Consider the following 72,089-nt stretch of genomic DNA (forward strand, 5'->3'; position numbering starts at 1 on the left):
GACCTGATAGATTTCAGACTTGCTAGTCCCTACAATTGTGCAAACCAATTGATCTTTCAATCTCTCCCTCCCCCTCCCCTCCCCCTTCCCCTTCCCCTCGCCCTCTCCCTTTTCCTCTCCCTCTCCCTCTAAAATATTCTATTGGTTCTGTTTCTCTGGAGAACCTTACTAACATAACTGGGAGTGTTGAATCTGCAACTGAGAAATTAGAGTGGTGGCCAAGAAAGCCATTGTCATGTTTCTGATGGGTTCCCATAGGACAATAGAGGGCTTATTCATTCTGTCCCATAAGTGTGGACTATTTTGAGATGCTTTAAGCATCTGAAATAGTTCAAATAGCTCTGATGGCCCTTGTCAGTGGTGCTATAGAAAAGATTCTCATGTTATGAGAACGCTGACTCTGATGGCTGGGTGCTAGTGGTACTTCAGACTATTTTGAGGGCAGTGACATTATCTTAAGCTTCTGCTAAATCATTACTATAATGTATTTTTTTCACTTTTTAACATTTGTGTGGTTCTTTCATGTCTAATTAATTTATTAGTTTTCCCATAGTGCCTAGCACATAACTAGACAATTACAGAATTGAGTTAAAAGTGTAATAATGGCAAATGAAGAACCAAATTTCAACTTTAAATTAACCTGTATTTCTCTATTTTCTCCGAAGTGCTTTGTCCCTATGCATTTCTTTGTAAAATACTCATTTTGTGTGACCAGCATATTTGCAATGTCCTATTATTACTTGGTTATTTAATTATAAATTAAAATGCATAGCTCACAGGATTTTTTGACCAGAACTAAGCAAGAAATTAAGATTCAAATGAGACTATAACCTAATTTGTAAATAACATTTCTCTGAAGTCAATTATCTTATTTTCATAGGAAACATAATTGGAAGGAGAAATCTGTTAAATTCATCCAAAAGAATAAAAGAGTTATTGAAATATAAAAAAAAAGCACTGGCTCTTTAAATGTTAATGAACACCAGCTTTAGAATTTCTAAAGAAGAGGATTTTGTTTTTAGTTTTTCTCTTCCAGTAAAAAAATATACTGCCCCCTTCTTGGCCAAGGGACATGGGCCTGAATCTGAGATTTGATCTGAAAATTTTGAGACAATTCTATTCCCTTTCCCTCTTCTCCCCTTTTTCTCCTTGAATTATCCTGTCAACATGCTTGGTTTTGCCAGTGTCGGTACAGCCACCGTGTCATGCCCAGCGGCTTTACTCAGTTCTCTGTGAGAGGCAGCGGCGCCCTGACACCAGTCTCCTGTGCAGATCTTCATGCAGGGCAGAGGACAAGAACCTGAGCAGAAGGTATCACAGGAAGGCAGAGGCTGAGGGGATTGACAAGCCCTGTTCTTGATCGTTCATGTCAAAAATGATTCTAGAAAATTCGCCCAAAGCACTGAGATGACAGACGTCATCTTTTTGCAAGGGGTGCTCCGCCCTGCGGCACGGTGAAGCATGGAATCGTGGTGGAGCCAAGGTTCCCTCAGACACAGTTTACAGCAGTGATGGGCAACCTTTTGAGCTTGGTGTGTCAAACTTCGCCAAAAAGCTGAGCATAACTTGGGTAGTGTGTCACTTTGAGGAAAAAACTAACTCCAAGACTCTAGTCGCAAATGTTTCATCCTCAGGAGCAGCAAATGTTTCATCCTCGGCATGCAGCCGCGTGTCATCAGAAATGGCTACGCGTGTCAGTGCTGACACGCGTGTCATAGGTTCGCCATCACTGGTTTACAGCAAAGGTTTGTCCAAGGTCCCTGGATCCACATGGAAGCATCAGCATCACTTGGGAATTTGTCCAAAATGCACATTCTCAGGCACTGCCCAAGGCTGGCAGAATCAGAATCTCTAGGGAAGGGGTCCAGGGACTCTAATGCATACTCCAGTTTGAGAAATACTGCTGCTCACATCCACAGATCCATGAGCATTTGGTTTTCAAAATAAGATGAAAATCACATTTTCATGGAGTATTTCCTCAGTAAAGAAGGTTCTGGTCACTCAAAACACAGTGAGTGTGTGTGTGTGTGTGTGTGTGTGTGTGTGTACGCGCATGTGGTGTTTGGGGTTATAGGTGATCATCAGAAGGTCCAGTTCAGAGATTTCCTGGCTCCTGACTGCAGTGACCCGGGACACAGAAGCTGAGGTGATCTCCAAGGACTGTCTCCATCAGTTTGTGCACCTGCATTCCTGGGAGTCTTCACTCTGGATCCCCAGGGCTTCGTGGAGCAAGGATGGGCCATCTTAGACCTTGGCACAGTGTGGCCTCAGGGTGTTCAGGCTGAGGGCAAGATGGCAGCCTGCCCCTGCTTGGCTGGGACTGGGTGCCCTGTGTACTCCTGCCCCCTCCTGTCAGGAAAAACTAAGCTGGGTTTGACCTCTAGTGAGCTGTGTGACCTGGGCCAGGGCCCAACCTCTCTGGGCCTTCTGGGCCTTTGATCAGATGCATGGCCATTTAGGGAGGGGAGCCATGATGGTGCTGACCTCATAGGCCTCCTCACTCCCCTTCACTTCCTGTTGTGCATGGAGGACTTTAGCAAGAGGTATCTTTCCACCGAGGACCTCTCCTCCCAGAAAAATAAGAGTTTATAAAACGAGTGATTTCTAGGTTCCCTTCCAGCTCTAACAGTCAACAGGCAGGCCTTGGCTCAGTGTCCTCCCTTTGAAGCCCTGTGGTGATAGGTTTTATATATTGTTCAAAGGCTGGAACCGTCTCTGAAGATTTGTTTTCTGGTGGTGGGCTTAGCAACTCTTTTTTTTTTCTCTTCTAATCTATTTTCCTTTACAAAGAACAAATGCCCCTCCGTACAATTTGCTCTGAGATTACTAGACGACTCTCAACTTAAACATTACCAAAAGCTATAATTTAGAAATTCTTTTATCTATCCCAAGGTAATAGTTTTGCATGTCCTTATATTGTTTTCATCTGTTTCCTCAAGCCCCCTCCCCTTCAGTTATTGTCCCTGGACTATGTACTGGCTTGTTTAATTTCAGTGCTGGATTTGGGATATGAAAAGATTATTCTGAATTACTAGTATATCACTTATTTATTGAAATGTAATATTTGAGTGGGGACCTCCTGTGCTGCAGAGCAGCGTGCTCTTTGGTGAGGACATTACTGAAGGTTGCGGAGATGAGCATCCTGAATTAAATAGAATCTGAGTCTAAAGCAATCCAGGAATGAGCTCGCCTTCAGCGTCTCCAGACCAATTTCTCAAATACTTTCTTCACTGTGAAACTTGCACCCCGGCCTGGTAGCCAACCAGTTTTTCTCCAACTCAATGGAAACCATTAGGCACCTTCTAAAATAGTCACCACGGGGCCTATGGGAGATTTCCCTCCCAGGAAGATTATGCCTATTGAGTTGAGTTGGGTTGATGGTGCATTTTCCCTCTTGTTGGCCTGGAGACAGCAAAATTCTGTCTCGTCACCAGGTCAAATGACAGCCCAAATGACTTTTTAAAGTGATACAATGCCAGTAAAGAATAGAAAAATAAATGCTTAGTCAAGCAAAACTGAGAAGAAAAATATCCCATCTCAGTGAATTTCTCGCATTGTCAATAGAATAACCTACCTCGACTTTCTCCGCATTGCTCTGTGTCGCCTGGCAAGTCAGGTGTTGGACTTCCGTAGCTTTGGATGTTGTCATGGGGCCCAGTCACCAAATGCTGCTCTGTCAGGACAGCAGGATTGGTTGCGCGATTTGTGGGGCTCAGTGCCAGTGGAAATATGGGACCCATGTTAAAAAATGGTTAAGGATTTCAAGATGGTGGCAACAGAGCAGTCCATCGAGCTTGGTGCCCTAACTGCGCAGGCACACCCTGTGTCGCCCTGGTTCAAGGAGAGACCCAGTTCAGGAGGAGGAAGCATCCATTTTCTTCCTTCCCTTTCTCCACCCCAAGTCACTTAGGTTTGTCCCAGAAGTCTGCATCCACTGCTCATAGCTGCCTCCCTCCTTTCCACATTCGCTCCAGATCTGAGACTATTTCTAAGCAGCAGGTAGATGGGACTGCCCAGTAGGTCACATTGCCAATGAGTCCTCCCTCAAAGGCCTGAAGAAAGTCGTCAGAGGGGGAACTTGGAGAGGCAGCTTCTGGGCTCCCCATCAAGGCTGCTCTGCTCCCCCAACTTGCAGATCCTCAACTCCAACTCCAACTATGGAGCTGTGTCTCCCTTTAGTCTGACAAAATCCTTTTAATTCTCTTAAATGTTCCAGGCATTTTTAGCTTTTTCAAATAACTGTTACCAACGCTTGCCAAAATGCCTTAGATCTTTCTCTTCTTTTCTTTACTGTAAATACGATCCTTACTCTTCAGCAGCAATATTATGGCTATTCATAGCAGCAAAATCTCCAGTTATCTGGCTTTCTTTATCTGTATGTTCTCAAAAGATTTCAAGTCTCACTCCATTGGTCTTTGTGTAATTGTTCTAATAGAATGAATTTCTTTTATAAAGGAAGGCCGATACCTATTCATAATCTCTTCTATAAAAGGTTACCTGCCATCTCCACTCCCAATGGTATTATGGGTTTCTGATCATACAAAAAGAGATGGATTTTGTGACATTTTAAACTGGAACTCACCGTTGGCCTAGGGGTAACTTTGCCCAAAATGGAATTTGCTGCCTCTAAACCAAAGTGCTATATATCCTGCAAACTGGAGGTCTTCAGAGGAGAGGGGTGAGAGGCATTTTTATAGAATATTGCTGCCGATGGTAGTCACCACCAGGCAATGAAGTTTAATTCATAAATCAAGTTCCGGACTTCCAAATTACCTTGACAAAGAGAAATGGTCAGATGCATTGGACATGCAAATCAAATGCCAGCTCTGTGCGACTGGTTGTCTGTGTTCTGTTCAATGCTGCCACTTGTCTGGGGGTACACTTGGAATTCCATTTCTGCAAGTGGGGTCCACCTCTCTCTGGGCTTTACTTTTTCTTGCTGACAGGCTGAGTGTGGTACTGGCTGAAGTCCCGGCAGAAGATTCAGAAGACATGGGTCGCCTTTTCTAATACTTTCTTTGCCCATTAACTCCTCTGTGACTTTGGCCAGATGATGCTGATTTCCATTTTAAAACTGATAATTGCCCTGGTTGGATGGTTCAGTTGGTTAGAGCATTGTCCCATACACCAACAGGTTTTGGGTTTGATTCCTAGACAGGGCACATACCGAGGTTGCAGGTTTGATCCCCCAGTTGGGATGGGTATGGGAGGCAAATGGGAGGCAACTGATAGATGTTTCTCTCTCACATAGATGTTTCTCTTCCTCCCTCCCTCCTTTCCTCTCTCTCTAAAAATCAATAAAAATATATTCCCGAGTGAAAATTAAAAAACAAAGAAACAATTGATAATTATATCTGTCAAAATGGACCATTTTTTTCTTTGCAGGGAGGTGAGTTGCATGGATGGAGGAAATATCTGCGAGTCATTTACAAATATTTGAAAGAAAGTCTTCTTCCATTGAATGCTATTTTCCCCCTGTAGATCTTCTTATTGGATTTTCCACGACTCCTGTGTTCTTTTGAAGTATAAGACAGTAGGAGTCACAGCTTTGAGCATTTTGCATATATGTGTAGTTTGTATGAGTTTGTTGATGTGTAAACAAATGTGGACTGAGATTTTGGATTCACGGGGAAGGAAGTCACCTGGAAGCCTTCATCAATTCACCGACCTCCCTTGTGCTGCAGTTCTGGTATAAGTTCTGGTAGAAGAGTGTCTAGCTCGAGCTCGCACCGTGATTTATTTTTCTTGGTAAGTGTGGCTCTTTTCTTTCTTGAGGTGTTCCAGAGGCCATGGACCTGTGTGACCAAGTAAAAAAAGTAGTTGAGGCCACTGGCCTTTTATTTAGATTGTTTTCTCATGCCTAACAATTGTTATGCCACTTCTGTTCTGATAACAACATAGTCATCTTCCTCTTTATGGAATAAGATTGGAAGGAAACAGCCCTTTCTGCGCGGCTGTAAGTCAACCAGCAGCCTCCTGCCCCTCTCTGGGTTCCCAGCACATCAATGCTCTTCAGAACTCTGCCAAGCACATTGCCTTCTGCCAGACTTCCCGTCACTCCATCACGCCACCAAATACGGTTTGCTAATGTGGGGCAGTTTCAGTTTGTCTAGCCAGAAAATAAATCTTTATTTCAAAGCTTTTCATCCTTCCCATGTTACTCTAAACACATGTTCACTGGGTTTCTGTAGGCTCATCAAATAATTTCTTACAGACTCTTTCCACTGCATAAGACCGTTCTCGCCTGTCTTCCTTGACATCTCTTTCGTAAGTTCTTTTCTGACTTATCAAAATCCTTACTTCCTGGGAGAAAGGATAGTTTGGTGAAAAGAGCATGGGCTTTGGAGTTTTTAATGCCAAGATTGCCTACTTTTAGGACTCACTGTGGAAACGTAAGCCATATCTTAGCCCCAGTTCTCATCATTGCAAATGGGAATGAATGATCAAGAGCACTTTTCCACAGAGGCATTGGGAGGTTACTACATGTTAAAGTTGTTTTGGGAAATTTTTGTTGTTGTATGTTGTTTCTATTCTCCTTTTTACTCTGATAGATTTTACCAATTCATGCAAATAATATGTAGCCTATTTGTAGTGTAAATTTAATTATTGACTCACGAAGCATGTTTTGACTTCATTCTGATGTTAATTGTTGGTGCCAACCCAGGTTTTGACCTTTAATTTTTTTTTAACCCAAGGAATTTAGAGTCGGAAATAAAAGGAAAAATTATAAGGGAGAGACTTAAGTATAGTTCAAGTCTTAAAGTATGCTAATTAACACATCTGTTTGCCTTTGGAACATCTGGGAAAACAACTACATACTAATTCTCTTAAAAATGATTTAAACATTTGTTGAAGATTCAGGTGTGTGATTTTAATTGCACAATTAATTAATTATCAGTGAGTCCTTTATTTCTTCCTAGTAATCAACATAATAAAACAATGTAGTATAAATTGTGGCAGAAAAAAAATAAATGTAAGTGCAGCTTTCATTTTTATTCTGAAAATCTGTTTAAACAATTTATTTTTTATGTTAACTAGATTTTCTCCCCTTCTTCCTTTCTATTCTTCCCTTCCCCCTCCCTCCCTCACTCTTCTTCCTTCCTTTGGCTTATGTAAACAAAACACAATAATGAGAACAATGTTATATGAAAAAACTGAATCTAAAAGTATGTAAGCTGTAAAATGATGAAAACAAAGGAATGGATAGCAAAGGCTAATCTGAATTATGTCTATAAATTAATAGGTAAACAGGGGGAAAAAGTTGCTGGTATTATTATAAAGGATACATGTGTGTGAGTGTGTATGTGTGTGTGTGTGGGAGTGTGTGCATGTTTATAAACAGTATGGCATATTCATGCCCACAGAAGGGTTCATTCCTTCTGACATTTTGTTGATAAAAATATTATTCTCTTAGTAATTATTTCTTATCTTTTGAGATTAGCTATTTTCTTCTTGACTCTTACTAGACTTTGAGTAGGCTTATCAATTTTTAATTAATAAAATGTGAGCTTGATGGTCTTATAATCTTGTCAGTGATAAATGCCATCACCCAAAGAGAACTACTTGAAAATCACATCCACTCAGCTTCCAATGTACTGGTACCTGCAGTGGTCTCCATTAGTCTCTCCTTTGGGTGAAGACTTCAAAGGTTTCTGGTGAAGTGCAAATATGCTCTTAGGAAGAATACATCATGACAAAATACTTACCCACTAATATGTGTACTGGAATAGGTATCTGGCGGTGAAAGAATGGGCACAATCCAGTAAGTGTGCAACTATAGGAAGTTCAGAGAGTAGGGACATGGCTGTCCAGTAGGAGCCAGTTCTTTTACTTTCGGTGTCTAGGGCCCCGAGTCTCTCTGTGGGAGGAGGGTGCAGACAGGGCAGGACACTAGAGACAAACCTCATTCTTCACAACGTGGCTTAGGGTGATGGTACTGAATAAACACATACATACCAGTCGTGGCTAGAGGAGGAATGTAGTTTTAAGGCAGAGCTTTGGAACCATGCAATTCTACCTCCCTTGGTAATTAGCTGCATAACCCGAACAGTTACTTAAAATTTCTGAACTGTTTTCTCATCTGCTAGATGTGCATGGTAATATCTATTTTGCTGGGTTGCAATGATAATTAAAGGGATAATGTTTATAAAATACTTAGTATCTAGCCTGCACTCAATAAACATCAATAGACTATTTATTTACATGAGTATCAATTCTGATATCTAATTCTGTGCCTCTTAATATGTCTTCAATTTCAAGTTACAGAAAAATCTAATTCAAACATAACCATGAGGCCTGAAACCATAAAAGGACTTATTGGCTCACATAAATAGAAAGCAAAGTTAGGCAGGCCTTGGGGTTGGTTTGTTTCAGTGGTTTAGTAATATCACCAAGGCTCATGTAAACTTCCTTCTCTCATCCTTCCTTTCTGGCGTTAATTTTATCCCAAGATTGGCATCTCTCTGTGGTTAGGAGATGGCCACAAACACTTCCTGGGTCTAGATATTTTCCGCTCTGGGAAGCCTCTCAAAAGAGTGAGAAATCTCTTCCCAGAGTTCCCTCTGTCTTTGTGATCCAACTTAGTCTATACTCATCCCAGACCCTAAAACTGTGACCAGGATATTGATGAAGTTAGGTCTGAGTCACAAGATCCAACATGCTTCCCCCAAAACGCAGAAGTCATAAAGGGAAGATGTGGATACCCAAGAAAGGGGCACAGGTGATGAGGAGGCAACCATGTGTCAATTGCAGTGTTAATGACATTGAAGGCACTGCCTGCAAATCCAATGACTGGAGAAAGTTATTTCTTCTGTAGACTACTTTGGAGGAGGTGGGGGACTCAGAGATCATTTAGATTTTGAGAGGCTTTATCACAGATTTTGTACACTGGATCTCTTCCTAATGCTATACCAGACCTCTTCCCACCACACAGCACTCTCTCTCTTTAGAGCTTCCTGCAATGTTACTTTAAAAAAATGTTTTTTATTGATGTTAGAGAGAGAGGAAGGGATAGTCAGAGAGAGAGAGAGAGAGAGAGAGAGAGAGAGAGAGAGAGAGAGAGAAACATCAATGTGAGAGAGAAACATTGACTGGTTGCTTACTGCATGCACTCCAACCAGGGATCAAACTTGCAACCCAAGCATGTGTCCTGACCTGGAATTGAACCCATGACCTTTTGGGTGCACAGGACAACATTCAACCAACTGAACCACACTGGCCAGGGCTCCTGCAATGTCATTTTCTAATTTTACATCTGGGAAAGTTGAGTGTCAGAGAGTGCGAGGGATTTCTGCAAAGTTGCACAGCTGGTAACCTGGAACTTCCTCCTCTGCCTAGTGCTTTTCCATCATTGAAAGCACCAGTAGAAACCCATGATACTGCTACCCACAATGGAATCTTGTAAGAAAATGAACGACTGCTGTCATGTACATGAATATCCATTTCAACATTGTTTACAATGACAAATTCCTAGAAGCAACTTAAATGCCCATGAAAGGGGAAATGGTAAAATACATTGTATGTGTAAAATTAAAAAGAATGATGTAGACTTATATGTGATGAGAACTTTCATATAGATGTTCACCAAGCTACAGGTTATGGGGAAAAAGCTATGATTAGAAGAACAAGGTATTATGCACCTACTTGTGTGTGTGTGTGTGTGTGTGTGTGTGTGTGTGTGTGTGTAATAGTTGCCTTGGGAAGGAAATTAGGGATCTGATTGAAATAAAGATATTTTCACTAATTGATGTTTAAAAACTGTCATATATTTTCACTAATTGATGTTTAGAAACTGTCATTAACTTGGGTAGCAATCAAGGGTGTGTTATCTCGTAGCATTGCTATCTTCATTTCTCTGAGCCTCAGTTTCCTCCACTGAAAAATAAAGATAATGTTTATCACAGGAGATTGTTCTGCAGATTAACTGAAACAAAGACCTGTGAAAATGCTTTCTCAGCTCTCAAGGACCATGCTGTTGCTAGTGATTACTATGTTAAATTTTTCTTGATGATCAATTTCCTCTTCCCATCCCCCCACCACATTTGTCTTTTTCTTCTTCTTCTTCTTTTTTAAAAATAGATTTTTTATTGATTTCAGAGAGGAAGGGAGAGGGAAAGAGAGATAGAAACATCAATGATGAGAGAGAATCATTGATCGGCTGCCTCCTGCACGCCCCCACTTGGGATGGAGCCAGCAACCCGGCATGTGCCCTTGACCTGAATGGAACCTGGGAACCTTCAGTCCACAGGCTGATGCTCTATTCACTGAGCCAAACCAGCTAGGGCCTCCCACTGCCTTTGGAATGGAATGCTAAATAATCTCCTTAGAGTTTCTGTCCAGCCAGGAGCACTGAAATAAAGAATAAACAGAACACTTATATCCAATACCTCCGGTGGCTGTGGTTACAATAGCACCCATGAATGCCAGTTTCCACTTCTTCATTGCTTAATATAAAAGCAAAGTACCTGTCTGCTTAAAGTTTGTAGATACCTAAACACACATCCTGGACACATTTTTCAAAATTTAACAATGGCCAGGTGACATGTAGAAGCCAGAAAAGTGGGTTTCCTAAGGGTTGCATCATATCTTCAAACCTGGGCGTATAAGTTTGATCCTTGACATCTCCAGGCATGAGCAGAGGGCTCCAAATGTTAATGGGAGAAGCAGAGCAAGAGAGTTCTTGGAGCAAGAAAGACATCAACGTTATTGATGAGAGCTTGGGAGGAGCAATAGATCATGAACCAACTTGGAATCTTCTTTCATAAAAAGACCATGATTCATATGCAGCAACCTTTCCCCCTCACTGACTCTCCCCCACGCACCCTCTCCCACAAACTTTCCTACTCACAACAAAACTTCACTATTAAAGAGTTGAAGTCAAATAATTCAGGTCTGAAAAAAGAAACCTCTTGTTAGAACACAGACATCATTGACAATTAGCCAGGATTCCAAGAAGGAAAAAAAAAAAAAAAGGAGGCCCAGGCAAGGTAAACGCATTTGTGTTTATATAGTGTGTGATGTGTTTTGAAGTTTTCCCCAAGGAGAAAGGCCCTCTCTCCTACTTCAAAAGCCATTTTCATGTTTTTGAAATTACTAGAAATTATGGGCTAAACCCCCTTCACACGTAATTTATTTCACCCAGTATCTCATATTTTGTGATAACATGCAAATACCATATGTTGCACTTTCTCTTTATGGATGGAGGAGGGAAGGGGGGAGAACTGGCAGAATTATCACTAGGCACTGCAAAACCTTCCAGCGAAACCCACACTTACCATGGTGACGTTTACTGCTTATGGCAGGGCTGATCAAGTGCAGATTTCCCTGCTGCTGAGGCTAAATTGCAAGCTGCTCATAATGCCCTCAGATGCTGCTGGATTTTCAGCCAATGGCAACCTCGGGAATGCTTCTCTCCCTCCCTGTTTCCTATTGCAGCTGAGCCCCCATGCCACCACTGGCCCACCCTCTACGGGGCTTGAACTTGACTGACCTCACACAGCACTTTCCTTGAATAAACGTATGTCCATCATCTTATGAGTTCCAAATACTCAGACCAGAAATCCCAATATATTTCCAGGACCTTCCTTTTTATTTTTTCTAACAGGTATTTATTTTCTTACATGAAATGGTCAATATTTAGGACTATATAGTATTCATAAGACTGAAAGAGAGAAGTGGGGGGGGGGAGAAACCCACATCTTGTACTCTGCTATTCTATTTCATCTGAGGCAAAATGTTTTATGCCAGGCCAAGTGAGTCAAAAACACAAAGCTATTATTCAACTCATAGCTGCTTCAATCATTTCTCTCCCAACAATGGTGAAAAGATGTGATTTTACAAGCAAACAGGAAGAAAAAGCTTGAACACAGCCCGGGAGCGTGTTTAAGGAGTTGATTTATGTTTCATGCTGAGTCTTACACCTGCAGTTCAAGCAAAACCAACTTGGCTGCCCCAAAGAGTCTGGTTTATTAGGTATCAAGGAGTCGCAAGAAGCCATGTAATTAAAACCATAATTAACTGGAAAAGGAAAGTGCCACCTGAGTTCTGAGAGGCTGTCAATTTTATTTCCATTACAGCCCTCCTGGTTCTCCTCGTGGACACTTTTTTTTTCCTTCCCTTTTGCTCGATAAGAAAACAATATATGCAGACACACCACCTACCTATATATTTTTTAATGTATTAAAATATGCATGAGGGGCTGCTTCTCATGGAAAAGGTCACAAGAGTTATTACATGTTTCAGGTTTTCTGGACCCGCTTCTCCATGGGAGGAACCTGGTAGAAATGCACTCCACAGCACTGTCCCCGCCGGCCACAGGTGCCTGCTGAGCCCTTGAACTCTGGCTAGTCTGATTGAAGATGCACCTCAGATTTTGACGTAGTACGAAACATGGAGAATGTCTCAGGGATACTTTTCATGTTGATGATTTGTCGAATGGTATTATTTTGGATATCTTGGGTTACATAAAAACGTATTACTGTCTAATTTCACTTGCTTCTCTTTTTTTCTTTGTTGAGAGTGGCTACCAGAACGTTTAGAATTACCTACAAGGCTCTCGGGATGATTCCCTTGGGCAGCGCTGTCCTAGAGGTTGGGTCCTGAATCCTGAACGGGTGGTGCGTTGGGAATGTCTTTTCTTGTCTTTCCTGCCCTCCCCAGGGCCGAGAGGGCTGGCCGCTCACAGAAATGGGAACAAGGGGGGCTGGAACAAGTTTGAAGGCACGTGTTTGTGACTGCTGGATTGTCCAACTCAGTTTCTCAATAAAAAGGCCCAAAGGGAGATGAGTGAGCAGCACGAATGGAAGTTTAAGGGTCCCTTCTTGTCTGGCTGCCCCTTGGCCAGCTGTCTGGCAGCGTGAAGTACGTTAGCGCCGGGGCACGGAGGGCCAGCAGCTTGGAAGGACGGTACTGAACGTGCGTTCAAAACCAACACGTGCGCCTTAACTTGTGAATTCAAGTGCTGATCAAACAATCTTTCCAAAAAGGTCATTCCATTTACATTAGATTCTGTAAACATCCGTCTCGCATTATTACACCATCTTTCTGAACCACATCCTCTGAGGGTAATAAAGAGCATTTGTAATAAAGACGCAATTATGTAATCGTTTCAAAGGTGGCTAGGGATGGAAGCTTGTTGGTGCTTTCTATCAGAAACAGGCAAAATTGAGAACAGATCTTAGCCTTCCTCTTTCCCTGGAAAAGGCTGTTGAGGGGGTTTGGGGGAGGTAGAGGCAGGTAGCAGAGATACAGTTTGGACACAGGAACAAATGTAGGCAACATCTCGATTGTGTGTGTGTGTGTGTGTGTGTGTGTATGTGTGTGTGTGTGTGAGTGAGACCAATAGAATAGAGACAAACTATTGATGAACATTGTCCGAGGAAGGTAAGAGACTGAAACCACCTTCCCTTGGGCAGACAGAAAACAAAAAAAAAAAAATCAAAATGTAGGTTCTCTTCCTCACCCAAATCTTGCCCACGTCTGCCACAGCGGCGCATTTTTAAGTCGCATTTGTTACCAGGCAGGGGCCTCTGGAATCTTCCAGTTCGGAACAAAAATATGTCGGTGCGTAATTTGGGGAAGTGAGCCTGAGGTACCCAGAGCAGATGACACGCGGGGCTTAGGTCCCGATTCAGCTACAAGCCAGCGGGGCACCCCGGGACCATCTGCGTCCTATAAATTACAGGAACGCCGGCACAGGCGGCTTGTAAATCACCGGCGAACTGGCTTCACCTTGTGACACACGACATGAACCCTGTTGTATATTCCAATAAACTCCCATAAACCATCTGATATAAACTCCGGATTATGTTTCTTCAGGGGTTGGAAGACTTAGACTTCTCTTTGCCTGTCTGCTTTCCCTTCAACATGGGACTTGCCTATACGCAGCGTGTTCCTTCTCTTTCCCATCCACCAGGCATTTAGCTATTTTTTTTTTCCAAGTCCAGAATGTTACTCAGTGGCTGACATGTGTAATTTGGTGAACCGTGAAGGGCCGGTCTTTTTCCCTTTCTTCTTCTTTAGCCTTCTTTAATAAACTTGTTTCTTTCAACACGACTGTGAATGTCAAAGTCTTGCGGTTACTCCGCGAGGAAAATACGATTTATAAACAGCAAATTAATGGCCAAATTGTCAGTAACCTACTTCGCTGAATATAAATAAACGCGAATCAGAGAGGGTCATATCGTTAATATGGCTTTGCTGGGTTTCTGGTAACCTACACGCCTGCCTTTCACAATCTGCGTGTGTGTGTGTGTGTGTGTGTGTGTGTGTGTGTGTGTGTGTGTGTGTGTGTGTGTGTAGCAAGAGCATAAGGAAGAAGAAACATTGGCGTAGAGATAGCATTCAACTCCATTGATGGCTCTTCCACAAATGGTTCTGGTTAGTACACAGCGTTACCCTATTCATGGAGTTCTTCCTCTATCTTTAGGGAAATCCTTTCTGAAGAGTCACCTCTTAAGGCTTCTGATAGCTGACTGGCTGGCCCACAGGTCAGAGAAAGTGGCAGAGAAATACCCAAGCATGGGTCCTTCACAGACTCCATGCTCTGCTTCTCTTAAGAAAGATGGTGAAAGAAAATTTTTCTTCCCTCTCCTTTTTATTATTTTAAAGCAACAATGACATCCAATTCTAAATTTTTATGATGAAAGTACTTTATCTGCTAAGAAAGTTCTTCCAGTTCAGTGTCTTTGATGCAACATTAAGTTATTCGCTTTCTGGGACTTTTTATACATGTACAGGCGTAAGCAAAAAGGATAGATCGTTACTATTTTGTGTGGAATTTAAACTGACATATGATAGTTTTTAAAAAATCTAATAGCTTCATAAGGAGCTAAAAGATGAGATGATTCAGAATTAATTTTATTGGTCTGATGCATCCTGCTCCAATCTAGCCAAAAGTTGTGTTTCATTTCCATGATCATTGCCTGAAAATTGATTAACTATTATTTTCTAAAGTAACTTTCAAGCCTACATAAAGCAAACACAGTGCTTTTTTTTAAAAAAAAATTATGATTGATTCAACATTTATAGAGAGTTCATGTACTCAATAGAAATTAGATAAATTTCTTCAAAGTTGTAGGAAATCCTTGAGATATAGGCAACTAAATGTACATGGAGTTTAAATGTTTGGGTTCTGCTGAGAAAAATACCCCTATAGCTGACTGTAATTTCCTTAGTGGAAAAGAGGTAAAATTAAATCTTGCTAAGACACACAGCAGTACTACTGTGAATTCAAAAACATAACTTCCAGGAACTTCTAAATACATAGTACCATTCTTTAATTAATGCAGTTTATCCTGTAATTTTAGGGATTTATTGATACTGGCAGAAACATTTGCAAATAACTTAGAAAATTTCATGACATATTATGCATCTCAAAGGATTTCATTCAGTTTTTCTTTTTCAACTGCAATCAATAATTTCTTTCAAAACTCTTAATATGCTGAGATGGAGTATAGTTAAAAGATTGTTGGAAATTCTCAAAAAAAAAGGACTTAAGGAAACAAATAGAACAAAGATGAACTTTGTAGCATTACTTTTTTTTTCATTCACATAATTTTTGAACAAGTTCTGCCTCTGTTTTCTATTATACCTAAATAGTTCTCATTTTTATTCAACATCAAGAGATATTAATGTGGGTGCATCAAATCAGAGTTTGGGTTCTTTGAACCTATCAAACTATTTTTTTTGCAAATATTTGGGGTTTGATAAAACCCAAAATGCATGCTAGAAGCACTTTTTCCATTAATTATTAAACCCATGTGCATTTTGAGGAAAATTTGATCCATATGGGTTCTGGTTCATTTATCCTTTACTCATCAAAATACTTTTTCTTAAAGTCCATGTCCAAGAAATGTTTTGAGCCCTATTAAGTTTTCTGAGCTTTGCCAAGAACAAACGGAGTTGAACACTAAAAGATTCAAATGGGTTTGTAACCCTATATCTATGGAGCATTAATGGGTTCTAAACTTGGATTAAACACATGTTCTCATCCCTAATGGTTGGATGTACCTCCAGAGGGATGCTTGAGGCTTGGTACAGAAAGCAAAAGTCAGATATATGTCAACAAAAGACACCAGAAAATCCCAAAGGCATCATAATTCATTAAAAGATTACACTGATTATACGTGTTCTGGGTACGTATATGCAGAGATGTTCCATAGAATTTGAACTGGAAGTTTAAGAGGCATCCCAAGTAGGTAATAAAAAATGTATCCTTCTCTAAAATGTGAAATTCTAGTATTTTGATAGAAGTTACCAAATATTGGGACTTGGTTAAAAATAATTATGGGAAACATGCAATAGTTCATCTACATGACATGACCCTTGGGATTTACTTTCAAACTCGATGAGAGTTAAGGATGTGGGTGGAGGTATAGATACAGCAAGATAATTGTCAGTGCTGGACACTGAGCATATTGGTGTTTGCTCTACTCTTTTGTTTCCTTTAGGTGACGCATTGGACATCTCCTATGCCTACCACGCATACTTGGGGTCCGTCCTAGCCATTGTGGTAGCAACCCCTGGAGCAGTACCTGGCTTCAGCTGCACCATGTATCCCTCCTGCCACCTGGTACATCGGTAGGAACCTCTGACGTCCTTGTGATGCACAAACAAACTTGAAAGTGTGAGGAAGTTAACACTCTCTGGGACCTCCTTTACTAAAGCTGGGCAGAAGCTGCTGAACAATTCTGAGGTACATCCATGGTCACTCAGAGGGTTCCTAGTGCAACCCCCAGTGTAACCAATTTGATAACATACCCTTAGATGGGTCTTCCCTCTCTTCCTTGTCACACTTTTTTTGGTCTCCCTCTCCTGATCCTTAGGAGCACTTTCTAAAAGAAATTGCATGCATCAAGGCCATATGATAGCCTTAACCGGTTTGGCTCAGTGGATAGAGCGTCAGCCTGCAGACTGAAAGGTCCCAGGTTCGATTCCCGTCAAGGGCATGTACCTTGGTTGTGGGCACATCCCCAGTAGGAGGTGTGCAAGAGGCAGCTGATCCATGTTTCTCTCTCATCGATGTTTCTAACTCTTTATCCCTCTCCCTTCCTTTCTGTAAAAAAATCAATAAAATATATATTAAAAATACCTTATGATAATTTTAAAACATACAAAAGACATAACAGTAACATGATAATTTCGAAACTACATAAGCCTTTGTCTCAGGCTAGCAAGGCTATTTATGTTTGGGGCTTTGCATAGTAAAAAAAGTTTTTATTTTAAAGGTTTTATTCTCTCTAAACCATAATAAAATGTAAATTTATTTAAAAATACATGAGTAAGCTCTTCTTTAACAGTTGGAATTTTATATTGTTACTATTTTATGACTTATAGCCTTTTATTGATTATTCAATCATAATTCTCTATCACAAAAATATGCTTCATAGAATGAGTTAGAAGAAGTGTTTCTTCCTCTTCTGTTTTTTTTTTTTTTGTTTGTGTGTGTGTGGGGGGGGACAAGTTTGTAAAGAATTGGTTCAGTTTGTTCTTAGGCAGATCAGTTTTATAGAAGTGGAAGAAATGTCTGAACAATGTGGTCATATGGCACTTATTACGTATGCCAGGCTTTTAGATATTTGTATATGTATTCTACTTTTCTTACTATATTATAAAGTAATTAATCTATTAAACACATATTTATTGAACATCTACTATGTGCTAGTGTTGTGGAAGTGGGGCAGGTACAACAGTGAACAACATGATCCATGCTTTGTTGGAGTTTACAATCTAGTGATGATGAAGGACAAGAACAAGTAAACAACAAACAAACCAATACTTATTGTTGGCGGGGATGATACATTATACATCTCTGTAACACCATCTTCTTAATATCTCGTATAATGTCTTAAATTTATTTAGCACACAATAAAGGTGGAATGACTTATTTTAGTATGATTGCTGCTCTCTAATTTGGTTGGGAAGATTAGGATATGCATACAGAGTGATGTGAGAATTATAGGAGACAAAACATAATTTTTTAGCTTTTCTACTATAATAGGGGGATCCTATATAATAAAAGGCTAATATGCAAATTGACTGAATGGTGTAATGACCAGTTGCTATGACGTGCACTGACCACTAGGGGGCAGACGCTCAACACAAGAGCTGCCGCCTGGTGGTCAGTGCACTCCTACAGGGGGAGCGCCGTTCAGCCAGAAGCTGGGTCACGGCTGGCAAGCGCAGAGGCAGTGGCGGGAGCCTCTCCCACCTCTGCGGCAGTGCTAAGGATGTCCGACTGATGGACTGATGGCTTAGGCCCCCTCCTTGCAGGCCATCAGTCGGACATGCCCCCAGGGCTCCCAGACTGCAAGAAGGTGCAGGCCAGGTTGACGGACTCCCAGCCCAATTGCATGAATTTCGTGCACCGAGCCTCTAGTAGGAATATATAAAGCTTGAAAGCCTCATTCTCAAAGCCTGATGTATAAAGGCAGAAAACAAACAAACAAACAAACCATGTATCTTATCCACAAAGCTGTACATATTTATGTCTCTTACACCAGCATTTCTCAAACTGTCACATGCAGAAAAATCACCTGGGGATGCTTTTAAGTACATATTTGATCCCACAGGTGCGAGGGACCAGAAGGTCCTCCATTTCTAGTAGACTTCCAGGTGGCACCTCTGCTGCTGGCCTGCAGACCAAACTTAGCGTGTCTCCTTTTTGTCCAAAAGCAAAGAACCAAGAGATAGCTGATGAATTAACAGAACACATTTTCTTCAGATTGTCAGTTGCTGCGAACTGTCTGTTAATGAGAAAGCCTAGAAAAAATCATCAGTCTGCATGCAACCCACAGTATCCTAGGAGAAAACCAGCAGAGAGGGAATAAGGGAACTCTTATCTTCCTGAATGATGTCATTTATGCTGAAACTTAATTATAAGCGAACATCCATCTTTCCTGTCAAACAATGCAGTGTACATAGGCCAAATCATTTTTAATGTAAATAGAAATGGTTCTGTGTGTAGCCGCTGGGGAGATGGTTAATGCGGGGAGGGGGAGGGGGATGGAAAGCTAATTCTACTTTGTAAAGGGCGAAATTGCCTCAGTGCCTTGAGATCCTGTACCTATAAAGAAAAAACAAACAAAACAGAACTTATATGTTGGTGATAGGCAGTCACCGGTTTGCTAGTGTCCAAAATACAGAGCTTTTTACTTTGAATTTTTTTATTTTATTTGTGTTTTTCAGTCAGATATTCAACCTTTTCCTATCAGCATGCTGCTTTTTTTTTCTTTTTTCATTTTTATGGTTGCGTTTTCTGGCACATTTCTCTTCCCACAAACAGTTCTCTAGAGTTTTATGTATAAAGAAGCTTTAAGTAAAAGACCAATTTGCTAAAAACCAAAAATTATTCATTGAAACCAGGATACTTTGTTGTGAAACCAGAAAATATAGAAACCGTAAGCTCCTCTTATTGCTTACATAAACTCGTGTATTTGGGACTGTTGCGCAACTGAAATCATCCAGTTTCAAATGCTCATAAAGTGCCTGATAACTGTGTGAATCTTGATGGGGAAAATAGACAAGCAGAGTCACATGGTGCATCGGGAATAGGCCTTCCAGGGAGCTGATTCCAGGGAAATAAGAGTGAGCATACTAACCAACCATTGCAGTTGGGATGCATGCATATGGCCCACATTTTACACATTATAGGAAAAAATATTCTAGACAATTTTGGAATTGAGTTCTAAAGTCAACTTTCATTAACATGTATTTTTATGCCTGCTAATGTGCTTGGGACTGTATCAGTAATGAGAAAGTCTATAAAAAGGTATAGGGCATTGTTCCTACATTCAGGAAACTATACGTAAGTCCTAGTAAGTACCCTAAAAATCACTAATATTGTAAGGTAGTGTTTATTTCAAAGGGGTTTGGTGGGGGGGAGGAAGAGAGAGAAAAAGGGAATTCCCTTGTCTGTGATCCTAGAGAATATTTCTAGGAAATATGTGTTTAGGAAGTTAGAGATTAGAATTGAATCATCCTGCTTAAACCAACACAGGACAGGCTCTGCCCCAGGCCCAGGCTTTAGAGAGTGTCACGCTGACTGTCCTCTGTTGTGCCCTCCCAATGGGACAAGGGTCTCTGGGGCCAAGTGTATGTGCCACATAGACCCCATGTCCTCTCCTTCAACCATGATCGGGGTACTTGAAACCCAGGAATTGCCCACTACAATGACCCTGTGCTTGTTTCCAGGGCTGTGGGTGCAGACACCTGGCTGCTATGGAGCACACTTAGGCCACCTCACTGTCCTTCAGCTGCAGGGCCAACACCATGAGCCCATAGGCTACCTTAGGCTAAGCACGCCCACGATAATGCGTGATGAGTGCTGGAGGCCATGTGGAGGGAGCTCTGTGCTTAGGACAAGATAGGATTTTGTAAATGCTCAGGGCTTACCTAAGCGCCTCTCTCTCTCTCTCTCTCTCTCTCTCTCTCTCTCTCTATATATATATATATATATATATATATATATCCAAGTTTTGATAGAAAATTTGAATCAGAACTCAGCATTGGGACCCTTAGTTCAGTATCCTTTCCCTGTCTCACATCTTATTCACTGTATATTTTCATTTCCCCCTCAAAATATTCAATTTTTAGTTTTTTTTCCCTAGAATAAACACTAAATTAGGAAAAAGAACTAGAATAACTGACTTTCCATCAAGTCCGACCATTTCTCTCAAACCCAAAATACCATTTCTTCCTCCCCTTTTTTAGTTTGGAGAGAGTCAGAGAGGGAAGAAAATAAGAGGGAAAGGGGCTGAGAGAAAGAGGAGCACAGAGGAAAGTTTCCTCTGAAACTGGTTGTATCTACCAAGGCATAGAGTAGAACTGCTTGATGGAGCAGAAAAGAGAGAAAGATATACTTATATCTATTCTATCTATCTATCTATCTATCTATCTATCTATCCATCCTTCCATATGGCTCTTCATCTTTGCTTCTTCTACCTCCAGAGCTGACCTAGAATTAAGATAATTTCCTTCTTAACCTAGTGCCTGGAGCAGAAACCAGCAGCAGCGGTCCATACATCATGTTGGGTACATGTTGTCTGACATGGTTTTGTGGTTTGGAAAAGAAACTTCTTCCTCAATGACTTTCTGAATGTGACTTTCTGAAAGAAAAAGCTTCAATTGTTTCCACAGTGGCCCTGTTGCTGGCACCAGTGCCCACACCAGTGCCAGCTGCCAATGAACTTGGTGAGTAGGTGAGGAGGTGGTGGAAGTTAGACTTCCTTTGTGTTCTATTTGTGATGTTGTGTGTCAGGAGCTACTGTTCGGTTTTTATTACCCTGTTTTTGTATCTGTTGCGTTTCTAGTTGAAAATGTCTTTCTTCTCTTGTTATGAATCTATAAAATCCAAAGTTGATATTCCCTTCAAAGAAATGGGCTTTCTCCAGTATTGTCAAGCTGGTCTTGTGATAGGAGACACTTTTTTTGGGAGGCCAAACGACCCAGCTATCATTCAAAAGTTTTTTAGTCTAGATCTCCTAGACCAGTGGTCAGCAAACTCATTAGTCAACAGAGCCAAATATCAACAGTACAACGATTGAAATTTCTTTTGAGAGCCGAAAACCGACTTCTGCACATGGGCCACGAAGTTTCAATTGCACTGTATGTGTGCGCCCGCACGTGGTATTTTGTGGAAGAGCCAGACTCAAGGGGCCAAAGAGCCGCATATGGCTCGTGAGCCGCAGTTTGCCGACCACTGTCCTAGACCCATGAGATGGAAACATCCTTTCTAGTTCCACTGGAGGTCTCACCAACCCACCTCTTCCTCCGCTCTTACTCCCTGCTTGGTGCTACTCTGGATCTGAGGATTTATGTCTTTGGAGTCAGAGTGGGGGCAGGAGGAGATTGACAAGTTGAGAGGGATTGGATGGAGGGAAATTTAAGTTAACCTTGGTCTATTATGATAAGGAAGTCAGACTAACAGGAAAATAATTTAGCAGCAGGAAGAAGTCATGTCCTCCCCTCTCTCAGAAGTCTGTGCTTCCTTCTCCACATGCATTCTCTCCCCCCAGGCTCTTCAGTTACCTCCACTTTTGGATTTTCCTACTGCTCTGAGGTCTAAGCATTCTGGGTACCTTTCCAACCCCAGACACCTATTTGTCATTTGTCTTCTTTCACTTGTTATTATACACGTAGTCATGTTTCTGTCAAAGAAATGTAGTTACTTTACTCATGACACTTCCAATAAAAGTACTAGTTGCTTGAGGCAAAGGCTGATTGCTTCCTCCTTTTTTTACTGCTCTCAACACCTAGTATAGAACATTCCACACATTATTAGCTAATAAGTGATGTTGATTGATGGGATTTACAGAAAATATGCATCAATTTCTAAACAATAAGGGAAACACCTTTCTTGCCTGAAACTTCACCTATAGAACTCAACAGCAATTGTGGTTCTGAAAGAAAAGTGATATTTGAAGAGAGAAACAGGGTGCAGGTTTAATTTTTTTTTTTTAAAAAAAAAAGGTAGTGGTGTGTACATAAAAGAACATGAGAAGCCAGACAGACTGATGGCCACATCTAAGATTCCAGTGATAGGTTGCATTATTTTCTGAGAGCAGGGATCAGCAAACTATACTCCACGGGCCAAATATAGGTGGTCTTCAGTTTTTATAAAGTTTTAATGAAACAGACCCATGTTCATTTGTTTAAGTATTGTTCTGCTTTTACACTACAGTGGCAGATCTGAATAGTTTTAACAGAGATATCACGGCCTGCGTAGATAAATAAATCAACCACTGGCTCTTTACAGAAAAGGGTTGCTGATCCTACAGCAAGGACATTTGCCTAGTAACGCCAAAGGGCATTTCCACTGCCTGGAATTTGCTTCTTTTCTCTCCTTGCTGCCTACTTTAAATGCCAAAAAGAGGTTGTAATGATACTTCATGGACCTTGGTGCTCTCCGTTCTCTCCTAGAAAATCAAGTATTGTGAGGAAGAGAGGGGAGGAAGGTCATAGCATAACCTTCCCATCCCTGGAGAACTCACATAGAGTCTTGGCCCTGGTTCCCTGGCAAGTGGACCATGAAGGTGATGCTAAATAATATATTAAATACATCTTCCTTTTCTCTGGAAACAGCTTTTAAGGTATATCACTGCTCATACCCATTGCACATATATCTCATTAAAGGTTATATTGCTTTAAAATGAGCTTCTGGTTGAGATAATAGTATTGGATCAAGATTTAGTTGATGTTGAAACGGTTTGATTGGAATATCATAGTATGTGGAAGCAAGAAAAAGGCCAAATGTGCTTACATTAGATGTAATTTAGTAAAAATGGAAAGTTCAGGCATTTCTGGCATATAGAGAACATTTATAGCATTTTAGCTTTTCACATTTATCTTTTAAAGTTCCAAGATACAACATTTTCTTTTCTTGGCCCCTTAAAAATAATGAGTAATTTTGCTCCATACCCATAGCTTGAAATATTTTGGTATATGCTAATTCAGAAGATAAAATTTCTTTTGGAAATGCTCACTTTAGTCTGTATATCAGAAATGCAAAGTCTGCTAGCTAGAATTCTAAAATTACCAGTATCATTGGGCTCATATTGTTAAATTGCTTTATGAACCTTATGCAGGGGTCTGGAAGTAGTAACCATCCATTCAGGACATCAACCTCCGAGTGGGTTATGATATGTGAGTCTCTCCATCAGCCCCACACTTTTTCATCAGCATTGAACTTGTGCTCTCATAAGCATGAAAAGTTAGCCTGTTTGAATAGTCATGCCCATCCTCCTTCTTGGGAGGCTTAGATTTCTGGGGGCTGTTAAAAAAATCTATTTCAGTATCTATTGTCACCAAAATTTGTATTTTTCTACTTCCAGGTGGTTGGTAGAATATTTCCTTGCTTTCTTTATGTTAGTAATGGCCTTTGCTCTGACCTCTGAAATAAGTTTTTAGTGTCACATCTGGTTGTGAGCTTTAAGAACCTGCACACAAGTTGCCACTATCATTTTGTTTTTAATGCAGCCTTAGCAATCAGCAACATTTCATAAAGTGTGGCCCCAGAGTGGCGAGGTCTGGAGGTGAATCCTCGGTCAAGTTGTGCAGGATATATAGTCAAAGCAAGAAAGACACCTTTGTGTTTTAACCCACTGGGATATGTGGTTTCTTTTGTTACTGCAGCATAACCTGCCGCTTCCTGATTGATTTGGTATGTCCTGGATGGCTTTTAAAAATGATTTGAATTCTCCATAGTGAGGGTTGGTTCTACGGAGAAACAATCAATTATTTTCCAAAGAGACTTATATGAATGTCTGGCATGGCATTGTAGTCAATGAGTTCACATTGCATGCCTCTGGGATGCAATGCACACTTTGATTGTCTGCTCAATTTTGTTGTTATTATTGTTCCCTATTTATGTTCTTCCCAAAGAAGAATACATTTGAAGGAATGCTTTAGAAATTGAATGTGTGAAAGGCAGTCCAGCTCTCAACCAGCATCCTTTGGAGAAAGCAACCTTAAGGAAGAAATGAATGGTATTAGACCTGAGAGAAATACAGCTAGAGATTATCAAGCTATTAGCAAACTGGGTTGCCTTTGGCATAATAACATAACATAACATAACATAACATAACATAACATAACATAACATAACATAACATAACACAAATATGGATTAGTGCTCCAGTCCAAGTTTTACTGCAAGAGGTACAGCTGATATGAGTGGAGCAGTAGCTGAAAAAAGGTTTAGCCAGAAAAACACACTTTGTGTGTGCATGTGTGTGTGTGTGTCTGTGTATGCTAAACCCCTTAATCTATTTCCATCCTAATTTTTAAGCCTAAGCATTGTAATTTGTCACTTTTTATTTTATTTTATTTTATTTTTTTTATTTTATTTATTTTATTTTATTTTTGTTAATCCTCACCCAAGGATACTCTTTCCATCGATCTCTAGAGAGAGTGGAAGGGAGGGGGAGAGACAGAGAGAGAGATACATCGATGTGGGAGAGACACATCAATTGGTTGCCTCCTGCACACTTCCCAACTGGGGCCGGGGTTTGAATCTGCAACCCTGGTACTTGCCCTTGACTGGAATTGAACTAGGGACCCTTCACGGGATCTATGGGCTGATGCTCTAACTGCTGACAAACTGACTAGGGCACAATTTGTCACCTTTTTAAAACTCAGAGTGACCAAGCCTCTTCCCACATTCTTACAGATTATATACTTGAACAGTTTTAGCTGTAGTAGACTTAGAGAAAGGTATCTTCATCTGCTTGTGGGCAAGGATCTCCTCCAAAGGTCCTCTGTTAGGTCTAGTCACTTTCAGACCCGTGAGAAAGCAGCTGCTGAAAGAACGAAGCCACTTAAACTGGTCAGTGTAGGTTTGTGCCTTGATAGAACAAAACCATGTTCTCTGCCTATTGTTACATCCATAGCCACATGCACATATTAACAGCAATAATAAAATATTGCTCCATTATCCCCAAAGCATCGGTCCCTGATAAGATAAAAGCTTTTTTCCCAGAGGGGTTGGTTGGTGCACGGGCGTGGGAGACTGGAAAGCAAGGAATGCATTAACCTCATGGTTCTGACAGAAACGGCCTCTTCTGTTATGAAGAAAATGCACACGCTAAGCATGTGTGACTAGCGAAATCATAAGCGATCGGTTACCTTCTCACTCCACTTATCTCAGTTCTCAGGACTTGTAAGTGGTTAGCAAGCTGCAGACTGCTCCATGAGAAGTGGTCCACGAAATATATACAGTGAGTTATATTTTTTAAAAAGTTGAAGAAAGGCTATTGAGTTATTGGGTGAGTAGAAACTCAGAATATATCCCAGATCTCTACAGCATTCCTCATGAAATCTGTACACTAGTCTCTTCTTGTTATGTCTTAAATGAAGCTATTACTTCTGGCTTATTTTTCTTTATTACCTTCCTCAATGATGGGTATATGCAACTTACATGTAAGCAAGGAAGGAGAATAATAAAGTGAACAGTTGTGAACTCATTACACAATTTGCTCTTCCCACAACACATGCTTCCACCTCCTCCCAGCCTGGGGATGAACTTTGCATTGAACGTTGCTTGTTTTACTAAACATCATTTTGCCACCTGCACATGCACACATAGAGTGTTGCTTGGTTTTCATGTTTTGTTTTGTTTTACCTTCATAAAAATAATACACATTGCATGGTCTGCTCGGACTTGCTATTTTTACTGAGTTTTCTAAGATGCACCCATGTTATTTATAAAATACTAGTCCATTTATTTTTCCTGCTTTATAACTTTCCATTATGTGACTGTAACAATTTGTTCATCCACTTTTCTGTTGATGGGCATTTGAGTTGTTTCCCAGTTGTTTTCTGGTGTGAATCAAACTGCTATGAATGTGTTTTGTTCATGTCTCCTGGTACACATGGGCAAAATTTCTCTGAGTATTACCCTGGGTTGTAGTATAACTAAATATTGAACTTTACGACATACTACCATAGTTTCCCCCAAAGTTGCACCAGTTTGCTTTACTACCACCACTATATATGAACACAATTTCTCATAGATTCATATTCTACAATCTTTGACATTGTAAAATGTCTTAATTTATGCCAGTCTAATGTATAAACGGTCCTAATGTTCATCTCCGTGATTGCCAATGAGATTGAACATCTTTGCAAATATTTATTAGCAATTTATGTCACCCTGGCATTTTTTTCTTTTAAACAAGCAAAGTAACCGTATATTCACTTCTCATTAGGAAAGAAAGAGAATTCAGTTGATTAAAGTCTTTTGTAATTAAATCCCCAATTGGTAGATGATAGATGACTAGAAACTAAGATGAGTGCAGGTGTTTCTCTCTGTGAAAGCAGAGCTGTGTGCTATAGTGCCCTGGGAGATTCCTTTTATACTTTTATAAAAATCCTGAACTTTTATAATAATGTGTACCGAATAAGGAACAATGAACTTTAAATAATGACACATGATAGTTGGGGATTTTCTGTATTCTCACATAGATCAGTCAGTATTTTGTGTTTGCAAGCAACAGAAACCCACCTTGGCTAGCTTAAGCCCCCACAGATTATTCATAGAAATTCTGTTCACAATAGCAAAAAACCTGGAATAAATGAAGTGTCCATGGCCTCTTGTGTGACAGACCCACCGAGACTGCACATGATCCCAAAGAAAAGGGGGCGTGGATCTTTGGTGGAAAACAACAGACTCCAAACACCTTGACTCTCGGAACTCTTTCTTCGTTAGAAAGACTAAAAGGAGTTGCTGGTTCCCCCAAAAAGACAAATGGTCTTTGAATGGGGAAAAATATGCTTTTTACATCACCTATCATGAGAAAATACAGCTGGATTATTTTTCCAACTACTCTACATTCCTTTTGGCTGAGGTGTTCCAGGCTAAGCTAATAGCCAATAAGGTATGTTAATTTGTGTTAAGATGTGAGGACGGTAATGACCTGGCTTAGGGAAGGAGTATCCCCAGCTCTGGTGCCAGCTTGGACTGTGGTATTGGTGGCCTGGGTGTCCCAAAGGTTTTCACTTCCCCATCCTGGTAGTTGTGAACCCCTGGGGAACACTGTGTTATAACTTTGTTTTTCACTTAAAATATCTTGATTTATAAACTGGGAGAGGGACTACATCGAATGGATGTAGAGGATGGCCAGCTGCTAGAATTTCTTTGGACCTTGTCACTGGCAGGGGCCATTTCTAAATCTTACCCCTCTGTCAAAGTTTGACATTGGTTCTAATTTTAAGTAAACATTATATTCTACGTCTAAGCAAGTCAGATACAGAGTGCCTTGGTCCCTGCAAGGCCCCAAGAAGCCTGGGAGGAAGGAGGGGCTAGGATTGTGCCTTCCATTTACTGAGACACATGGCAATGAAGGGAAGGGCAGCAGCCCTCTGAAATCCAAAGGAGGCGTGACCCACCACAAGATGATATGTACTTAGAATCATTTCACTATAATTTTTATGTCCAGACGGAGACTTATCAAAGCATGACAAGAAAATTAAAATACATAAGCAACGATGGAATTTTAAATTTGAGCAGTGTCAATAATAATAATAATAATAATTGCTATTATTTATGGATTTCCCTCTCTGTGTCTTACAAAATACTCTATGTGTCTTATATCTGACCCTCATAACAACAGTTTCAGTGTGTTTTTTATTTTATTTTATTTCTATGTTACAGGTAAGAAAGCTGAAGTTCAGATCCATTAAGTAACTTACAGAAGGTGGCACGTGACAGTGTTGGCATGATGTCACATTGGGAATTACCATGAGAGTTATGAACAAAACGAACTTTTGTGCACCTGTGACTTTCTCCTGGGAGGAGAGATCCGGCATTTGAAAATACACAGGATTTGACAACTAGGCCCGTTATTTCTGTGCGGGATTACATCAATACACCCTGGTGGTAACTGTTTGTGAAACAATTAGGGTTAGAGCTGTTTATTTTGGATTGGTGAAGGGAAATCATGGGACAGTGGATGCTTTCTCTGCATGACAAATACCTTTTGACGTTTAGCCTCCCACTTGTAAAATGGCTTTAGCTGACTCCTTCTTGCCTCTTCTTAAAATGGTATGGCGCGATGGAGGGACACTCAGACGAGGCCTATCTTTTGGCTGGATAGAAAACAAAAAGAGGGGCTAGAAAATGTCAGCTTGTTTGGTGGGAGAGAGTTTGATGTTGGGATCTGTTGTGACCTCTCATCTTGAGGTAGTACAAAATTTGACCCAATCGGATTAGCAGCATCATAACACTGTGTTATAACTTTGTTTTTTATGTAAACTATCTTGATTTATAAACTTTTAATCTTCTTCTATAAGAAGGAATTTTATAATGCTCAACAGAACCATGATCTTTTTCCTCCTAATTTATTATTTCCTAGAGGCCCAGTGCACCAATTCGTGCATGGGTGGGGTCCCTTGGCCTGGCTGGAGATCAGGGCCAATCAGGGCCATCTTGCCCAGTCCTGATCAGGGCTGAGGGTGGCCAGCCATAGGAGGTTGGCTGTGGGAGCGCGCTGACCACCAGGGGGCAGCTCCTGCATTGATCTGCCCTGTGGTGGTCAGTGCACATCATAGCAACCGGTCGTCTGGTTGTTTGGTCAACCAGTCATAATGGTCACTTAGGCTTTTATATATAGAGATTGGCCAACATCACTCCCATTTGCATTAACTGGCCTAGGTATGCTGCTCCTCTGGTTGATCTGCCCTAGGCCAAAGCTCAGCGTTTTGTGCTGCCGTGATCTCTCAGCTCCCTCTCTAATCAGCAGTCTTGCACAGCTTGATCTTCCTTTTAAATTAGAATTTTTCTTCTTTCTTGGCTGCTGGCTGACTTTAGAAAGGAATGAGCATTCTCAGTGAGTAAATGTAGCTAACTCCCCAACCCTCACCCTCTTCCCACCCCAGCAATCATTAGTCAGAACATCTGTTCACCCTGCATTGTGAAATGATAGAGCTCACACTGGGATTCTGGGCTAGGATCTTTTCAACATCAATTATTTACTAGACTGAAAGCTCCTACATAGAGAACTGCGTCCTCCACACAACTGTAATTCTGATATTGAGCATAGGACTGGTATCTATAAGGGCCCCTAAAATATTTGTTCATTGCATTGAATATTTACATGAGACATTAACTCAAGATGCTTGGTAGAAAAGGGGAACCAGAAAGCCACATTTTGTCATAGAGATTTAGGCTATGACATATCCCTCATTGGAAAAGAACCATGTTAATAACCTTTTCCTTATTGCATAATTTTTCTTATACATTTGTCTTGTTACCTCTCTGAGGCAGTAATGGGAGTTAGACTCTTAAGTCAGACAGACTTGGGACAGATCCCAATATTTTTCTTCCTATTTTGGTATCCTTGAGAAAGTTTCTCAAACATTCCAAGCCTCAATGTTTTCATCTCCAAAATGGGGAAAAATAGTCACAACTAAACTTAGTATAGTACTTTGAAATAATATTTATAAAATATATTCAGCAAGTGCTCAGTGAATGATGGCTATAATGACCATTATTTTGTAAGAAATAGCAAAACTGATATTTACACCACAGTGAAACTGTTGCCACCTTTGCTGTTCAGCTTCAAAGATGTTGAATTTTGTACCACCTAAAATAGTTATTCAGAAAAATAATTATTTGCTTTACTTACATGCACCAACAATAGACATTCAAGGATGGTTTCAATAGCATGATTATTTTTTAGCTTAACATGAATCTTTCACCCTAACAACTCAAAAAAATATATTTTAAGTTGGCTATATAAGTGTACTTCAGAACTAATTTTTCTCTATGAGTTCTTTTTTATTCAATATTATGTCTTATAGAGTATATTAGATAGTTATTGCTGTATAAAAAAAAACATTTCAAATACACAGTGGATTAAAATAATGTCATTTATTCTCACCCCCAATATTGTGGGTTCTGTGAGTCATCTAATCTAGGCTGGGCTTGGCTGATTTAAACTGCAGGTCTGACCAGCCTTAGTTCCTCATGGTAGTTGGGTTCAGGTCAGCTCCATATATGTTCATTCATTCTGGGCCTAAGCTGTTCCCATGTCGATGATAGAGACTGAAGTGGACAAGCTCATCTCTCCAAGCAAAATTTAAGCCTTTGTTTGTATCATATCTGCTAAGATCCCATTGACAAAGCAAGTCACATGGCTGAGTCTAAAGTTAGCGAAATCTATTTCTCCTATGGAAATAGGTGGTCAGGAATAATTTTTTGAGCAATAATCAATCTACCACTAAGTATAACAGCACAAGAAATTCTACATTAAGGCCAGTGGATGTGAGAATAATTTCTTCCCCAGGGACTCACATAGCGCTCATGAGTGATAAAGGGACTCATTTTTCTACCGGTACCATCTCCAACCAACCTTGCACTACAAAGTGCTCAGAATTTAGAATGTTCAGTTCACTATGTCTAAGAGGGAGGTATGCAACACAGCTTTAAAAATACAGCACTTAGGAAAATAGACTGAAGTGAGTCCTGGGGGATATAGCTCAAGAGATTGCTATTACTTCTAGCAATACAATTTTATGCTTCCTACAAGAATACTATTTTAGGCTTCTTCTTCTTCTTCTTCTTTTTTTTTTTTTTTTTTTTAGAAAGAAAAACTATATTGTGCATGTGTGCTGGGTTTGATGATTTGACTTCTGAAATATTAGGCTTTGTAACTCTGTATCTAAATATCGGCTTTGTGTATTTGGCTTAGGAGAAACTTTTATTTGAGGGTATTTCAGTCTCAAGGTTATAGGGACAAAGAAAACATAGTACATTCTACATTCTAGATTTACAATTGTGCGCTGGGGAAGGGTGGGTGGGGGAGGGCAATGATCCTATTCACACACTTGCTTGCTTTCAGTGAAGTCTCTCTTGATGTCTACTGTTAGCCTTAGCATGGGTAGCTTTATTCAACAAAATATGGTGACTGAAAAGAGGTCATTTGACATTTGCCACCTGCATGGAAAGGTGTGTATTTGGACAAAGAATCTGTGCTTTTTGTGTTTTTGTTTTGTTTTGTTTTGTTTTTGTTTTTGTATGTGTGCAATGGCATGAAACGGAATACCTCTGGTTGCAATTTCCTGCTTCATCCTCTCCATCCTCAAGGTTAGCAAGCTGAGGGTTCCTCATCTTCTGTACTCAGGGAAAAACACCTTAATCTAAAGCAGGGGTTCCCAACCTTAACTGCACTTTGAAATCATCTGGGAACCACAGACATAACTCGTGTCCAGGTCCCACGTGAGAGAGGCTGATCTAACTGGTCTGGAATAAGGCCTGGGCATCAGCATATTTGAAGTTCCCCTGGAGAACTCATTGTGCATCTAGGGTTGTGAGTCTATAATCTAAATCCTGGCCAACTTCATCTTTGTCATCAGAATAGCTCGGTGCCTGACCATCTGAATTCAGCCCTAAGCAAAATGGGAGGATGGGCATTAACTACATGAATGTCCTCATTGTGCCTGGAGCTTGGGATGCTTCATCTTCACAAAAATCCCAGGAGGCGGGGATTTTGCTGTCCTCATTCGGTAGATTCTAAAACAGAGCAGAGCCTCAGAGAAGGAGAGAACTCTGCCTTAAACACAGTTTTTAATCACAAAGTTAGAATTCTTCTGACAGCTATCAGCTTCAAAACCACAGGACCTTCTTATTCTTGAAATAAAGTTGAGTAGGCACTGTTTTTACCCAACTCCAACATGCCTTCTAAGACAGAGAACAGTTTTTCATAGCGTGTGTTGGGGTCATATAAACAGCAGCGTGAATATTAAGCTAAGATATGAACAAACAGCAGCAGTTTGTTTTAAATGCAAATTGAAACTAAGTATGATAAATAAAGGACATGAAAGAGTCAGGGGCGGTTAGATTGGAGGTGGTAGCGTTAGCCTGTATGTCTATAAAAAGTGTTTAGAAATTGGGAAAGAGGCTTTTGAAATGGAATTCTAGAGATCGTGAGAAGAGGAGATGGGTAAGATGATTCCAGAGGAACTGAGGTTTGGGAGTAAGCTTGGAGGTGGATGTGAGGGAAAGAGAAGGGAAATCATAGAAGGTGTTTGAGATCAAGAGAGAAGTGGGTGTGTTGGGCTGGAGAAGCCTAGGGGCATGACAGCAAGCAGGACTATGAGGTTGAACCAACATGGTGGACCCCCAAACCTGGGTCAGAGCACTGTGTCTTGGCTGCTCTTTGTCTAAGTGGAAGAGCCTCTATAAATTGCTTTGTGGAGGCGTTCTATCTGTGGGCCCTTTGGTGGCATTCTGATGCTGTGTGATGTGGGAGGAGTGTCCTCCCAAGATGCAACCCAACTGACCTCCTGCTGGGTGCATGGCCTCTGCTGCTAGAGGAAGTCGCAGTATTCTGAGCGATGGCTGTGGAGGAGCCAGGCCTGTTCTCAGAGCTCCATGCTTTCAACCCTTCTCTGTCCTAAATTCTTCAATGGAAACACAACCTCAGAATAAAAGAAAGAGCAAGTGAGATGGATGTAAGGTGAAGAGAAGGGGGATCCTCAATACAGCTCACGGACAGTGAGCAACAGTAGGCTTTTCTAGAATTTTCTCCAACATATTGTTAGCTCCTGACAACGTGAAAATCTAAGACAGTAGGTTTTACTCTGAGGTTTTAGTTCAAATGCGGCTTTCTCTCTCATAGCTGAAAGTGCTTTCATGTGCTGAGCTTGACTGCTCTTGTACTTGGCTTCTGGTTAACGTTTCTGAGTTGAATCTGGAGTTACACACTAATCAGCAGAGGGACACGAAAGTTCCTCTTCTGGTGTCTTGAAACTGAAGGTTGGTTTCTACTGTGGCATAGTAAGTTAGTGAATTAGAAAGCTGAATTTGCATTCTCAATCCACTAATCAGGAACCCTTATTGTTTTACAGTAAAATGTGTTTTATTCATTGTAAAGTATTTCTTGGTACACTATCCCATTTTATTCTTATAAAATCCTTCTATATAGTCAGAATGGGCTTTTATTTTATACCCATTTTACAGGTAGAGAAAGTGACGTGATTCAGAGTGGTTGCATGAATAGGCTTCCGTGAAGCGAGCCCCAGCATGATGGTCTTTGTGCCATGCAGGGTGCTAGTCAAAACCTGTTTCCATCTAGAGCCGTGTTTGGTCTCACAGGAACTTGGTGTGAGGTGAAGCAGGTATTTTCTCCACTTCTTGGATGAGGAAGCTGAGACCCTGAGAGGAGGGGTCATCTTCTCAAGTTCCCTGGACTATGCACAGCCAAGTTCACCAAGGCCTTTGCTTTCACATTTGGATCCCTATCGTTTGTGATGATTCAGCAATACAGGGGGGAAAAGTCACTTCTTGAAGGAAAAGAAATAAAAACAGAGGAGGAATCAGGGCTGCTGCCACTGGGAATATCTTCCCACTTACTCTTTCCTGATACTAATAGAATAGGTAGAATGTGTTGATTCTGATTCTCTTAGAATAAAATTCCCACTTCCAGTTTTATGGAGGGTTATATTAATTGTGATGAATGTGAACTTAGAATGTGCATTTAACCACAAACTCTTTAATTTTGTCCCAGTGCAGATTTTTCAAGTTCAGTTGCCTTGCTTTTATTTCTCTAATGATTTACCTTTTCCTTTTCCATGACACAGAGTTAGATTCCTCCCCTGCACATTATTCAGGAAGTGGTCTTCAAAAAAGGGAGGACAAGGTGATCCTCTGGGAGTGAGGAAACCAGGTATTGTCACTTCTAGTCACTTTTTTCACATCAGTTTTTAATTTTAACTTTTATTTTTATTTATAATATATGAGTGAATTAGTCTATTACATATATAGATATAAAACACACATACATATGTATATGTAACATATACTAGTATATGTATATATCACACAAGCACACATGGACTTATTGAGGTGTCTACACAAGCTATTTTAATTGCTAGGAAGGTATGTTCATAAAAGTTTGGACACCCCTAGTGTTATGGATTGGATTGTGTCCCCCCACAAAACACACAGACACACACACACACACACACACACACACACGTGCACAAGTTGAAATCTTAGTCCCTAATACCTGAGAATGTGCTCTTATTTGAAAATAAGATAATTACAGATGTGATTAGTTAAGATGAGGTCATCCTGGTGTAGGATAGAGCTCTAATCTAATCCTCATAAGAAGACATCATGTGAAGGGAAAGAAACAGGAGAAATTCCATGTGAAGACAGAGGAAAGATTGGAGTGATGAGTCTACAAGCCAAGGAACACCAAGGATTGCCAGCCATCACCAGAGGCTGGGAGAGCGGCCTGAACACAGCCTCCCTCCCAGCCCTCAGAGGGAGCCAACTCTGCCGACACTTTGGCTTCAGACTTCTAGTCTCCAGAAATGTTAGACAAGAAATTTCCATTGTTTCAAGCCACCCAGTTTGTGGTACTCTGTCATGTCAGCCCTCAGAAAGTAATTCACTTAGTATATATTGACCAAAAAAAATCATCTGAAATATTTTAAAACTTGACAAATTTACACCATTTCCAAGTGGTGCAATCTATCAATGTGATCCCTTAGTTAGGAAACCGAAGCAGACAGATTTGAAGTCTGAGGGGGGCCCTGGGAGTCAGAGAGAGAAAAATATCCATTGCTTTGGACAATATCTCATTAGCAGGGGGAAATCATGAGTGTCTCCACTGAGATAATGGGTCCAAAACAATGCTTGGGAGACTGGGAAACGCCATGGGGCTTTCAAAACAAAATGTATAGTGGCTGAGGAAAGACATTGGGAGTGTAAGAGAAACCAGAGAGGCCTGGGGCGAATTTTTGCTTATTTATTTTTTCCCCCATTTGTTTATTCACTACAAGTCAGATTTTGGAGCAATTAGCCAAATATCATGCAAATATTCCCAGTGTGACTACACACGGATAACTTTAATTCTGCTGAACATTTGTCTTGTTGCTACAAAATACATCTGCTATTTGCATTAACTTAATCTGTTCAGAAATTGTGAACTAAACCACAGACTTCCAGAGACATTTAGGAAGCAACTTCCCGTTTTTATTGGACACTTGTGACGAGCAAATTCTGCTTTTGTGATCACATGACCCCACCCCAGGAGCACCTCTTTTCCCAGTGCTGTTTCAGACAATAGAAAAGGAAGCAAGATGGAGCTTTATAGAAGGGTAGTTAGAGTAGGAAGAATGCTAACTGGTAACAGAAGCAAGCAGAGGAATAAATAATTAAGGAAATGTTATAACACATAGATGTACATTCTATGCATTTGAGAGAGGGGCACAAATGAATTGAACCCTTGACATGTGCAAAGAATATGTACTTCCCATAATTCATATCATGTAGATGTCATGGCTACTCTTACAGGGTAAGTTTTAGGGAGTGGAATTATTGGTTCTACATTACACAGAGGATAAGGAGCAAGACTCGTGTTTTATTCATTCCACAAATGTTTATTCAGCACCTACTACATGCCAGGCACTGTTCTAGTTACTGGGTATAAAGAGGTAAAGAAAAAAAAGAAAAAAAGAAGGCCACTACTCTTAGAGAGTTTAGTTCCAGATGAAAGACTCACACATATTAAAAAAAAAAACCAAAAAAAACAACAAATAAAGAAAACACTTTCAGGTAGAGATGAACATTATAAATAAAGACTTTGCAATGTTATGGCAAACACCCAGCAGGTGACTTTATTAGATAAGGTGGTCATAGAAGGCCTAGCTGAAGTGGTATTGAGGTTTGGCTGACTGATGAGAAGCCAGTTATGGAAAATACATTCCAGGGAGCAAGAAAACCCAACACTCCTGGTCAGAACCAAAGTAATTAAGAGCTGACACTGGAGGTTTTTAATCAAGCAGTGATGTGACTTCATACAATTTTCAGAACATTGCATGGGCTGTTATGTCAGAATAAATTCTAATGAGCAAGAAACAGGGTATGTATCTGAAGGTGATTGCTATTGTCCGGGTGAGATCTGATGGTGTCTCAGACCAGGGTGGAGGTGATGGAAATGGAGAACAGCAGGCATATATTTGGAGGCAGGAATGCCAGGGTTTGCTGGTAGCTAGGATGGCAGAGGAGTGAAATTAAAAAAAGAATAAAGGATGACTGCACATGTTTTTGTTTGTAGATTGTGGTGGCATTTACTGAAATGCGGCAGGCTGGGAAGGAGTGAGAGAAATCAAGATTTCTCTTTTGGAGATACTACATTTTAAATGCCTGTGAGGTATCCAGGTGACAGTGCTGTATTAGGTGGGCGATCCCTAGATCTGGAGGGAGATTGCCTGGGATTGAGTCCTACCTCTACCATTTATTTACAAGCTATGTCATCGTGGGACAGTCTCTTAAAGTATTTGAAAAATCTACACTAATAAAAGAGAAACATGCAAATTAACCATCACTCTGCTACACCCACAAGCCACACCCACCAGCCAATCAGGAGCGAGTATGCAAATTAACCCAACCAAGATGGTGGCCGGCCACAGAGCAAGCAGGAGGCTTGGGTTTCCCTAGCAATGGAGGAAGCCAAGCTTTCCGCCTGCTCTGGCCAGCCCTGGCCTCTGCTCAAGGCTACAAACTTTCAATTATAGAAGATAAATAAATCCCAACAAAAATGGCTGCTGCCACAAAGTGAGCAGGAGGCTTGGGTTTCCCTGGCGATGGAGGAAGCCAAACTTCCTGGCCTGCCCTGGCCTCCGCTCAAGGCTACAAAGTTTCAATTATAGAAGATAAATAAATCCCAGATCCCAGGGCCTCCACTTTGGTCACTGGGGGGCGTGGCCACCTGAAAACCACCACAGGCCCCTGGCCCAGGCCACCTCACACCCCAAGGGAACCCCCACCCTGATCCGGGACACCCTTCAGGGCAAACCAGCCAGCCCCCACCCGTGCACCAGGTCTCTATCCTATCTAATAAAAGAGTAATATGCAAATTGACCATCACTCCAACACACAAGATGGCTGCCCCTATGTGGTCAAAGATCCTGCCCCCATGTGGACACAAGATGGCCAGCAGGGGAGGGCAGTTGGGAGGGACCAGGCCTGCAAGGAAGGGCAGTTGGGGGTGATCAAGCCTACAGGAGAGGGCAGTTAGGGGTGACCAGGCCAGCAGAGGAGGGAAGTGGTTAGGGGTGACCAGGCTGGCAGGCAGAAGTGGTTATGGGCAATCAGGAAGGCAGGCAGGCGAGCAGTTGGGAGCCAGGAGTCCTGGATTGTGAGAAGGATGTCCGACTGCCCATTTAGGCCCGATCCTACTGGGCCTGAACGGGTAGTCAGACATCCCTCGAGGGGTCCCAGATTGGAAAGAGTGCAGACTGGGCTGAGGGACACCTCCCCCCCGCCCCGTGCACTAATTTTGTGCACCGGGCCTCTAGTAAGGATAATAACAGGGTTTCTTTCATAGACTTGTTGTGCAGGTTAAAAGGGTACTACATGTAACAAGTGAGTGTCTAGTTTGTATTAAGTTATGAATACATATACATATTACTATTCAAGTGGCTATACCCAGTGTTTAATCCTGCACTCATTATGTATGAGTCTCAAGAAAAGGATAAAGCCAATTGCAGTTTAGTACTAATGACGCCTGGTCTGGCCCTTATCAGTGAGCTCCCTACTGGTTTTCTACTTCCCAATTATTCTGTGGCTAAAGCCTGTGTAAACTCACTAAGCCCCAAAGAACATGTCATTCCTTTGGCCTGAAACCTACATAGACTCCTTGCCCAGAACATCTAAAGTCCAGGTACTTTAACTTCGCACTTAATAAATGTGACCTCCATGATCTGGCACCAGACTCCATCTTTGGCCTTTTCTTCTCAGGTTACTTTCCTTTGCCCGCATTGGTTTTCTCATTATAACATGAATGTGGCATCCACTTCCTGGAGGTTGGTATCCGCAAGAAGGTCAACATGACACGGTGATGAAAGCCAGCACCACCCTGCCCAAGAAACTGGCACTGCTGCAGGCCCCCCACCAAGGAGATGGGGCAGTCTCCTCCTCCATGCTCAGCCCTGTGAAGGTGAACCCACAGGCTGCACGGTGGGGAAGAGGAGGGGAGCCCTGCCCCCAGCTTTGGGTTACACCTTGAACTTCAGTGGGCCTGGCCCCTGAGCAGGTGATCAGCAGATCCAAAGGGCTCAAAGGATGGCTTCAAAGGACTCAGCAATGATCTGGAGGATATATTCACCAATTTCTTGTGCCCATCTCCTCAAGGTCTGGTCTCCACCGGTTTAATCCAGAGCAATAAACTTGACTTTGTCATTTAAAAAACAAACAAAAAAATAAAACCCTACAAAACTTCTGACATTTTAATCATCATTTATTAATTCTTTTATTTTATAGATGTCTGTTATGTGCTGGTGTGGTGCTAAAAGCTGGGGTAATTAAGTATGATTATTAACCTATCTCTTGGTTCTGCTCTTGAGAGTTCTCCATCTAAAGGCAAAGACACAGGTAAGCACACTTTATAATACAACGTATTGTATCAGAAGTATTTTAGATGCAAGATGAGGAACACCCACAGGGGCAAGTGGCATAGGGACAAAGGCAACAGACTGCCCACTTGCAAGATGAAAGCGGGAGGTGGATGAGGAAGGTGGGGAGGAGGTTCTAGCAGAGGACCAGCCTGCACACTGGTGGGAGACACCACAGTCACAGTAACTTTGGGGGAATTGTGGATGAATTTTCCTGCCTTCATTTCAATCTCTTACCTAGTCTTGTGACCTTTTCTTCACTTTCCCTGCCACTACGATAGTCCCACTGCAACCCAAGGTCTCATAAGTTCATGGAGTGATATTGTTATCGAAAGCATGAACTTTGAAGTTGGGCTAAAATATGCTCTGATATTGGCCCCACCAATGAATACCCACTTGAGCTGGGATGGGTGAGTTTTTTTATCCTCTCTCAAACCCGATTTCCCCATCTGTAAAATGGGGATGATCTGAGAACCTACATTGCAGTCGTGTTGGGAGGTGTGAATAAGACAGTGCATGTAAGTCACATAGAATGGTGCTTTCTGGGTGTCACTGCTCCTTTACATATTTCTGTTCCCACCCTCCAAGTTCAGCCACACCCTAGTGCAGCATGCGCCTTGGTATAGTTGATTAACGCATGAATACATAGGTGTGACTTTCCATCCTCAATCTATGGTTAAGGTTTTAATTCTACTTGAGTAAACGACAAACTAAGAATATAGTTTCCTGCTTTTTAAACCTTTTTAATGCAATTATTTTGTTAACCTCTACATTCTTATTCCTGGGAAATGTCCACCTTGATGTTTCTTTCTTTCCCCAGAAGAGAGCAATTTATCAGCTTTTAGGGGAGGATGATTCAGCAGAGAGCTTGTTCAAGTCCATTTTGAGACATAGGTTCCTTTGAGGCTTCAATTCAAGGAAGGCACATTTCAGGCCTTGTTAAGGGGAGTGGTAATACTTATCAGTCTCTTGTATCTCAGATCCATTCCTCTGCCATCACACTGTGACCTGTATCACTTCATCAGTGGCACCCCAAAGGAATTTGCTGAGAATTCACAAAACAAATACACCTGCTCCTGGCCACTGCTTTCCCAATTAGTCTCCCAGTTTATCCAGGATCACTGTCCTCTTTTTCTCCAGCTCTGATTTCTCAATGCAAAGCATGTGGTTGGAACACAAGACCGGTTCCTGCACAGCCAGCATCTCTGACAGAGTCTCCTGTGCAGGGCAGCCCCATGGAGGACGCCTCTTCCTGCCTCCCTGACACTGGGAATGTCTTTCTAGAGTGCCGTTCAATGAAAGTATCTTTGGGTTTATTTTATACACTACGATGTGGGAAATGTTAGTACATTGTACCAAGCAGGAGTGGTTGGGGGTTTCCGTCCCAAACCCACCAAACAAATGAACAGAAGTAGAACAGAGGGCTTGTCTGTTTCCAGCAGTGGAGACCCAAATCGACATTTAAAAATAATGTCTGACTTCACTGGTTGATTTTTCTGGTTCTGAGAGGTGGGGTGGGGGAGTGGACCTGTAAAATGAATTCATAGTGTGTGGATATCCATGTATGTACACGTTAAATTGGCTCCGTGTGTGCATTTCCTTTGACATTTTTGAACCACATAGGGACATTTTCCCTGAAGTTATTTGGTTAGTGAGTGCTGAAGTAGCCTACTTATTTCTTCAATAAAAGCAATTGTTGTTATGGGGCTTTCTTTATATTTGGAATTTAGACATCTGCTGCCTTTTTCTCTTTTCACTCTCCAAACATCTGGAAAAAAAAATTGAGGTACCTCCACTAGATTGCTTTCTCACAATTTGAGTCACTGCACATTTGTGTAAAATCACTGGTCCCAACTTTGACCTCTCTCCCCTTTAATCTCCCTCTCCAGAAATTCTTGTTTAGGCCCCGTAATGAAGTTGAGTAACTAAAGAGAAGACCCAATCCAACCTTTAAAAAATGTTTTTGTTTTGTTAATCCTCACCCAAAGATATTTTCCCATTGACTTTTTTTTTTTTTTAGAGAGAGTGGAAGGGAGGGGGGAGAGATAGATAGAGAGAAACACATCCATTGAGGTGAGAAAGACACATTGACTGGTTGCCTTCTGCACGTGCCCTGATGGGGCAGGGATTGAGCCTGCAACCCTGGTAAGTGACTTTGGCCGAAATTGAACCTTTGAACCTGAGATCTTCAGTCCCCAGGCTGACACTCTAACCACTGAGCAAAACTGGCTAGGGCCCAGCCTTTTATTTGAGATCAGAAGGTTGTCTGCTTGGAGCAATCAAATGGCTCCACACATGGTGTTCCGGGAATTGTGCTGCGTCCTTTCAAGAAGACCCGAGGAGACGTGTGTGTGTGTGTGTGTGTGTGTGTGTGTGTGTGTGTGTGTGTACGTGCTCAGTGTGCCTAAGATCTCCTCTGCTTCTTTCTTCTCAGAAAAGGCAAGCAATATCACATCTTTGTTTTCCATTAAGCTGACAAGAGTGATATTAATCCGTGACTTTGAACTTTAAAATCAACAAGTCACCCCCTAGAAGAGCTTATAACCGCATGAAGAGACAGGTGCGTGGGATAAGAACATGTTACAAGAACAAACAAGACTCATGGAGCGGCATCCTAAAAGCAACTTTATATTTGTCCTCACCTCTCCCTTCAAACCTGCTCAATGAAGAAAGGGATAAAAATGTAGAGTCCTATGGCCTTTCTGCCGACTTTCAGATGATAAAGGGCCAATGGTCACCTTAAGGACAAAAGACCCCAAAACACAGTCTCAAATTAGAAGTTAGGATGGCCAGTTGGAATCAACTTCTCAATGTTCATGCCATGGTAAGTCTTCTTCACCTGCCCTCTCCAGCCCACCCATCTGCTCACTGGCTCCTTCCTGCTTCCTCGAGCCCCTCCCCGCCTCCTCCTCCAGCTGCCATCTCCGGCCTTCTGGGATTGTAGAGGAAAGGGGCCATTCTTTCATGACTGGTCCTGTGGTAGCTGACTTTGCTTTCTCTGGGCTGGAAATCCCAGCAGGTAATTAAAGACAACTCTGTCGCCAGTGGGGAAGTTCACCTGCTGGACATGCCACCTGCCCTTCTATTGACATAAGTGCGGTTTATGCCTCGAATTGCCCTCTGGATATCCTCCTTTTTTTAGCTCCATCTCCACCTCAGAGCCTCTTACTCCTGGGGTTTCTTATGTCATCAAGCCATGCCCTCTCTAGGGCACCCCAGGATGACTCTTTTGGGGACAAGTTGAATAGTTGGTCCCCAGAATTTACCACATTTGATCAATCATCAGAGGGGAGTTGAGTCTGCTCACAGGTTACTTTGTCATGTAACAAGCTCTTTAGACTGTGCCCTGATGCTCCCCTCCCCTGCCACCACAGGGAGAGGTTTGAGACCATTGAACAGCTGTTGCCAAAGTATTCTTCAATAATTGAGCTCTCTTAATTCCTTTACACTCTCCTTGTGGGAGTGAAGTTTGTTGACTTGAGAAATATGTTCTTAGTTATTTCTCTTGAAAATTCGTGTCTGGCACTTCCTGTTGGAGTTTCATGGATACTGAATATTTGTGTATCATTTTAACTTTTATTTTATCATCATGTGTTACATAGATGACTAAGGTAATAAGAATTTAGGTCCTGCTATGTGTATTTTATACAGTGGTTAGTTGAGAGAAGTGGAGAGTTGGAAGTGTTCCTGCATGTGGGTGATGGTCTTAAGGGAGGCTTTAGTGTGTGTGTGTGTGTGTGTGTGTGTGTGTGTGTGTGTGTGTAAGGGGGGAGTTGGCTGTCTCAAGGTAAAGAATGGAGAAATTTTGGACTGACATAGAGGACAGAAATGACTTTGCAGTTAAGAGGGTGTTATATTAGCAAAACCAAGAGCTCTGTATGGACATGAGAAGGCAGAATGGCCTACGTAGGCAGGATTCCAAGATGATGCTTAGTGACTCACACCCTGTATAATCCCCTCCACTTGAGTGTGGCTGGGACCTGTGATATGATGAGATGTCACTTCTGTGATTATGTTCTATTATATGCCAAGGTAAAGGGAGTTTTTCAGACATAATTAGAGTCTCTAATCAGCTGACTAGGAGTTAATCAAAAGAGAGATTGTTCTGGGTGGACTTGACCTAATTCGGTAAGCCTTTAGAAGAGACTGACTGTCCTGCTAGCCTGGAAGAAATTACACAGCCATATTGTGAACTGCCTATGGGGAAGAGTGGCCTTCTGGAGCTGAGGACCTCAGTGTCACAGTCACCCAAAACCAGAATTCTGTCAACAACCTGGCTGAGCTGGGAGAGGGACCTCAATCCTCAGTTAAGACCACAGCCTTGGCCAACACCCCAATTGCAGCTTTTGGAGTCCCTGAGTGAAGGACTCAGGTCTGCCATTCCTGGACTTCTAATCTGTGGAAACTGAAAGAACACGTGGTGTTGTTTTAAGCTGCTAAATTTGTGGTAATTTGTTTCCCAGCAATGAAAAATGAATACACTTCCTTTTATCAGACTGTTTCATGTTGGAGCATGTTGAGAGACAAGGATATAACAGCTAGCGAGAGACCTAATTAGGTGGGATTTAGGATGCTAGCTTTGATAGGAGTGTACTACTCAGTATTCTTTGCAGGTTGACTGGGGTGCTTCTCTGCATTATTCCCCCACCTGGGGCCCATGCTGAGGAGCACCTCATCTGCAGGGCTGCCAATGGCCATGGCAGAAGAGGAACAGGGGAACCTGATGCATTGCATGAAGGTGTTTACAGCTTTACCCTTGCAGGTGCCACTTTTCAGTTGTACTCACATTTGATTGGCCAAAGTAAGTCACATGGTACACCTTACTTTAAGGGTAGAAGGAACTAAGCAGAAGTATTTGGTGACTTTTCATTATTCAGTGGGCAATATTCATTTTAGATTCTAAAACAAGAAGGTGACTTGATGACAGTATCCAGAACTGTGACCAACAGTGAGAAACAGGTGTCTTTTCTTACATGAATGCTTCCTACCCTAGTATTCCTGATGGCAACAAAAGGAATTTTGAGCCCCTATTTATATTGGGAATTTCCATTTTCTTGCCTCTTCTCTGCCTTCGTTCACTCCTTACATCTCCTGAGACTCAGTTTGCCTGTGAATTCAGGGTCAGGCAAGAAAGACTCACTAAGTATTCAAAAAGAGATGCTGGGGGAAACTGTGAGAGGTATTCTGATCACAACTGTTGTAAGTGGAAGCATGAGAAATATAAAGCTTTCCCCAAATAGAAACCAGTTGTACTTATGTCAGTTGGTAATAATATAACTACAGCTTTAAAATTCTCATGCCACTGCCATCTCTCTGATGGCTGATATAGGAGAAACAATTGTTATTATCCCACTTGTGATAAGTGAGAAATTGAGAGAGAGAGGATGTCTGACTTGCTTCTTGCCCTACCCTCCTTCTCCCATCAAAATAATTTCTTAGGAAAGAAATTTCTGGTATTACTTCTCCGGGGATTATCTGCATTGCAAGCCTAAAGTGAAACGGAGTCTGTGTTTCCTGGGAAAATTATTTCGGGCATAAACCAAAATGTGGCTGAACCTGGCATGGGATGGTGAAGTTGCACATGGCAAACACCATCATATGATCATTGTGGGAGCCAGGCACAGAGGAGGGAGCTGAGGAAGAAGAATGAGAAGGTGAACAAGCATGTAGAGTGTGACAAGCCCGTGGAAGTGCTGGGAGGTGGAGGAGCAGAGCTGTGCACAAGTAGCCAGAGGAATGGAAGGGCAACGGAAGAGGAGGCTATGGAACTCAAAGGAGGAGAGAATTTCCAAAAGGAAGCAAGGGTAAAGCTCCCAACTCCACAGAGAAGACAGCTGAGAGGAAGAAGGTGAATATAGTTCTGTGGATGCAGTAAATCAGGGCTATTACTGGTCTTGCTAGCAGAAGGGGAATGGGAGCTAGATGGCTGTGGACAGACTGTTTCCCAAGAATTTTTAAAGAAAAGAGATAAGCAGGATGATAGATATAGTAAGAAATACAACTTCAAGGAAGTTTTGAAAATTATTAGCATGAGAGAGATCTGTATTATATGTAACTATGTACTACAGGTAGAGGAGTAAGAGGCTGCAAAGAGAGAAAGGTCCACGGTACAGGTGAGAGATGGTACTGTTGCTGGGGTGATTCCTGCTGAGGCTGAATTCAGGTGGAAGCATTAGTCTCCAACAGGATGAGGGAAGTCTCTCCTGTAGCAGGAGGAAGAGGGAAGGGTGAAGCCTCAGGGAAATGAGCTGGGGTGGGGCTGTAAGGTGAGGCCCACTCTGGAGGCCTTACTTTGCATTATAATTACGGGGGAAACTCACATGGAGGGGGCAGGAACAATGGAGAAGATCTGGGTCACGTGGAGTTTTGCAAAAAAAAAAAACAAAAAAAAACAAACAAAAAAACAAAAAAACAAAACCCTGCCATTTTTTAATTTGGGGATAGTTGTGCAGCATTTGGGGAGAGGTTTACAGACCACTGTCCTGCCTTTGGACAACCCAGGAGGGGAACGGAGTACAGGAAGTTCCTTTGAGCCACCTTCACATACTGTGCCATTTCCCTGGCCAGACTTGATGTGCCATGTCCAAGGTAGGGGAGAGAGTATGAGACGAATATCTTTGATCAGGTGTGAATGGAGCACAGCTTAGGACAGGGGACTTTTGCGGGGGTTGTCAGGGCAGGAATATCAAATTTGTGAGTTGCCCTTACTAATCTTGGGACATCTAAATCACGAGGAAGACAATGTTGATGTCTCTTTTCCCATTAGCATCTGTGTGAAAGTCATTTTTCAAGCTTGTGAGGGTTTTGTGGTTCAAGCTTAGTGCTTTCTCTTTGTGAGAAATGCGTTTTATGTTTGGGGGGATTTGTCATTTGAAGAGTGTCTCATAAAAGACCCTGGGTTTGGGGGAGGCAGCTGTTATCAGTAGAACCGGAGAAGGGGTTTTCATCCGCATGGATTAGGTTGATGCACCAATCTCTTTCTTCTCCAGAGATTTTAAGAAATCTTCCATGATTGGCTGAGCACGAGGAATCTTCCTGTGACAGCTCTATAAAGAAAGAAAGACAATAAAGACAATCTCATAGGCAGTCAGTCCATGAAGCTTTTTATCTGGAATAAATTTGGCGCATCTCATAAAGTTTTTATAGATGCTACCTTTCAGATGTTTAGAATATTATCATCGAGCCCAACAGTGTTCTGTTCCTGATTTCTCTATCCTTGCCAAGAAAAAAAAAAAAAAAGACACTGGAGGATGTTCTTCTGTGTCTAATTGAAGCCCTTAGCAGAGTTGTTTAAATGACTGATTTTTCTTTTTCCACTGCTTGGTGTTCTTTTCCTACGGGATTTAATTAGAGCCCTCCACACAAATCTGACAATTAGTGGGGTTTGCAATGAAATTCATGATTTGTATCTTTATTTGGCTTCACCATATCAATCTCAACAGACCCTTTGTAAGCATAAGTTTTGGTTCTTTTGAGCCAACATGGAAGAAAAATGAAATTTAGATAAGAGATAAAATATCGGACCATTCCCAAATAATAAACAGAAAGCGATCCCCAACCCAGTCTGCAATAGCTAAAACCAAGTCAGTTAAAAATTCCTCTTCTAAGTGAAAACAAAACAAAGTTAGGAGTGGCATTATTAAGAATTCTACATATTCTCTCTCTCTCTCTCTCTCTTTCTCTCTCTCTCTCTCTCTCTCTCTCTCTCAATATCTGTCTCTATACCTACCCCTACTCTTACCTCTGTATCTTACCTCTATTCCTCTATATATCTATTTGCTTATTTCTCTCTCTTTCTCTCTATCTCCATCTCCATCTCTATCATCTCTATCTCTCTATCTTTCCCTTGCTCTCTCCCTCTCTTGTGTTTTGGGAAGGAGTGAGTCTGAGTCCTTAAGGAAGCAAGTGTTCTGAGACTGCTGCTGAGGAAATATGTATGTGCCAGGTAAAAATATAATCATATCTTTCCACATGGATGGTGCTTGATGAGCCTGCTTTAATGTCCCCTGGGTCTGAGGAGTTGTGCGACTCTACAGTGTATTTTATTATTTAATGGGAAAGAAAGTGTATCATTACAGTGAGGCACCCAGGACATCCGTAGTCCTGCCTGAGATGCCCTTTATGGGGGGCGGGGGGGTGTTTTATTCATTTTCTTAAAAAAGAGGGTGGGAAGATGAAGGGGTAAAAGGGATTTGAATCAAGGGAGAATTATCCCCAGAAATCCCCCTCTTCCCTAAATCTCTGTAAGTTGAATGCTCTGATTTCTGCTAGGGAAGCTCCCCTTTTGCAGCAAGGAAAGAGCAGGGGAAATATGTTTTACTTGTTTCTCCTCTTCTGGAGAGAAAAGCTTATTGGGCTCATGAAATCATTCCCTTTTTGTGTCTTAGAAATACAACTTCAATACCTCAACAAGGAGAAATAAGGTATTCTAGGATTTGAGATTCACTTCTCATAACTTAAAATATGTGTGTTTCAGAAAAAAACAACACACACACACACACACACACACACACACACACACACACAAGCAACCCAAAGAGGGAATACAGATTCTAAACCAATAGTTGCGATCCTGTGCTCCCAAGCTCGTGAGGTGGGAATGCTCAATGTGGTGGCAGGCAGGGTCAACAGCGTGGTGGGAGCAGGCATCCCAGGGCATGCCTCTGAGATGCCCTGGGCAGCCCCAGGCACAGGGCCTGGAGACAAACCTCAGGTGCTCATGGTACTCCCTGGTCTCCAGGCAGCTAGAAAACACCACATGCAGCCTTCAGACTTAGCATTTTATTCTGGGAGGAGAGAGAGGTAATAGAAAAAAATAAATAAAGCATTGCTCTGGAAATCAGAAACTATAGGCTTCCCCAAGAGCAATGCTGTTTGCTCACAGTGTGGCCTTCGGCAAGTGAAGCCACTTAATCTGGCTACATCTGTGTTCTTCTGTAAAGCTGGGTACAACCCCTGCCCTGCCTGTCTCAGGAGTGTGACGTGGGTCAGGAAGCACAGGGAACACGGCTGGGCTTAAGAGTACTTTGTAAACCGAAGAAGCCAATGCTGAGTGCTTTCTCTGTGCCTGGCCCTGAGCTAGGTTCTTTGGCGTGGGGTGAGGGTGGGAGGTGGGGGTATGTCTGAGAGCTACAGACCAGGCTAAGCAGCTAATTTAAGCAGGAAGAAGCAGAAGTGGGTCTCTCAGCAGGGCTGTCCTAGTCAGCAGTGGGCAGGTGCGTGATTTAATATAGCAGCCCCCAAACTTCCTGTTGGGGTACAGGGACTGAGTGGGCAGCTGCAATGAAGGACAAAGAGTTGCCATATTTCATTGTCTCTGACACATCCTCCCCACCTTAACATCTTTCAAACAAGACAGTCTTTTACAGTTAGTGGTTGGTTATAGTTGAAATAGCAGGCCTTTTTTGTTAGCAGTACACAAAATAATGGTGCATCTTATCATCTATGAAGTCTTTAGATACTGTATAAAAAATACTGTTCCCCGGATATTTAACACCACTAAGTCCAATGTGGAAAAGAAGAATATTTAACAATTGAGTCTGTCAGCATCAAAACAATTCATCTATCATTGAAATAGTTTTAAAATGGAAAAGAGCAGATATTTCAGATGGACGTCTCCATCCAGAGCATTTGATTTTGATCTTCAGAGCATCCACATGCTTTATTCTCTTTAGAAATTAGTTGATTTCTATAATTTTTATTTAAATTTTAGAAATAGGAAAACTGAGGAGGAAAACTGAGACAACAGATTCAGTCAGACACTAAAGGAAACCATTGGGTTTGTAGCCATGAATTTTTATCCTGAACATCGCTTTTAACTCCAGAATGTTGTTTTCAACTCCAGGCCAACAGTTCTCAGTCAACATTGTGCTGTTTCCGTTCCTTTTTTACTCACACACTGCATTTTCTTCTTCATGCCCCATATACAATGTTTGAAGAGTCAGATTGGAGACATTATCTCTTGGGAATCAAACAGAGGCTGGGTAGGCAATGGAGGGAAATGAGGAAAGAAGGTTGTTCAAATCCTTATACTTTCTTTGAAAAAAAGAACTTGGATCTACTTACCATTGAAAGATGTCCTTTTGGTTTTGACTTGGACTATTGCCCAGAGCCCTGATATTTGGTAGCCTCCTCAGAGCACCCCTGTGTCTGGTCAGATTCCCATTGATTTCTACCTTTGGGGGTCCCGGTCCTTTTTCTAGCTTTTTTCTTTTTGTGCATTGACCTCTTTAGCTGTGGTCATTAACTAACCTGAACGTTCATCTTGACCTCCCCGTGCCTCCTGCTTGTTCCAGCAGGTGAGTCAAGCCCCTCTGTTCTGCCAGCTCCCCAACCCGACCCCTCCTTGCTATCTGTCACAATAGAATTGATCTCTTCTGTCTCCTGGCAGTTAAACGTCAGACAGGGTCTGGGTTCAAATTTGGTGTTTGCTAGTTAACCCCTCTAACTAGCATTTCCTCAGCTATCAAATGGGGTAATAATAATAATGCTCACCTGATACTGCTGTTGTGTTGTTTAAATGGGCAGATGAGTCAGCACAGAGACTGGTTGGCACATGGAAGCTGTTCTTCTCCTTAGCAGCAGTAGCAGTAGTAGAGTAGCTGTTGTTGTAGTGGAAGTCATGCTAGTAATATTTGTGGACACAGAGAACCTTGCAATATTACTCCAATTAGTTTTTAATGACATTCCTATGCTCTTTAAAACACCCAGGAGCCCTTCTCCAGGTCTGCTAGAGAATTAAGTCCTAATGCCCTAAGCCTTAGGCATCTATTGTACATAATGAATTAACTTATTTCCTCTGCATCTAGAAGAGTACTACTAGCCAAGTACCTTTCTTGGGAGAATTGAGAAAACAGTCACTAGAATCATTTTCTGTGGGGCTTAATTCTCCCACAGAACCTCACTTGGGAAAAGCTGATAAAAAATAGATTTCCATAATTCACAAAGTGGAATTTGTATTTGAAAGCCATTTGATTTAGAAGAATGAGTGTGACCCAAAAGGGAATCATGCTAATACATAAATTCCAAATATAGCATGCTTGTAAGGTATTCTGAAGACTCTAAGTCCAAGAGGAATTGTTCTGTTGTTTAACGTTATCCTCTGTAGATCTGGTCCTGAAACCTAGTTCCCAACTAATAATTTTCATTTTTACATTATTGAGCCTGAACGCTGAGCATGGACTTTTCTTGCAGGTGGTGCTAAATAAGAATGTTGATGCATTTATTTTTGAAGCTGTTGGGGAATGCCGTTCAGAATTTTAGCTGATCCTCATTTTCACTGCACAATTCTTATTAAAAAATGAAAATATGCTTTTGGTTGACATTCTAAAAGAAGACAAGGAAAGAGCAGATGTCTGGAATAATACTGCCTCATCAAGTCTTCCCTTTCATTTGCCTTGCCATGAAAAGCAAAGTACTGGTTGGAGACATGGGAAAACTTTCCAAATTCATTTGAGTTGTGAAGGCACAAAACCCCAAAAGCATCTAGATAGTGATGGTTGTTCTGAGCTGTGATGGGGCATTTGGCTCAGAATTACCACCTAAACTGAAGGGGGAGGGGGCTGGGATGCTTTCTCTTTGACAACATCCAGGTCTATGGAGTAGATAGAAACAGAGTAAGGGAATCAGAAGAAAAGGTAGTCGGATTAATTTCCCCCCAAACAAATCATGTAGTTAATGAGGAGAAGAACGTATTAAAAATTTAAAGGGCCTACTTGGCTAGAATGCATTAGTATTCGAAAATAAAAATGTGTTACCAGCCCGGCCAGCATGGCTCAGTGGTTGAGCATTGACCTATTAACCAGGAGGTTGAGGTTTGATTACGGGTCAGGGCATATGCCTGGGTTGCGGGCTAAATCCCCAGTACAGGGCATGCAGGAGGCAGCTGATCAATGATTATCTCTCATCATTGATGTTTCTATCTCTCTTTTCCTCTCTGAAATAAATTAAAAACATTTTTTTTTAAAAAAAGAGCCAAGTATTTACAAATAAAAAGTGTTTCCATTCATCTTTTTGGACGCTGTGAAACAACAGTGGTTTTTAAGACTTCTTGAAATGGTCTCCAACTGTGTTATCTTACACTTGTTTTGGTTCAGGGCAGTTATAAGAAGAGTGAACATGAATGGGATCTGCTACCATAAAAGCAGCAATATTATATTCTTTTAAAAAAATTCTTTATTGTTTAAAGTATTACATATAGTATTAAATATGTCTCCTTTTCCCCCATTGAACTTCTCCCCGGCCACCTCCACCCCCCAGCACAAGCCCTCACTCCCCTACTGTCTGTGTCCATTGGTTATGCTCATATGTATGCATACAAGTCCTTTGGTTGATCTCTTACCATCCCTCCTCTCCCTCCCCCGCCTTCCCTCTGAGGTTTGACAGTCTGTTTGATGCTTCTATGACTCTGGTTCTATTTTTGTTTATCAGTTTATGTTGTTCATTATATTCCACAAATGAGTGAGATCATGTGATAGTTCTCTTTCTCTGACTGGCTTATTTCGCTTAGCATAATGTTCTCCAGGCTCATCCATGCTGTTGCGAATGGCAAGAGTTCTTTCTTTTTTACAGCAGCATGGTATTCCATTGTGTAGATATACCATAGTTTTCTAATCCAGTCATCTGCTGATGGGCACTTAGGCTGTTTCCAAATCTTAGCTATTGTAAATTGTGCCGCTATGAACATAGCGGTGCATACGTTATGTCCTTTCTGATTGGTGTTTCTCGTTTCTTGGGATATATTCCTAGAAGTGGGATTACTGGATCAAATGGGAGCTCCATTTTTAATTGTTTGAGGAAACTCCATACTGTTTTCCACAGTGGCTGCACCAGTCTGCATTCCCACCAGCAGTGCCCGAGGGTTAGCATTATTATATTCTCAATAAGCCCCACATTGTGAACACATACCGCCAGCTCATTCCATCACAAGGTAGACTAATTCAGCATCACGGCGAATCTGGCATACTGAAACCTTAATTATAGCTAAACATTGGCACAGTCATTCTACCTTCTGCAATCTTGCATTTAGTCTCTTTCAGTGGGCATTAATATTTAAGCTATTTAGCTAAATGGAAATTATTTTTATGGAAAGGTTAAGCTACTTATACAGTTGTATTTAAAGGGATATTTTGCTTTTCCTGTTGAGATTTATCTTCACTTTAAAGATTAAACATGAAATAAGCCATGGAAAGAAAAAAGAAGAAATGGAACGGTAGATCAGAAGAATTCCACTTTCAACATCTTCTAATGAGCCTACAATTAGATGAGGATTGTCAACATGGTATTTGCCAAAGCCCAGACAATTGTTTTTTCCAGATTTGGTATAGGTAGGGATGTTAGGGAAAAAGAAAGTTACGTTAGGAAGGAAATTCTGTGCTGGGAAACCTAGTTCTTTCTGTGTGTTTGTGAACAAACGAAAGCAAATTGATAGTCCTCTGAGCAGGCAGGGGAGCCCAGCTGTGGAAAATCCCTGCTGTCCTCTTGCAGTGTACTTCAAATAGCTCACCTCCTTGAAACAGGGTGGATGCAGTGATTCTTGTCTAAGTCTTTTCAATTCTTTATTGCCAGGTATCATATACCCAACTGCTTCCCTACCTGCCTCCACCCTCACCTAAATAGCAGCAACTACATCCACTGGGAAAAGCTTTACAGTAACTAACATGCAGGTATTAAGGAATATTCTGTGATCTGTCAGCTTGAAAAGAGATTCTTGAAGAAACCTTAAAAGGGGGCAACTCAGTGCCTATAATAAATGAAGTTGTGCCCATGCTACCTAAGGAGAGAGTTAAGGAGGGAGGGCTGGCATGCCATCACAGGTGGCAAAAACTCAGGGAGAGAGGTCATATTGGTGACTTCAATCAGAACCAGGAGCACTAGCTCTGTGGGTGAAAAATACTTCACCTTGAATTGTTGGTAATGAGATGCTCTGTGCATCCTATTCTGAGTCTCTGATTAAAAGGAAGCCCTGATGGCCAATTAGGTTTAAAAATATCCTAGTAGGGGTCTTCCCTCTAGATGGATCTAAACCCGGAATGGGAGAGACCTTCTCCCATCAGCCTCATCCTGAGGGTGTAACTAGAACTCAGCCTCACTAGTCTCCCTGAAAACTGTGCCGGTGGCATTTTGGGGGTTGCTAATGAGAACCATAAAATAACACTAAAGAAAGATCTGAATGAACACGCCAGATGACTGCATTTGTGCTCCTTGAATTGGGTGTAAGATTTATGAATTGAGTTCGGGGCTGCCTTAGCATCTAGCCTCTCATAAAATTTGGCTGCAGCCCCTGTTTAAATAAAATGGAAGATAAAAGTGTTTTCAACAGTGTGATGAAAGGATTGTGCTATTGAAATGCTAATTTAGATGTGGTAACTGCCTCAGAGATGACCCTGCTTGTGAGACGCAGCCTGCACTTCTGAAACACACTTCCAGTGAGAGCTCCTTCACTCCAACGTTGTGTGTGTGTGTGTGTGTGTGTGTGTGTGTGTGTGTGTGTGTGTGTTTGTGTGTGTGTGTACTCGGGGAGGGGGCACATGCACATGTTTTACTGTTTGACAAGCCCTTCTATGAGTGTCAATCTTGGTATGTTTCTAACCAAAGGATTTCTCTGTGGCTGCTTTAACACACATTTTTCATTATTGTTGGTTGAACACATGGACTCTCCTTTTCAAATACCACTGCATGCTTGACTCAATTTGGAACCTTCTAGAAAAGGGTCCCCATCTTGTTGGCTCTGTTCATGGACTAGGTGATTTGCTTGACTAGAGAACTCACCTACGGCAAAAGGGAGAAGATGGACTGCGTCCATGTTCAGCTCAGGAAAGAGGCCATTCCCATAGGCTGTGGACCTGGAACCCCTCCCGTGAAGTGGCTTCACCCAGTCACCCCAGTAGCCAGCAGAATGATAGTTTTTGGAAACTGAGCCATATGTGAGGCACTGTTGTCACTGCAGATAAGCAAATGCACACCATCTGACATCTGACCCACAGGTTCTCCCTGCGGCAATGCACATCAAAAAAGATATGCATTTAGAAACAAACTAAGCCATACATAGGTTTTAAAAACTCAACAGGGTGGTAAAAATGTTCAGCAAATCGGCCATTTGTGTGTGACATCTGAGGAGAATTCATCAGGGCTTGAGTTTACTTGTGATGAAGATAACCGTAAAAAGTGGTCCATATACCACTGACCGTGGGGAATATTTACTCTCTTCAAGTGGGTTCTCCTTGAGCCCCATTGCTAAAACACACTGTTCAGACTCTGGAATATTTACATGTTCCTTTCTCTAATTATACATGGGGAGGCTGCTGAAGCATCATACCTGGGAAGTAAAAAGGGTCCAGAGAGAAATGGAAAAACCCCACGACAGAGATGAAAAATACCATGTTGGAGCTCACAACCCCTGGCTCAGCTGGGGCGTTCAGGTCATTCATCTTGCCTTTGATTTGTCTGCCTTTTCACTTCAAATAGGTTTACAGGTTTTTAGCTGAAACCAATTAAAGAGAGCCAATTGGCAGGGTTAGCACTTGTGGTGTTTATGGTGAGCATTGTATTGATTTATGCTGCTCAGCAGCTACAGTGAAAAGCAAACTATATGAAGAGGAAGGGAAACCTTAGAAGGGGTAGGCATCAGGGTACACAGGATTAATGCGAGGACAGTAATGAACAAGCCATAAAGAAAACTGCTTTGTGAGATGGGGCCATAGGAGTGTGTCTATTTTTTACAAATAATGACATGCAATGGCAACAGTTTAGTGACAGGTAATTATGCAAGATGCTTAGTGTTAGTTGGCAATGCAGGGCTCTGTCACTGGAAATAGAAAAGGTTGCAGGGAAACAAAGCGCATTTGCTGGCTGTTTTGAAGATTAACATGCAGGACAAAGACCTACTATGGTAGCCCCCAGGGAATGAGTGCCAGGAGAATGGTGTATGGAAGTTCTCTGGTAGTGAGACAAAGATAACTTATTTTTTAAAAATCTTTCAATCTTTGAAACAACCGGTGGATTGTTTAGTATCCTGGCAAAGTCAGAATATTGGATGGGGTATTCTGGAAAATAGGAAACATTGGGAGGAATACTCATAAAACAGGGGTGATTGAGAAGAACACTGGACAAATTCTGAGGTCTTTTTCTGCCTCTCAGCTGTACAGGGCTTAGAATACTCCCTGTGACACCTGGTCTTGAAGATTTGTAGGTGGTTTACACCAGTGGTTCCCAACCTTTTTTTGGCCATGCCCCACCTAAGCATCTCTAAAATCCTGATCTCCCACCCCCCGCCCCCGTGACATATAATTCTTATTATTCAAAAAGTGAACTCCTATTCAAGTGGAGGAAGCCTAAAAGGCCATTAACTTGCTCTAAACAAGCTTCCAAAGAACATGGCATCCATAAAAGAGAAAAATAAAAGAACGAAAGGACAGTTGAAGTACTGAGGGAGAAATCACTAAGAAATCGTTAAAATAATAATAATATGAAGTGATATGAAAAAATAGCAAATAAACTTGCCAAACATATAACAGAGAACTGAAATGCATAAATATGTCACAATATATATTTATATGCTATGTATGAGGCCCATAGAACCATAAGAAATTCAAAAAGTTCACTGTTAATAACTCATTCTCAAATTTCCCCCCTTAAAAATCAAATTGCCCCCCTGTGGGGCATGTGCCCCAGATTGGGAACCACTAGTTTATACACTTAAGCACTCAAAACCCATCCTTATTGGCAGGAAATAGGGGATGAGCAAAATACTGGCATTTGTGAGCATAAGACTAAAGACTCCGGAGGAGAACTGTAGCCTTGTATTTGCAGCGCTCTAATGCACAGACTTAGGAAATTCAGGAAAGGTAACCAAAAACTCTTTTGACAAGTCCTACAAACTCTTGGAGACAAAGAGTTTTGATTATTGAAGAAAAAAAATTAAAGCAAGTAAATGACCAGTTTGGTTTGGAAAATAACTTGGGCTGGATTGTCATATAAGACTTTTATGATTCAGTATTAAACTTCATAAAGGCAGGTGAGTTAGGCACAGCCTTGAATATTTGTAATAATAATAATTATTATTATGGTGCTAATATCTTGCCTTGTCTTTGTTTAATAACTTATCCTTCTGTTTTTCTTTTAAGTATGATAACATACACACTTTGATTATCAAAACAATCCTGTGAGTTTGTAAGCTTAGGCATCATTATCCTCATCTGAATGACGAAGAAATACCTTCAGGGAGATTAAGTGATTTATTGTGGCAACTGATAAGAGGAAGAGGAAAGGAACTAACAATTATTAAGAATTATGACTCATCAGATCCTGGATTAGAATGTGTGTGTGTGTGTGTGTGTGTGTGTGTGTGTGTGTGTGTGTGGTGTGTTTGCACAAAAATATATCTCCTCAAAACTAGATATGAACATCCCCTTTTTACAGAGGAGGAAATTGGACTCAACCATGAGGAGTAAATTGCCCAGAGATCACTAATGAGCAAGAGGGGACACTAGATTTTAAAGCCACATCTCAAGTCCTGGCTACTAATACTTTCTCTTTCAATCTCTCTCTCTCTCTCTCTCTCTCTCTCTCTCTCTCTCTCTTTCTCTTCTCTCTCTCTCTCTCTTTCTCTCAGTGTCTCTGTCCATCTCTCATCTGATCATGATGGTTTTTTGTTAAAAAGACAGTTTCTAGGTCTAGCATATAAGGAGATTAAAAGTTATTACACCATTATAATAACAAGTAAAAAGCTGAACAAACTAAAAACTCAACATCTTTGTATCCATCAGAGAAATGAGGCCACAGGGTCGACTTCTGCCCCTAAACTTGGAAAGGTGTATACAGCAAATTACAATTTAGAGGAGTAGAAACCCAGGAGTAGAAAGTTCCATGGGAACAAGTACGGGGATAGGAAAATCTCAACTGGATTGATAAACTGCTAGAGGGTGAGTATGACAAATCTGAAAGATGAACATTCCAAGCAGACTCAGTCACAGGTGGCCCTCAGACTTTTGTGAGTTTTATCTCCAGGAGCTCAATCTAGTTTTCATAAAGAAGGTCAGGCGAGACAGTAACCATTTTGATATATGCCAGAGCATTCTGTTCTTCTTAACAAAGACTACCCTCAAGAGAAACTATTTTATAAAGTCTTAGCCTACTGGGGTATCATTAATGCCTAGCTGACTTGGGGGAAGGGAAATACTCAACTCCAACTAAGTCTAGCATGTTGTACCACTAAGTGGAATAAAAAAATATAAAATAAAATAAAATACTAAGAAAAATTTGTAAAGTTCACAGCACAGGGGCATAGGCTTACCAAAAACTGAGACCCAATCATAGAACTACTGAATTTCTCCTCTCCCTGTAAAAGACCTATTTACCACAATTTTTTTTACCCAGTACATATGTCTGCCATTCATAACATATTACAGGGTATACTAAAAGGCAAAAAGCACAGTTTTAAGACATAGAGCAAGAATCATAAGCACACCCAAATATGGTAGGCATATCAGAGCATGTATTTAAAACAACTATGAATACTATACTAAGGGTTCTTATGGGAAAGGTAAACAATATGCAAGAACAGATGGATAATATAAGCAGAGAAATGGACTTTCTAAAAGAATTTTTTAAAATGCTAGTGATCAATAACACTGTAAACAATGAAAAATGCTTTTGATGGGCTCATTAGTAGAATAGACATGGCTAGGGAGAAAAAAAATCTCTGAGCTTGAGGATATGTCATGCAAAGGGAAAAATACTGGGGAAAAAACCCGACCAAAACAAACAAACAAAAAAAACTAACACAGGAAGCTCTGATACCAAGCAGGATAAATGCCCAAAAGCTACACCTACACATATCAGATTCAAGTTTCTGAAAATCAAAGATAAAGAAAAAAATATTAAAAAACAGCCAGTGGGTGAAAAAAAGAAAACAGCTTACCTATACAGGAGCAAACATAATAATTTCATCTAACTTTTCCTCAGAAACTATGCAAGCAAGAAGAGAGTAGAATGAAATACTTAAATTGTTAAAAGAAAAATACCCACCAACCTAGAATCCTGTACCCTGCAAAATTATCCCTCAGAAGTAAAGAAGAAATAAAGACTTTCTCAGACTAACAAAAATTGACAGGATACATTGCCAGAAGATCTGACTTGCAAGAAATATTATAAGTTCTTCAGAGAGAAGAAAAATGATATAGGTCAGAAACTTAAATCTACATAAGAAGAGAAAAGCATTAGAAGGGAAATAAGTGAAGGTAAAACAAAAATATATTCTTACTCCTCATTGGTATAAGAGATAACTTAGACCAACTAATAATAATGGCAAAAATGGCTAAGTTATAGTTTATGTATATGTGAAATGAATGACAACAATGATACAAGGGGCAGAAGGGAAGAATTAATTATATTTTTGTAATATTAACACACACTACTCATGAAATGTCATAGTGTTATTTGAAAGTAGATTTGGATTAATTAGAAATGCATATGGCAAACTCTAGTCAACCACTGAAAAAAGTAAAATAAAATAAAATTATAACTGATATGCCAAGAAAGGAAAGTGGAATCATATAAAATGCTCAATTAAAAGGCAGAAAGAGGGTGGAATACAAAAGTTAGAACAAAGTACAAGAATAATGAATAAAGAACAGCCACAAATATCTTACTTATTTATTTTTAATTTTATTTTGCATGTGTGCCATTTATTTTAGACTTTAGTTACGGTATGCATTGTACATTTATGCACATACAATACAAACAGAGTTGTCAAAACAAGACATTCATGTTCTTCTTTGTGGTTGGCATATGGGGATATTCAAGGCACACTCATTATGTGCCTTATATCTAAGTAAGCCTCAGAAATAAACCCGGTATGACATGTGATTCCATTTACTATAATATCTATGGATCAGAGAGCAGTATTTCAGTTATCATAAAACACACCCTTTTCACCAATCATACTCTATTTGCCTATCCCCACTTCTTGCCTTTAATGCAACTGGAAAGTTCATGATAGGAGAAGAAAAGACTTTAAGGGAAAAGGTGTGCAGCCACATTTTGGATAAAAGTTCAGTGCTGTCAGTTCCTCCAATGAAGTTCATCTTCTGCCAGACCAATACGGCCAAGAAAATGAATGTTTTAGATGATGCTCTTCTTTATGCTCTTCTGAATCATTGTTGTTGCTCTGTATTCTTTGAAGAGAGGCCACAATCAAGGAGCAGAGTGGTGAGTATGTTGAGATACTTTCAGAGTTAAGGCCTTCTTTCTTCTCTTGTGTGAAAATTGGTTTAAATTCATCTAAAGAACAATCCAGAGAACATAATGTAAATGTTAAGTGCAGAATGATTGTTTTTGGCTGTCCATAATCACACATGTGGTTTCGTTGCCTTTGCATATATTGTTCTTGCTTCTTGGTGTGACTCCTCTGCTTTTTTTATCCAGCTACTCTCATCATCCTTCAAAACTAAGTTTTATCACTTCTTTCTTCAGGAAGCTTTCTCTAACTGACCTGGTCTGGTTTAGATGTTTCTCTTCCAAGTAGTAAATATTTTAGATATTCATCCAACTATATCAATAATCACTCTAAATGTCATGGTCTAATTACATTAATTAAAAGATGATGACTATTAGTGGATCAAAAAACAAGACTCAAGTATTTAGTGTCTACCAGAAACACACGTTAAATATAACAACACATATAGATTAAAAGTAAGTGGATGGAGAAAAATTTACTCTGCTAATCTTGATCAAATGAAAAATGAAATAGGTATATTAATTTCAGATGGAGCAGACTTCAGAACAAGAAAAATTATCAGAAACATAAAGGGCTATTACATAACAGTAAAGGAGCTAATTTTCTAAGGAGCTATAATAATCTTTAATGTGTATAAACCTAAGAACAGAGTGTCAAAATACATGAAGCAAACTGATAGACCTGCAAAGAAAAATAGATGAGCCTACTATTTTAGTTGGAGACTTCAACATCTCTCTATCAGAAATGTCAGATCCAGCAGATCAGTAAGGACATAATTAAATTCAACAGCACCGTCAATCAGTTGTACATAATTGACATATATAGACCACTTCATCTAACAACAGCAGATAGGCCACATGTGGGGCCATAAAACACACCTTAACAAATTTAAAACAATAGGAACCATACAATGAATGCTCATACCACAATGGAATTAAACTAGAAATCAATAACAAAAAGAAAGCTGGAAATTTTTCAAAATACTTGGAATTTAAACTACATACTTCTAAATAACATATGGGTCAAAGAAGAAATCTCAAAAAAAAAAATTAAATGAATACTTTTAACTAAATGAAAATGAAAACCCAGCATATCAACATTTGTGGGATGCAGCAAAAGCAGTGCTTAGAGGGGAATTTACTGTAATGAATACATGTATTAGAAAAAAAAAAACAAACAAACATCTAATTCAATGATCTAAGCTTCCACTGTAGGAAGGTATAAAAAAAGAGCAAATGAAATCCAGGGTAAGCATAAGAAAAGAAGTAAAAATTAGAGCAGAATTGAGTGAAATTGAAAACAAGAAATAGAGAAAATCAACAGAACCAAAAGCTGGTTCTTTGAAAGATCAATAAAATTGATAAGCATATTTTCTGGCTAACTAAGAAAAAAAAAAAAGAGAAGACACAAATTACTAATATCATAAATAGAAGAGGAAACATCACCACAGAGATCATCCATATATATAAAGAGCCAGGGGCCATCAAGACTTGACAGACGACTGAACAGGCAGGCTTCGTGGGGCGACCAGGCCGGCAGGGGGGGCAGTGAGGGATGACCAAAATGACAAAATGACCGGTCACCATGAGGTGCATGGAGCACCTCTCAGGCCCTCCCCCATGGCCCACAGGCTCTGATCACAGCAAGGCTGGCTGCTGGAGGGCAGGTGGCAGCAGGCATGAGGCTGTGAAGGGCCGAGGCACAGGCAGGCGTGGGCGGCTGGGAAGATCCCAGGCTCAGGCAGCCATGGGTGGCTGTGAAGGGCCGAGGCATGGCTGCAAAGGGCCGAGGCTCAGGCAGCTGTGGGTCCCAGGCTCAGGCAGCCATGGGTGGCTGTGAAGGGCCAAGGTGTGGCTGCGAAGTGCCCAGGCTCAGGCAGCTGTGGGCGGCTGTGAAGGGACGAGGCCCAGTGGCAGCAGCAGCAGCAGGGTAATGGGGGCAGTGCCTTCCCCTGATCCGCCAGGTCTCCTCCCCCAGAGGGACGCCAGACTGTGGCTTAGGCCGGGGGCTGAGGCAGAGGCAATTAGGGGTGATCAGGCTGGCAGGGGAGCAAGTTAAGGTCTGATCAGGTTTGCAGGGGGGGCAAGGTAGGAGCGATCAGGCCAGCAGGGGGGCAAGGTAGGAGCAATCAGGCCAGCAGGGGGCAAGGTAGGGGCAATCAGGCTGGCAGGCAGAGGCAGTTAGGAACCAGCAGTCCCAGATTGCAAGTGGGATGTCCGACTGCCAGTTTAGGCCCAATTCTGCAGGGATCGGGCCTAAACTGGCAGTTGGACATCCCCCGAGGGGTCCCAGATTGGAGAGGGTGCAGGCGGAGCTGAGGAACCCCCCTCCCCCCATGTATGAATTTTGTGCACCAGGCCTCTAGTGTATAATAAAAAGATAATAAAGATATATTATAAGCAACTTTATGCCCATAAATTTGATCATGTAGATGAGATGGACCTTTTCCTTGAAAGAAATAACTTGCCTAAAACTCACACAAGAAGAAATATATATTTCAAATAGGCCTAAATCTATTATAGAAATTAAATAAATACTTAATAACCTTCCAAAGCAGGAAACACCAGACCTAGATTTGTTCACTGGTGAATTCTACCAAATATTCAAGGAGAAACAATAGTAATTCTGTATAACCATTTTTGGAAGCAAAGGGAATTCTTTCTTACCCATTTTATGAGGCTAGTAGTACCCTAATACTGAACCAGAAAAAGACATTACAAGAAGAAAAATAAAAGCTACAGACCAATATCATTCATGAACAGGTAGGCAAAGATCCTCATCAAAATATTAGCAAATCCAAGCCAACGATGTATGAAAAGAATTATACATCATGATCAGGTAGGATTTATCCTAGGGCTGTAAGGCTTGTTCAATATTTGTAAACCAATTAACATAATCCATCACATCAACAAACTAAAGGACAAATTAAAATGACCATATCAATGGATATAATAAAAGCATTTGACAAAATTTAAACCCATTTATGATAAAAATTCTCAGCAAACTAGGAATGAATGGAAAATTCCTTGATTGGATAGAGAACATCTACATAAAAGCTACAGCTAATATTATACTTAATGGTGAGAAACTAGACGTTTTACTGCTGAGATCAGAAATAAGGCAAGGCTGTTTTCCCTCACCACTCCTTTTCAACATAGTGCTGGAAATCTTAACTAATGCAATAAGACAAGAAAAGGAAATAAAACACATACAGATTGAGAAGAAATCTGTTCACAAATGACATAATTGTCCATGTAGAGTATCTGAAATAACTGACTAAAACATTGGAACTATAGCAAGGTTGCAGGATATAAAATTAATATACAAAAGTCAATTACTTTTCTATACATCTGCATTGAACAAATGGAATTTAAAATTTTAAATGCAATGCCATTTACACGAGCACCTGAAAATGAATATTTAGAAATGAGTTTAACAAAATATGAACATGATCTATATGAGAAGAACTTTGAAACTTTATTAAAACATCAAATAAGAACGAAATAAATAGATAGTCCATGGTCATGAATAGAAAGACTCAATGTTGTCTATAACTTGATCTATTGATTCAACACCATCTCAATCAAAATCCTATTTTGTGGACATTGACAAACTCGTTCTAAAGTTTATATGGAGAGGCAAAATATGGAGAATAACCAACTAATAGTGAAAGAAAAAAAAAGTCAGAGGGCTGACACTATCTGACTTCAAGACTTACTCTAAAGCTACAGTAGTCAAGGCAGTGTGTTATTGGTATAAAAACAGACAAATAGATAAATGGAACAGAGTACAGAGCCCAGAAAGAAATCCACATAAATATAGTCAACTTATCTTTGACAAAGGGGCAAAGGCAACGCACTGGAGAAAACAGTCTTTTCAACAAATGGTGCTGGAAGAACCAAGCATTCACATGAAAAAAAAAATTAATTCAGACACAGACTTTACATCATTCACAAAAATGAACTCAAGATGAATAGTAGAGCTACATGTAAAATGAAAAACTATAAAAATCCTAGAAAATAACAGGAAAAATCTAAGATGACCTTGGATGACCATTATAGTATCATAAAGAATAGTTACACTGCCCTGTTATGTATGATGCTATAATAATGGATACACATCATTATACATTTGTCAAAGCTCATAGAATGTACAGCACTAAGAGTGAACCCAAATGTGAACCCTAATATAAAATATCATCCATTATTTTTATTGGTTAAGTCTAGCAACCTTACTTGATGTATATTAGCAGAATAAATGTTCTGGACATCTGTTATGTGCCAGGCAATCCCACATCTTCTCATCCAATTATTTTTGCAATTACTTGTTTTAATGGCTGTCTCCCACACTAGAAGTTAAACTCCTGAGGGCAAGGACTATGCCTGTCCTTGGATGATGATGTGTCAATGTAGGTTCATCATTTTGTAACAAATGTACCACTTGGCTGGGAGATGTTGATAGTGGGAGAGGTTGTTCTTGTCGGGTGCAGGTGTCGGGTATATGGGAACTCTGTTCTTTCCGCTCAGTTTTGCTGTGAACCTAAAATTGCTCTAAAAAGTAAAACCTATTTTTAAAAAGGAAGTTCTACATAAGCTTCAGTGTTCACTGAGGTCAAACTGAAGAAGCACTGTGGTCTGTTTTCATCTAGTTGAGGTGAGCTCCCTTCCAATTCCCATGGCCCTTCCTTTGAATGATGTTTCCACATCTTCTACAAATAGACATATAAGTCATAGCTTTTCTTGTCTCCCAAGTCCTATGGCAATTTCCTTAGCCATAGAAAATGGAAATAAGATGGCCATATAATTTCTTTTCCAAATCAGGACAATTTGAAGTGAAAGAAGGTATTATTAATAATTACACCAAGACAAAAGTATACACTTAGATTGTCCAGGGCAAATGGTTTGTTAACTCTGGCTCCATGCTTTGCAAGGAAAGCTGAGACAGTGGGCATGCGTGTGTATGTGTGTACATGGGTAGTGGACTAAAGGCATTTTAGCAGCAACTCTGATTACTTTTGCCCCTTAACAGCTCCTCAGAGGTGCACTGTTTTTTTTGTGTTGTTTTTTTTAAGTAACTGCTTTACTTTGCTGGGCTTGGCATGTCTTTACTACTTAGCAAGTGTTCGTTGAATAAGTTAATGAATAGGCTAAAGGCTTAGTTACATTTCTTCTTTGTCTCTTCTGTGTCTGCTCCCTCTGTTAGAATTTCTAATTCCATTTTTGAGTTATGTCTTTCCTTCAGCATCCTTCACTCCACCCAAGTGTTATAATTCCACTTAGATGTGGCACACTCAGTAGCATTTACCTCTGATTTTTCATTTATATTTCTTGCTTTGCTTCCTAAAGATACACTAAACCAGTAAATATAGCAAATTTGTACGCCTAGATTTGAAGGCTAGTGTGTTGGTATCGGCCTGGTGAAGTTTGGTAGAGGGAAGCTTGCAAAATAGTGTATTTTGGGGGCAAAGACCAAAACATCCTTCAAATGGGAAGCAAGGCCGACCAGAAGCCTGTCACAAAGATGTTGAGATTACTATGGTTGTTATATTTATATGCTCTTAAAAGAGAAAATAACAAATGGAGCGATTTATAGCCTTACTGCACTCACAGTTGAAAGGAGGGGAAGAAAGTTGTGATGAGGTCTTAATAACACAAAATACTTTTAATTAACCAACCAAAGAAACAAGATAAAAGAATATTCTTAATATAATTGTTCAATATATTTAAAACCTGGATAAGATTAAGCACAGGCAAGACATGCTATGACTAATTGAGAATTTGGAGAAAGTAGCCTGGGCTACATGCTAGGAAACCTAACTTCTAGGCTTGACTGAAAGCAGTGGCTGTGTGACTTAACCTCCAGGGGCCTATATTTATTCATCTGTAATGTGAGGAAGTTCAGACCATAGACTATTTAGGGCCCCTTCTAGATTTTAACAGTCTCTTTGGTAGATGATTTTTGGTAGATACTTGGCTGGAACACCAGAGAAGCAGAAAAGGCAGCTCATACTGTGGTCTGAATTCTAAGAGACATTGGCTCCCCCGGCCATACAACTCTATTTTCATAGTATAGTGACCTTGGACCTTTGATGTTTTTCTCATTTAGTTACTGGAAAGGCCCAGTTACCCTCAGAATTTCCCAGCTTGAAGAAATTTAGTCTAACCTCAGAATTCCACAGGAGAGGAGCTAATGAATGCTCAGAGATTTAAAAAAAAAATCTAAATTCACATAGTCATGTCAAAGCAGAATATTTGGTGAAACTGTGTTTTCTGATAATTGCTCAAGTCTTCTAACACTGCAATGCCTCACTCACTCATTCCTCTATTTACTCATTCAGTACTTTCTAGTATCTACTGTTTAGTGAACATCTTTACACCTTTTAGGAGTAAGAAACATAGGAAATAAGATCCCTGTGTAAAAACATGGTCTTTTTAGACATATGTGTTAATTAAATCTCATTGTTGGCTTTTTTTTTATTTGTAGTTGTTTTCATTTAACAACTGCCTATCTTAGCATTCTCACTGAAGAATTCGGTACATTTGTGTTTTTTGGTGTGGACAGTATGGCATGATGGTAGATATTACTTGTATTAAGATATGCTAAGCTCAAAAACGATAGCCACCCTCAACTCCCTATCCCCAAGTATAGCGGATTTGGGAACAAGAATTTTAGTCATTTTTTATTTTACAGACAAATAGAATCTCTGATCCCTATAGTTTTTCAGGAACCCAGCCTCCGTACTTCCTTACAAGGTTACTCAGTGTTTGGCCAAACAAAGGAAAAAAGCATATGCAATTGCATTTATAAGTTTTTATAGTGCTAAGATACTTTTGCTTACATTTTATTGGCTATAACTCAGTCACGTGACCATATGTAAATAAAAGGGAAGCTGAAAACCATAGTCTAGCTCTGTGCTAGAAAGAACTAAAAACTGCTAGCAGTCTTTGCCACATTGCTCCATACACAGCCACATAGTGAAATGTGTCCCCAAAGCTTGCCTTTTGTTAAGTCATTGCATGAATTCCTCTTCAGATTTAGTTCAACTTTGTAGAGCATGCTATGCTTTGATCATTAAGTGGATGTTCATATTGCCCAAAGTCAACTTACTTGCTTTTTTCTATGGTCTGTACCAGATGCTTTTAGAATTCTGCAAATAAATTTAAAGGTTCTATATTGTTGTTTAATAATCAAACACAGAAAATGAGTTGTAAAGTTTTACCTTTATGTCTCATTCAATTTCTTTTTCACCATGGACAGCAAAACACAATTATGCAACATCTCAAACAAGTTTCATAATATGCTCTATTGAAATAAATAAACAAACAAAGACAGCAACAGCAATCAGAAAAACCCTGCCTTACCTTAGAGATATTTCTTAGGGATTAAAGGAAGAGAGTTAATTAGACATATTTTTTAAAAATCTAATGCAAAGTTACTAAAGAAGAAATTCTGTTTCATGAGAGGAATACATTTGTGTAATCATGAAAATATGACTTTGCTTAGCACTTTCAATTTAATGTTAGAAAATTGTTTAACCTACCTGAAATGTTTTTTAGCAACTTATATGACTAAACCATTCAATCTAACATGTGGAAATTTGATAACGACATAGGTATGAGTGTTAGGCAAGATTACTGAATCATTTTAAAGAGACAAAAAGGAATTTTGTACTGAGGCCTTCCTGGAGGTCATTTGAATATGATTTTAATTTAAAATGTCCCATCAAATAATGAGTACTATTTCCCTAGATTTCCATATGGCTTACTCCTGCACTTTATTTTCAGCTCAAATCTCCTTTTTTTAGTGAAAACTTCTCTGAGTATCCTATGAAATACAGCCTCCTCCATCTACTTTTTCCCCCCTTTTCTTCACTTTATTTTTATTTTATAGCACTTCTTGCTATTACACATTATATTGAATACATACTTTTTTATTTGTTACTGTGTCTATGACTTCCTAGAATGTAAGCTCAAGAAGGGCAGGAACTTAGTCTGGCTTATTTATTATCACTCACAGCACCTTGAACAGACAGTACCTGAATTAGATTAGGTGCTCAATAAATTAGGTTGAACAAATAACATGCTTATTTCCTATAGAAATAAGGTTACCTTGTGGTCACATGACCAAGACATTGGTCATTTGTTACAACGTTCTGTGTTATCATAACTCTGTGTCAGTTAGCTTTTGCTGCTGAAATAACCAACCCCAAACTTAGTGGCTCAAAACAACAATTGCTTATTTAGCTTATAATTTTGTGGGTTTGCAATTTGTGCTGGGCTTTCAGCTGGTGGGTTTGCTGGTCTGGGCTGAGCTCACTCATGCATCTGTGGTCAGCTTCAAGTCAGCGAGGTGGCTCTGCTTCTGGGGGTTGGCTGTCTGTCACCTGCGGCGATGGGAGTGACTAAGCAGGCACGTGTCTCTCATCATCTAGCAGGACAGCCGGCTATTGGCATGGCAGATGCTCATGGTTTCAAGAGAGAGAGCAGAAGGTGGAAAGCCCTTTGAAGTCTATGTTCAAAACCAGTACAGTGAACGTCTGTTGCAGTGTATTGGCCAAAACATTTTATCATAGCAGGTTCTAGAGATGGAGAAATAGATTCCACCTCTAAAATGATGGCATTGCAAAGCCTGCTTCTAAGAACATGGATCTAGGCCAGGAAAAAGTTTGTAGAAAAAATTTTGTAATCAATCACCAAGTCTTCACTGTTTTGGTCTCGGGTACCTCTTCCACTAAAGCATCATACAATCGAGGCAGTCTAATGTAGAAAGTTCAAATGCATATCTAAGGGCAGCATCCTCATCTGCATATTCAAGAAGCCTTCCCTGTGAGGGAGGACTGATTGTTAGCCATCTAACAGCCACCTCCTCCTCTTCCTCCTCTACAATATTAATTATGTTCCATGCTGATGAGTCTCTGCTCGGCTCCCTACCTTTCTTCTCAGTAAAAAGAGATGCTGTTTCAAAATAAATAGCCCGACACACTGTGAAGAAGCTGCAGATACTTAGAAACAATATTTTCTAAATATTTATAAGCTATATTTCAAAATCTGTTACATTCAGTGAATTGTGTAAATAAATATCAGACCTGCAAGTCACCATCCCACAGCACCAGTGCAGCAAGTCTAATTACTCATCTGTAAACAGACAAGTCATCATTTAGACTTTGTCCTCCATCGTACGGCTCTCTCTCTGGATTCTAGCCAATAAACAAACCCCAAGTGTGAAACTTGTTTTCTTACTAAAAGAAAGAAGAAGAGTGCCTACATTATGAGGAGGAATGGCAGTGTTGGTGTTACAGGTTTTTTTTAGAATAGTTTATTGATTTTTAGAGAGAGAGAGAGAGAGAGAGAGAGAGAGAGAGAGGAAGGGAGAGGGTGAGAGAAAGAGAACTATTGATGTGAGAGCACAACATAGATGTGTTCTCCTGCACCCCCACTACCGGGGATTGAGCCCACAACCCAGGCATGTGCCCTGACCAGGAATTGAACTGGTAACCTTCTGGTGCACCAGATGATGCCCAACCAGCTAAGCCACACAAGCTAGGGCTGTTACTTATTTTTTAATTGCTGTAGGGCATAAGGGAAATGATCTAAACTGATTCAAGTCTCAAATAGAACAGGCTACAGGGACATGGGGGAGGGTCCAGGAGGTGGGATGAGGATAGAAGGAGTGTCTTTTTGCAGAAAGTCTGAGCTTAATTCCCCTCCAAAGTTTAGGCTTGCAAGAATTGTAGTCTGAATGAATAGAACAATTCTATTGTTCAATTCATTGTTCAATTCTAGAACAATGTTCCAGTTCTCCTACATGGCTGCAGGATCTGAGGATGAGAGGGAAGCAGGAAAACCTACAAGTAATTAATATAATGAATCTGTGAAGAGCATCCATACTTTGTGTTCTTCTCTGTCCTAGTGATGTTCATCTTCCAAGACACTGGATCCAGATCCAGACAGAGAGATGAGAAGTTTGCAATAAAAGGCTCGATATTGTGAAGCTAATATACGGAGTTATTAAACCCACAACTCTGGAAAGGTTTTGGGAAGGGGTTATTCAGTGTAGCATGGAATTTTGGGGGCCTTTAATGTAAACTTTGAACTCCATATTGACTCTCTCTTTTCCAACTTTTCAGATGAATCTAGGAAAAGTGTGTCTGGTAAGATAGGCAAAATTGAAAAAAAAAGAAAGAAATAAAATAGGTGGTGAGAAGATGGTACTGAATGCAGAGCAGGGCGGTCCAAATGCAGAGGGGTTTGTGTTGGAGGGTGATGAGAGCTACGAAGGTGAGGAGTAAGTAGAAAACCTGGGATTTACTTTAGTGTTAGCTGGAAGCTACTGAATACTTTGAAACCAATATCTAGCAAATTCAGAATACATTAACCAGGATTCCCATCCTCAGAGATGAGTTTTAAGAAAAGTAGATGAAACCAAACATGGCCTATTGATCACCTATAACCCACCAGACTAGGCAGAAGTTTCTGTTCTGTGTCACTGGTAAATACTGACAGACAAAGGAAAGAGATTGAGTCAGCCTCTCTCTCAGGCTATAATCCAAAGCATAGTCACAGGGACTACATTCTTAGGAGTAAGGGTTACTTTTAAGGCTTTTGTCCATCATTGCAGAAAATGACCCTTCTTCTAGAAACCTGGACATTTGAATTTACCTTTCTCTTTTGTCTCTATAATTCCCTCAGTGTTGGTCGCCGGTGTTGTACTTTAATTCTCTATAGCTAGGTTCTTCAAACAAAGGAATAAATGAGCAAACAAGCAAAACTCCTGAACTAATAAAATAACCTTGCCACCATTCCTCACACTAGCCTCTTTGCTCTCAATACCTTAAGAGTAATCTTTTTCTGGTTATTTTCATTGGCTCTCTCTTTTCCAACTTTTCTAAGTCAGGTAGATTACTGCCTAGTACAGTTCCCCACTCAACTGTTATCTTTATTTATTTTTTTTTACTCTTACCAAATTACCCTATTTGTTCCCTCTGTGCAGATACAACTTCTAAAAGAAAGGTAATATATTCTATTTTGTGAAGAGATTAAAAAACTCCCTTTAACTCATTTTAAAAATTTTATTTGAAATTTAGAGCCAATATTAAAGAAATAAATTTGCTTGTTGTAAATATTATAATTGTTTATCATATAAAAATTTAATTCACAAGAAATTATAAAAATAATAAAATCATGGAGAATTATAATTTACAGAGACAACTAATTTTAATTTATGGATGTATGGTCTCTGCTCTCTTCATCTAAATGTTCATACACACTGGCATACCCATATGCACACAGTTTTTTATCTAGGACCCAGAAAGAGAGAGAGGAAAAAACACCATGGTTTTATTTCCCTAACTATTCTTTAGGAAAAAAACAACCCTGAGTTACAGTCAAAAATACTCAACATGAGGGAAAAATATATGGAATGAGTACTTTACATAGAGAGTCCATCATGAGCAACTTAAAATATTAGTATTTTTCTAGTTTACTCAAACTTGGCATAACTTAGAACTTCTTTACCAAATTCAATAATCCGTTAAAAAAAATCAAGGTTATAGTGAGCGCTACTGGGGAGGGAAAAGAAAGCAACAGACAGACTGGTAATTATAGTGGAGCCAGCTACCAGAAAGGGTTAGGGGTCTCTTAATAACCCTGTTAGAATTTGTAGCACTGTCTAACCCCCTTCCCAATTTGAAATTGTACAGCCTCCACATAAATATTTTTAAAGACCCAAATTGGTTTTTCAAGGTGTGAATGACATAGCTACTTTCCTTTATTTAAAAAAAGTAGCAACAATAAAAAAATTTTTTTGAAGAAATAGTCCCATTATTTAGAAACCTTTGAATGCTCAGCTTTAAAGACACAGTTTATGAAATGAAGAGGAACTGTAATCAATTTAAATTATAAAGCACCTATTCAGAAAAATAAACTACTTAAAATGCATTAAATATAGCCTTGTTTAGTCTAAGTAAATGATGCCTTTGGACTATAAAGGGAAAACACTTTGGAAATTATTGTGAACTAGGAAAAAAGCTGGTATCTTTAATTAGTCTATACTCTCAATAAATTTGGAGCAAAATATCAATGTGGGGATGGGGCATATTTTTGTCTGAATTTAGTTCTGATTCAATAAAAGTTTCTTTTTTCTGTAAAAAGTCACAATAATGTAACTTACAAAGTTTCTGGAAATATTTATTGTATATAGTCTAGAAGATGAAAAGAATGTAACTATTATTCTTGGTTTGTTTTGAGGTTATTTACTTAGGGCTAAGCACCTCATTTTTCTTGTATACAAAAAAGTAATTATGCAGCGAAAAGAAATATTGCTCATATACTTCAAAACATATAAAAAATGTAAAACTTTATTACACACATTAATTTCTAACAAAGGACATCTCTAACATCAGTGTAACTGGGACAAGCCAGATAACTGATGTATATATACGGATGTTTCTCCCAAATGGGTTTTATAAAGGCAAACAAACAAATAAACAATTTCTTCTTTTATGTCTGCCTCTCTTTTATAAATTTTCACGTCTTGATATAGGCAATAGTTTTGAGGATGTGTGTGTGTGTGTGTGTGTGTGCGCGCGCGCCCTAATATATTCTGTTCAAGTTAGTAGCATTCCCCATCCGCCATTATTCATTTTATTGTTTCAAGCTTCTCAGGTTGAATCCATTTCTACATGTAACAAAGCAAAGATATGAAAACCTACAATTATAAACGAAATATGTTCATGGTTTTCCCAACTTGGATCTTGCCCATTCTGACCTTCCAGAAAAGTCAGCATCCTCCCAGGAAGCCACCTTTTGTGGGAGCCAGGCCTGCTCTACTTGTCCCCCTTCTTTCATTCTCTGAGCAGCAGCTCCCTGATAACGAGGTTCTGGATCATTGTCACTTGAGGCAGGAAGATTGGTGGGTTGACATCAATTGTCCTGAGGCTCAAGACAAGTGATGGCTG

Source organism: Eptesicus fuscus, chromosome 16 (assembly GCF_027574615.1).
Source record: "Eptesicus fuscus isolate TK198812 chromosome 16, DD_ASM_mEF_20220401, whole genome shotgun sequence".
Lineage (NCBI taxonomy): Eukaryota > Metazoa > Chordata > Mammalia > Chiroptera > Vespertilionidae > Eptesicus > Eptesicus fuscus.